Genomic DNA, 71732 nt, shown 5'->3' on the forward strand with positions numbered 1-71732 from the left:
TTCTGTTTGGCTTTGTCCTAAGACTTTCTCCTAGACAAACCTGACTTGTGTGTGTGTATATATGTATATATATATATATTTTTTTTTTTTAAACAGGAATTAAAACAGGTAATTACAGCTTCATTACAATAGAACACATTGCACAAATTCAATAGTAATTTAGAGTCCCCTACCTGACCCCACAGAGAATGTTTGTTTAAGACATTTCTAAAATAACTATTAAATTTTTAATTTCTTATTTATAGTTTCTAGTTTAAAATATTTTTCCTTATTATTTTATATTGGAGTAGATAAATTTCTATAGTATCCTAAATAGAAAACAAACCAAATGGTTCCACCCTTAAGTTACTGGCAATACCCTTTTGCTTTGTTCAAGTAAAAATATTAATCTGATCCCAATGGGAAGTAACAGTGTGAATGTGCTTATTAAGTCTGGCATCAAATTGTTTCCTTGGTAATTAGGACTGCAGGTGAAGGCAAGTTCATATGGTGAAGTTAAATTAAGGCTATTGTTTGGGGGACTCAAACAGTTTGGTAAACAACTTGTAAAATCTGCACATGTCTTGTTCCATTAATTTCATCTTCAAAGGTCTTGTTCTAGGTTACCATATACCTCATTGGAATTTTAGCCATGCTGTAGCCTTGTGTGGCTTAATGGGAATAATAGAAAGATGGGAACTGTGAAGAAATATGAATCAGATCAGATCAGATCAGTCGCTCAGTTGTGTCTGACTCTTTGCGACCCCATGAATCACAGCACGCCAGGCCTCCCTGTCCATCACCAACTCCCGGAGTTCACTGAAACTCACGTCCATCGAGTCACTGATGCCATCCAGCCATCTCATCCTCTGTCGTCCCCTTCTCCTCCTGCCCCCAATCCCTCCCAGCATCAGAGTCTTTTCCAATGAGTCAACTCTTCGCATGAGGTGGCCAAAGTACTGGAGTTTCAGCTTTAGCATCATTCCTTCCAAAGAAATCCCAGGGCTGATCTCCTTCATGAGCAAATGCAAATGTCACATGTAATAATTTTACAAAATTCAGTCTTCAGATATTACATGTAAAAGTAATTTTGATCTGGTCTGGTATGTAAGGAGTTTGGACATGATCACTCCTATCCTTACAATAAGAAGAAAAACTGAGCAAACTTAAAGTCATCAATGCTTTTTAAATCCTTCAGAGATCTGAGGCCACAGGGCAAACCTCTGTTCCCAAATTGGACAGACAGGCAGGCATAGAGCATCACTGATTAGAGGACCAAGGTCTCAGAAGCAGAAACCACGGTAAGAGCAAGTACCTAAGCAGAAAAACTTAAAGCTATTATTGAAGAATTGCTAAAGTCTCACATGGATGAACTCAAAAGTTAAAAACTCTAGAGGGAGCAGAGTCTTGGGGGCACCCCTGAACTTTTGTGAATTTTACTTCCACAAGCCCTACCAGATTCTCACAGTAAAGATTAGAAAAAAACTCCCCTATAATTGCAGCAGGGAGAGGGGGAAAGTAGACATTCAAAAAGACACCAGAACATTCTGCTCTTCTTAAGAAGGCCTGCCCTCAAGGGAAACTCTTTCACCTGAGCCTAACTTGCTGGGAAGTTATCAGAGCCTAAGAAACCTGGGTAAACAGATATACCTAACTTCTGTCCCCTCTAGCCTTATTATTCTCACCAGAGGAGGAGGGAAAATACTTGTAAAGGTCACTGCCCAGAGGCACAGTCTCACAAAAAAGAGTGATCATAGACCTATAGAATGCGTCCCCTCCCCACTACACCTCACCATCACATCAACAGGGCTCATATATAATAACAGTGGGTTACAACAGAAAGAATTGCACAGTCTTAAACTTTATCTAAGAAGAAGTCTGTAAGGAAACCTGGAGACAAAAGCGAACACCAGAGGAAATTTTAGCATATGACACTTACAGCTGCAGCAAACAACAAACATGGCCCAGCTCCTCACCAGATAACAAACGAGCGCAAACTAAAGGCCAGTTTACTGTAGCTCTTTTTCACCTAGTACATCATGTTCAGTGTTCAACAAAAAATTAAAAAGCATACTAAAGACAAAAATCGATGCTTTTGAACTGTGGTATTGGAGAAGACTCTTGAGAGTCCCTTGGACTGCAAGGAGATCCAACCAGTCCATCCTGAAGGAGATCAGTCCTTGGTGTTCATTGGAAGGGCTGATGCTAAAGCTGAAACTCCAATACTTCGGAGTTTAACCTCATGTGAAGAGTTGACTGATTGGAAAAGACTCTGATGCTGGGAGGGATTGGGGGCGGGAGGAGAAGGGGATGACGGAGGATGAGATGGCTGGATGACATCACTGACTCAAAGGACATGGGTTTGGGTGAACTCTGGGAGTGGGTGATGGACAGGGAGGCCTGGTGTGCTGCAGTTCATGGTGTTGCAAAGAGTCGGATATGACTGATCGACTGAACTGAACTGAACTGAAAGACAAAAAAAAAAAAAAACCCACACAGTTTGTAAAGATAGAGAAGGCATCATAACCAAACTCAGACATAATAAGAATGTGAATTTAAAGCAACTGCAATTAATATCCTATAGGCTCTAATGGAAGAAAATGACAATATGCAGGAACAGAGGGGTAATATAAGCAGAGAGATGGAAACTCTTAAGAAAAAGTCAAAAGGAAACACTAGAAATCAAAAATCCTGTAACAGAAATGAAGAATGCCTATGATGGGCTTATCAGAAGACTGACCATGGCTGAGGAAAGACTCGGTAAGCTTGAAGAAATGTCATGAGAAACTTCCAAAACTGAAAAGCAAATGGAACAAGAAATTAAGAAATACAATATCCAAGAAATGTGAGATAGTTATAAAAAGCATAACAAATGTACAGTGAGAATACCAGGTAGGAGAGAAGGGGACAAAGGAATGTCTGAAGTAATAATGGCTGAAGATTTTCAAAAACTAATTACAGGCACAAACCACAGATATAGGAAACTCAGAGAACATGACTTGAGATAAATGCCCCAGAAATCTTCACTTAAGTATATCATGTGCAAAAGGCAGAAATTCAAAACCAAACAAAATTTTTTTGAAAGAAGCCAGAAGGGAAAAAATCTTACCTGTAGAGGAGCAAGGATAAGACATATATGAGACCTCTCTTCAGCAACCATACAATCAAGAAAGCTGAGAGTGAAAAACCACCAACCTGGAATTCTGTGTGTATGAAAATCATCCTTCAAAAGTGAAGGAGAAGTAGGCAGATGGAATCTGTTGCCAGTAGACCAGCTTTGCAAGAAATGTTAAAAGTTCATCAGAGAAAAGGAAAATTATATAGACCAGAAACTCTGATCTGCATAAGAAAAAAAGAGCATTAGACAATGTTGTTTTAGTCGCTAAGTTGCGTCTCTTTGTGACCCTATGGACTGTAGCCCACCAGGCTCTTCTGTCCATGGGATTCCCCAGGCAAGAATACTGGAGTGGATTGCCCTTCCCTTATGCAGGGGATCTTCCCAACCTAGAGATTGAACCCATGTCTCCTGCACTGGCAGGCTGATTCTTTACCACTGACCACCTGGGAAGCCCCAAGAGAAAGAATACATGAAGATAAAGTCATTTATTTTTCTTATTCTTAATTAACAGACAATGGTTTCTTCAGAGTAACAATAGCTACATGTATTTCATGATTATTTAATGGATAAATGAAATAAATGACAATAATATTTTAAGGGAAGGAATGAAGAATTGGGGAATCTCTGTTACAAGGTATTTTCCCTACCCATGACGTGGTATAGTATTCTTTGAAAGTGAACTTGGATTAGTAGTCAATGTATATTGCAAACTTTAGGGCACCCTCCCCCTTGCAAAAAAAAGTTTTAGAAGTATAATTGATGTGCTAAGAGAAGAATGGGCTTCCCTTGTGGCTCAGTTGGTAAAGAATTCGCCTGCAATACAGGACACTTTGGTTCGATCCCTGGGTTGGGAAGATCCCCTGGAGAAGGGAAAGGATACCCACTCCAGTATTTTGGCCTGAAGAATACCATGAACTGTCCATGGGGTTTTTCAGTTCAGTTCAGTTCAGTCGCTCAGTCGTGTCCAACTCTTTGTGACCCCATGAATTGCAGCACTCCAGGCCTCCCTGTCCGTCACCAACTCCCAGAGTTCACTCAAACTCATGTCCATCGAGTCAGTGATGCCATCCAGCCATCTCATCCTCTGTCGTCCCCTTCTCCTCCTGCCCCCAATCATGAAGTCTAAAGAGTGAAGTCAAGTGGGCCTTAGGAAGCATCACTACCAACAAAGCTAGTGGACGTGATGGAATTCCAGTTGAGCTGTTTCAGATCCTAAAAGATGATGCTGTGAAAGTGCTGCACTCAATATGCCAACAAATCTGGAAAACTCAGCAGTGGCCACAGGACTGGAAAAGGTCAGTTTTCATTCCAATCGCAAAGAAAGGCAATGCCAAAGAATATTCAAACTACTACACAATTGCACTCATCTCACATGCTAGCAGCTGCTGCTGCTAAGTCACTTCAGTCATGTCCGACTCTGTGTGACCCCATAGACGGCAGCATACCAGGCTCCCCCCGTCCCTGGGATTCTCCAGGCAAGAATACTGGAGTGGGTTACCATTTCTTTCTCCAATGCATGAAAGTGAAAAGTGAAAGTGAAGTAGCTCAGTTGTATCCGACTCTTAGCGACCCCATGGACTGCAGCCTACCAGGCTCCTCCGTCCATGGGATTTTCCAGGAAAGAGTACTGGAGTGGGGTGCCACATGCTAGCAGAGTAATGCTTAAAATTCTGAAGCCAGGCTTTAACAGTACATGAACCGTGAACTTCCAGATGTTCAAGCTGGATTTAGAAAAGGCAGAGGAACCAGAGACCAAATTGCCAACATCCATTGGATCATCGAAAAAGCAAGAGAGTTCCAGAAAAACATCTACTTCTGCTTTATTGACTACGCCAAAGCCTTTGACTGTGTGGATCACAATAAACTGTGGAAAATTCTGAAAGAGATGGGAATACCAGACCACCTGAACTGCCTCTTGAGAAATCTGTATGCAGGTCAGGAAGGAACAGTTAGAATTGGACATGGAACAACAGACTGTTTCCAAATAGGGAAAGGAGTACATCAAGGCTGTATATTGTCATCTTGCTTATTTAATTTATATGCAGAGTACATCATGTGAAATGCTGGACTGGATGAAGCCCAAGCTGGAATCAAGATTGCCAGGAGAAATATCAATAACCTCAGATATGCAGATGACACCACCCTTATGGCAGAAAGTGAAGAGGAACTAAAAAGCCTCTTGATGAAAGTGAAAGAGGAGAGGAAAAAGTTGGCTTAAAGCTCACATTCAGAAAACTAAGATCATGGCATCTGGTCCCATCACTTCATGGCATATAGATGGGGAAACAGTGGAAACTGTCAGACTTTATTTTGGGGGGCTCCAAAATCACTACAGATGGTGACTGCAACCATGAAATTAAAAGATGCTTACTCCTTGGAAGGAAAGTTATGACCAACCTAGATAGCATATTCAAAAGCAGAGATATTACTTTGCCAACAAAGGTCCGTCTGGTCAAGGCTATGGTTTTTCCAGTGGTCATGTATAGATGTGAGAGTTGGACTGTGAAGAAAGCTAAATGCAGAATTGATGCTTTTGAACTGTGGTGTTGGAGAAGACTTGCGAGTCCCTTGGACTGCAAAGAGATCCAACCAGTCCATTCTAAAGGAGATCAGTCCTGGGTGTTCTTTGGAAGGAATGATGCTAAAGCTGAAACTCCAATACTTTGGCCACCTCATGCAAGGAGTTGACTCATTGGAAAAGACTCCAATGCTGGGAGGGATTGGGGGCAGGAGGAGAAGGGGATGACAGAGGATGAGATGGCTGGATGGCATCACCGACTTGATGCACATGAGTCTCAGTGAACTCCGGGAGTTGGTGATTGACAGGGAGGCCTGGCGTGCTGCAGTTCATGGGGTCCCAAAGAGTCAGACATGACTGAGTGACTGAACTCAACTGAACTGATGCAGATGACACCACCCTTATGGCAGAAAGTGAAGAACTACTAAAGAGCCTCTTGATGAACGTGAAAGAGGAGAGTGAAAAAGTTGCCTCAAAACTCAACATTAAGAAAACTAAGATCATGGCATCTGGTCCCATCACTTCATGGGAAATAGATGGAGAAACAATGGAAATTGAAAGACTTTATTTTGGGGGCTCCAAAAATGACTGCAGATGGTGAGTGACTGCAGCCATGAAATTAAGACGCTTGCTCCTTGGAAGAAAAGTTACGGCCAACCTAGCATATTAAAAAGCAGAGACGTTACTTTGCCAACAAAGGTCCATCTAGTCAAGGCTATGGTTTTTCTAGTAGTCATGTATGGATGTGAGAGTTGGACTATAAAGAAAGCTGAGCACTGAAGAATTGATGCTTTTGAACTGTGATGTTGGAGAAGACTCTTGAGAGTCCCTTGGATAGCAAGGAGATCCAACCAATCCATCCTAAAGGAAATCAGTCCTGAATATTCATTGGAAGTACTGATGCTGAATCTGAAACTCCAGTCCTTTGGCCACCTGATGCGAAGAGCTGACTCATTAGAAAAGACCCTGATGCTGGGAAAACTTGAAGGTGAGAGAAGAAGGGGACAACAGAGGATGAGATGGTTGGATGGCATCACTGACTCTATGGACATGAGTTTGAGTAAGCTCCGGGAGTTGGTGAAAGACAGGGAAGCTTGGTGTGCTGCAGTCCATGGGATTGCAAAGAGTCAGACACGACTGAGCAACTGACCTGAACTGAAGAGAAGAGAGAAAATGGAGTAACTTAAATGCTGCATTAAAACCAGAAAAGTCAGAATAGATTGAAAGATAACAGAAGAAACCAAGAACAAGGGCAATGAATAGGAAACAGTAAAAATGAGATAGATATTAATCCAATTACCAAGAATCAATTTAAACATCGTTGGTCTAAATACACCAGTTAAAAAACAAACTTTGAGAATGAATAAAAAACAAGACTCACCTATATGCTACATACAAGAAACCCACTTTGAATATACAGACACATACACATTAAGTGTAAAAAGATGGACTGAACATATAATCAAAAAAAGATGGCGTAGCTATATTAATTTCAGACAAAGACTCAAAGCAAGGAAAATTATCAGGGATAAAGGGCCATTATGAAATGATGAAGGAATCAATTCTCTAAGAAGACATACAATCTCTATTATATATGTACCTAAAGACAGCATCAAAATACATAAGGCAAAAGCTGATAAAACTGTAAGGGGAAAAACATGAATCCACTAGTGTAGTTGGAGACTTCAAAATCCTTCTATTGGTGATTAACAGACCTAACAGGCCAAAAAAATCATTAACATAGTTGACTTGAACAGCATCAGTCAACTAGATCTAACTTCATATTCTATATATGACAGAATACACATTCTTCTTAGGCTCACATCCAAGCCATAAAACAGCTTTAAAAATTTTAAACAACAGAAATTATACACAGTGTGTTCTCATGCCACAATGGAACTAAACTAGAAATCAGTAACAAAGATACCTAGAAACTCTCAAAACACTTGGAGATTAAATACACTCTGTAAATACATGCCTAATGAAGTCTCAAGAAAAGTTTAAATATAAACTAAATGGAATAAAATATAGCATCAAAATTTGGGGATGAAATGAAAGCACTGGAAATGTGTAGCACTGAATGCATAAGTGGAAAAGATGATCAATCTAACATCAATAACTAAAGCTTTTTTGAAAATAAAACTATAAAAAGAATGGCAAGTTAAACACAAAATAAGCAGAAGAAAATAATGGGAAAAAATGAGACCAAAAATCAGTGAAATTTAAACCAAGAAATCATTAGAGAAAATCGATGAAACCAAAGCTGGTTCTTTGAAACAATCAATAAAACTGATAAACCTCTAGTCATGTTAATTAAGAAGAAACACATATTACCAATATCAATACACTATGAACAAGTGGAACTTGAAATTAAAACACTCTTAACATCTACATTAATATCCCAAAATGAAATGCTTAGTTATAAATCTAGTAAAATATGTATAAGATCTGATGAAAGACAAAGAACTAAATAAATGGAGAGATACTCCATGTTCTTGTACAGGAGACTCAATATTGTGAAGACTGCCCCAACCTGATCTACAGATTCCAAGTAATTCCAATTAAAATCCCAAATTATTTTGTGGCTATTAATAAAGCAAAATATCCAGAATAGCCAACACAGTATTGAGTGAGAACAGTTGGACGATGACAGTAACTTCAAGACTTACTATAAAACTACAGTAAAAAGCAGGGTGGTACTGGTGAAAGAGTAGATAAATACATGAATGGAACAGAGTAGAGAGCCCAGAAATAGACCCAGAGAGTCCACTAGTCTTTGACAAAGAAGCAAAAGCAATTCCATAGAGAAAAGACAGTATTTTCAACAAATGCTGAAATGCTGGCACAATATCCAAATGCGAGAAAAAGATTCTAGACACAGACCTTACACCTTTCACAAAAACTAACTCAAGCCACAGACCAGGAATACATCTTTACAAAACATATATCCGAAAAAGGACTGGTATGAAAATTCTTAAAATGCAACAATAAGGAAACAGCCCAATTTTTTAAAGGGAAGTGAGATAATACATACCTCACCAAAGATGTACAGTTGGCAAATACTGAAAGGATGCTAAACATCTTATGTCGTTGAAAGTGAAAGTGTTAGTAGCTCAGTTGTGTCCGACTCTTTGCAACCCCATAGACTGTAGCCCCCCAGGCGTCTCTGTCCATGGGATTTCCCACGCACGAATACTGGAGTGGGTTGCTGTGCCCTTCCCCAGGGGATCTTCCAGACCCAGGGATTGAACCCGGGTCTCCTGCATTGCAAGCAGATTCTTTACCACTGAGAAGCCCATATGTCATTAGGGGATTGGAAATTCCAGCAAGATACCATCACATACTTATTAGAATGGCTACTAATTCAAAACAATACCACCACCAAATTCACCTGGGGAGTATGTGGAACAACAGGAATTCATTGCTGGTGGAACTGCCGAATGGTACTTTGGAAGACAGTTCAGCAATTTGTTGCAAAACTAAGCACACAATCCTTGCTATTTACCCAGATGAACTGAAAAGTTACATCCACACAAAACTTGCACCTGAATGTTTGTAATAGTTTTACTCATAACTGCCAAAACTTGGAAGAAACCAAGATGTCCTTCAAAAGGTAAATGGGTAGTCAAACTATGGATATCATATCCATATGACAGAATACTATTCAGTGGTATTAATAAAAAGAAATAAGCTAGTATCTAACCACAAAAAGACATGGAGGAACCTTAATTGCATATTGTCAAGTGAAAGAAACTATTCTGAAATGACTACATACTGTATGCTTTGAGCTGTGTAACACTCTGGAAAAAGCAAAACTGTAAGTATAGTAAAAAAAAAAAAAAAAATCAGTGGTTACCAGGGGTTAGATGGAAGGAGGAATGAATAGTAAGAGCACAGATGATGTTTAGGGCAATAAAACTATTCTGGATAATACTGATGGTGGATACCTCTTGTCAAAACCTATCAAATGTATAACATAAAGAGGGAATCTTAATGTAAACTATGTCATCATTGTTCATTTGCTAAGTCATGTCCAGTTCTTTGCCGGACGTAGAATCCCATGGACTGTAGCACACCAGGCTTCTCTGTCCTCCATTATCTCCCAGAATTTGCTCAAGTTCATGTCCATCAAGTTGGTGATGGTATCTAACCATCTTATCCTCTGCTGCCCCCTCCTCCTTCTGCCTTCAATCTTTCCCAGCATCAGGGTCTTTTCCAGTGAGTCAGCTCTTCACATCAAGTGGCCAAAGTATTGGAGCTTCAGCATCAGTCCTTCCAATGAATGTTCAGGGTAACTATAGACTTTAGTTAATAATAATAATGTGCCAATATTGGCTCATTGGTTGTAACAAAAAGTCTGATACTAAAGCAGGATGTTAATAATAAAATTGTGCAAGGGGCTATGTGGGAACTCTATTCTTTCCACTCAATTTTTCTGTAATCCTAAAGTTACTCTAAAAAATAAGTATTTTCTTAAAAAATGAAAAAACCTTTGAACTATATATGATTAATATGAATACACATATATTGTGTACATCATACAATCAAGATTCTGGTAAAAACTGCCTAACAATTTCATCTGACCCATAATGAACAGACTCTGTTGGAATTGGTTTTAATGAGGTATCAGATTCATTATGCTATCATTAGTTCAATGGAAGAAAGCTGACATAACAGCCAGTTGCAGCATTAAGTGTAACAGGAATCAAGTATATGAACCAATATTCAAATGTTTCCATGAAAGAAGGAAAGGTACCAAAACTGCTTTGGTATGAAGGGCAAAAAGTAGAAATAATTTTATATCCTCTTTGGTATCTTTTGACTTCCAGAGTTTGTCATTTTAAAAATTATTGAAGGAACATTATGTTCTCATTGTGAAGATGCTAGTCATCACCGAATACCATAGGTGTTCTTCTTTTCTAGCCAAATAATTACAAAGATATGAAGTATAATACAAAAAAAAATACTGGCTCAGGAACTCTCACTGTTTATGTAGCAATTTTGTCCTTTAAATATATGGATCCATAATCATGGGTAACATTTATTCCACATACATAAAGTATATATTGTAGTTAACTCAGCAAAAACCAAGGAAGCAATGTGTTGAATGTTCTTATGAATTAATTAAAACCAGCAAGGCTAGAGAGTTTATTAGCTTCTCTTGTAAAACATCAGTAGAGATGGAGAACATACCCTATTGCTTAAAGTAACCTCTAGATAGTTTGAAAAGCAACAGACATTTATTTGGGCAACAGAGACAATATTCTATTAGGAAAACTAGAGGTTGGGGTTCCTCTTTCTCAGAGGGGTCATTCATCTCTCAGTAGAGTGTTACATCTGAGGAAGGATAATATTTTTTTCAGTAAAGAGTTTTGTCCAGATAGCTGGACAAATCCAAGTTTGGGATAAGACTCGAGAGTATTCGGTACCATGAAGCATGAGACATGAAGGCATGTGTAAACAGATGCCTACAGGCAGGTGACAGGGGTGCTATGGAAACTGGCCGTTACTCCTAGATCTGATTTTGAATAGCACTGCTTTCTGCTGGGCCTATCATCTGGCATGTTAACCCCCAGAAACATACTCTAAGATACTCTGCTTCTAAAATCTCTAGAGAACTCAATAAACCTACACTTGAAGCCCTGATATGTCCCCTTGGCTTGGGTCACAAACCTAAAGGTAGTGCTGAAACCTCCACACCATCACCTCAGGCTGAACTCACCATGTCTACACTGTGTAAACCAAATTCTGCCTCTATAATTCTGCTGGTCTCCCAGCTATTGCTAATGTGGCGATCATCCTCTCTTCTTCCTGCCAAAGACAACTTTCCTTTGGTTAGTTACCAAAGCAGGTAAATTTCCTTCATAACATATTTCCCATTCTTCTCTTCCCTTCAGCTCTCAAAGTCTGAGACTCTCACGATCTCCTATGGAGCTTCTTTGCCTCCAGTTTCTGGTATATCCAATTCCTGAGCACCTATCTTTGTTAGCTTAATCATCCTAAGCATTGCTTGATAAAGTAGTAAGAATAAAAGTTAATACACATTTAATGCTTACTTACATGTGCTGGGCACACTGCAAATTTTTAAATTTTTGTCATGAATTCCCTGTGAAATAACTATGATTGTTCTTGTTTTGTAGGTGGGTAAGTTGGCGCTCAGAGAGGTTAACTAATTTAGCCAAGGCTGCATAGTTAGTATGTGGCAGTTAAAAATCACACCGTCTTAACTCCAGAGCCTAAGCACTTAGCCACACCTTCCCCTATCTAGCTCTTGGACCTTCCTCCCCCACCTGCTCAAACATGGTCCTTTTAACACTTACAGAATAAAGTTCTTGACTTGGTATTTATCATCTGCCACACACTTTGATTTACCAACTTAAAAAAAAAATGTTTTGACCTCACCTACTCTTTCACCTCTTCAGCAAAATTGGTGCCCCCTAGTCACCTTATGTTCAGAGAAGGCGATGGCACCCCACTCCAGTACTCTCGCCTGGAAAACTCCATGGATGGAAAGCCTGGTGGGCTGCAGTCCATGGGGTTGCTAAGAGTCGAACACGACTGAGCAACTTCACTTTCACTTTCATCCATTGGAGAAGGAAATGGCAACCCACTCCAGTGTTCTTGCCTGGAGAATGCCAGGAACGGGGGAGCCTGGTGGGCTGCCGTCTATGGGGTCGCACAGAGTCGGACACAATTGAAGCGACTTGGCAGCAGCAGTAGCAGCAGTCACCTTATGTAATTTGTCTTTTATGCATAGATCACATCTCCCAAATTAGACGTCTTTGCCCACCCTTGCCCAAAAGAAGCATTAAGTGATTATGACTGATAGATCAGATCAGATCAGTCGCTCAGTCGTGTCTGACTCTTTGCAACCCCATGAATCGCAGCATGCCAGGCCTCCGTATCTATCACCAACTCCCGGAGTTCACTCAGACTCACGTCCATCGAGTCAGTGATGCCATCCAGCCATCTCATCCTCTGTCGTCCCCTTCTCCTCCTACCCCCAATCCCTCCCAGCATCAGTCTTTTCCAATGAGTCAACTCTTCACATGAGGTGGCCAAAGTATTGGAGTTTCAGCTTTAGCATCAGTCCTTCCAAAGAAATCCCAGGGCTGATCTCCTTCAGAATGGACTGGTTGGATCTCCTTGCAGTCCAAGGGACTCTCAAGAGTCTTCTCCAACACCACAATTCAAAAGCATCAATTCTTCGGCGCTCAGCCTTCTTCACAGCCCAACACTCACATCCATACATGACCACAGGAAAAACCATAGCCTTGACTAGATGGACCTTTGTTGGCAAAGTAATGTCTCTGCTATGACTGATAACCAGTGTGTAAAAATGTACTGGAAATTCTCATTTGATCCTTCCTGAAACCGCCTAACCCAGGTATTGCTTTCATCAGCACTCTAGAGACGAAAAAAAATGAGCCCTCCAAAGCTAAGTGATTTGCTAAGGAGGCAATGCTCTCAACATTTTCTCTCTGTAAACATTTCGTGTGTGCCAGGTACAAGCAAGAGGAGAGAGAGGAAGAGATAGGACCATGAAGAAGATACAGTCCCTTGTCTTCAGATGCTGACATTTTGATGGGAAGAAGTAGAAAACATTTACTCCCAACTCTGACGCAATTGCCAAAGTCTAAGGAGCACGCACTCCTCTAGAAACAGTGGTTTCTACTGTGTTAAAGAATGTGACCTAGTCTTTCCTTCTCATTTTACAGACGATGATGATATTACTTCCCCAAGATAAGACAGAGGTAAAAGTGGACCAGACTTTTTAGTCCAATTATATCAACACAAGATTGTAAAATAATCAACTAAAAGAAATAATCAACCACATCTGTATACAGGCAACGCAGCCACCGGCAATCGGTGAGGGCAGGGGGAAAGTTTGCAATGGGTTCCGCGGTCTAAGCCTCAATGTCTAGGCTTGTCGGCATCAAGAGTTACCCTCCACCTCGCAGGAAGAGAAAACGAGGCTCAGAATCGGATGACACAGTCAGTCCCAGAAAGTGTCAGGACACAAAAAGACACATCTACTTCCCGACGCCGGAAGACTTAACCGGAGAAGCCTAGGACTTCACCGACCGGAAGTTCCCCTGCCCCCCACCCCCCCAAAAGGGCGCCGGTCACGTGAGCCAATCTGATTGCTAAACGCAACGGTCACCTCCCCGCCCCCTTGAGGTCGTTTCCGCCCAGAGCTCTGAAGTAGCCAATCGTACAGGCGCGAGGAGGCGTGCGTCTGACGTCAGAAGCAGGGGCGGAGAGGAGTTGGAATTTTGGCGGGTCCGGCTGTGCAGAGTAGAGGGGTGAGTGAGGAGCCGGGTAAGAAGCGGGTCTGCGAGTATTGAGGGGTAGGTTGAGGGGCCGCCGAAGGCGTCTGTGTGAGTTTAACGAGCTCCTAGGGCGAGAGGCGCGGAGCTCGGGGGCGCTTAGGTGGGTGAGACTGGAACTACGCGAACGCGGAGGTGGCTTGGGCCGAGCGCTGGGCTGGCGCTGGGCTGACGCGGGGCCGGGCGGGCGGGAGGGAGGGCCTTGTGTGCGGAGCCGTGGACGGTTCCGGAGCTGGGAAAGGCGGGTAGTTCCGAGAGGTGCCAGGCGTTCGGCCGTCCAAGCTGTGTAAGGGTCCATTTTTTTCTCTTTAAAGGTAACCGTTTAAAACGTTTTCTAAATACATGCCGTTTGGACTCTCTCTTTTATAAATTTATGCTTAAATTTATGATTTGCTAATAGGGCTGCAAGGCTCTCATCACATTTACTTTCGTGTTATCCAGTTTAAAGTGGGTGAAAAAGTGAAAGTGAAGTCGCTCAGTCGTGTCCGATTCTTTGTTACCCCATGGACTGTAGCCTACCAGGCTCCTCCGTGCATCGAATTTTCCAGGCAAGAATACTGGAGTGGGTTGCCATTTCCTTTTTCAAGAGATCATCCCGACCCAGGGATTGAACCCTGGTCTTCCTCATTGTAGGCAGGCGCTTTACCGTCTGAGCCACCAGGGAACAGATAACAAACAAGTACACCATAGTGGAATGTGCGATAAAGTCGTAAAGCAGTGAGGTGAGAGGATTCCAGGGGCCTGGTCAGATAGAGTGGTCTGGAAAGGATTAGAAAAACTGGTAGTTAAGCAGACTGAGAAATGAGAAGGAGATAGGGGAGAGCTTTCCAAAGAGGCCTGAAAGCACTTGCGTGTTCAAGAAGTTCAAAGCAGGCTAGTCTGGATGAAGCATTATTGCGGGGTTGGGGTCGGGTGGAGTGGTTGTAGAAAAAATGAGGAAGTGAAAGTAGATAGGAGAGCGAATAGGCTTTGTAAATTTTGTTCTAAGGGCAATGGAAAACTAATTAGAATTTTATTAAGGGAATACTGCGATCTGACTTATGTTCTTAAAAGATTGCAGATATTGCTGAGGAAAGAAAAGATCATTGTCGTGTTTACACAGAGAATAAATTTCAGAGGGACAGAGAATCTAATACAGTATTCCAGGCAAAAGATTGATGGTGACTTGGACTAGGTTTATGGATGAAATTGGGGAGAAGTAGAAGATTTTCGACTGAAAGAGTTGAAAACCAGAGTGACTGAGCAGGAGGTCTGTACTGGCCATCAGGGAACGGTGTTGTAATTAATCTTTCCCCAGTAGGGGGCTCTGAGCTATACACTGAGTTCTAGATACTAAACAAGGCTCAGCACCCAGATGCTCTCCTTAAGACATCAGTACTCTCATGATTTTCCCACCTGGCTGCTTAGGTCAGAGTCTTCTCAGATGGCTCACTGGTAACAGAATCCTCCTGCCCGTGCTGGAGATGTGGGTTTGATCCCTGGGTGGGAAAGATCCCCTGGAGAAGGTCATGGCAACCCATTCCAGTATTCTTGCCTGGAGAATCCATGGATAGAGGAGCCTGGTGGGCTACAGTCCATGGGATCACAAGAAGTCAGACACGACTGAGCAACTGAGCACAGCATAGAAGATTTTAGCAATATATTGAAGAAAGAACCCTTAGCATTTGTCAGATGGTCCTAGATGATGGGGGTGGGGGGTAGGGTGGGAGGTGGGTTGGTTATAGAAATGACCAAGACAGTTTTCCCCTATCCAACCCTCAGGAACCTTACAGTCTTGCAGATTCCCCAGTTGACAGCACAGTGCCAGACACATGATGGATTGTGGGAATGTCTGGTGAATAAATGAAAAGAAAGCACAGTAATTAATCCTTGACATCGAACTTGTCAAGATCATATATATTATAGAGCACTTATAAGTTAAACAATAGCCTAGAACATTTACACTTTTTTCTTGTAGTTTTAAAAATCATTTTAAATGAAAAGAGGAAAGTGCACAGGATAATATAAAGTTATCCTACTTAGCTATGCCAGCTATTCCTCTGAGCATCATAATACCTGTTCACAGTTTATCTCATCCACGTAATCTAGTATCACACAAACAACTCTGTACCTCAATGAAGTTTGCATAACAGTAGCTTGCAGACAAGACACATCCATACAAGGAGGGAGAGAAAGTTGGTGGTGGGGTGAGAAATGGCCAGAGCCCGGATTAATTCTGAGCTTAAGCTCCTACAATTTGTAGGATGCTGGATTGGTTGGATATGTAATGTGAGAGAGAACAGTTGAGAGTGATTTTTTCCTACGTTGATTCCACACAGCCAAGGTTCTGCACTGCTGCCATCTCCTGGGCACCTGATACTCCTTCAGTTTTCCATCACCACTGTTCACTTGACAGCATGGATGGTGAGTCCTGGCAGTTTTCTCAATTTCCCTTTGTTTCATGAAAATTCAATCTTTTGCCCATGGGCTTGCTGTTACTTATCTCTCTCTCTCTCTGTTAGTCACTAAGTCGTGTTCAGCTCTTTTTGCTGCCCCATGGACTGTAGCCTGCCAAGCTCCTCTTTCCATGGGATTTCTGAGGCAAGAATACTGGAGTGGGTTGCCATTTCCTTCTTTAGTTGTTACTTAAATCACTTATAAAGTAGTGAAAATAGCTACCTTACCCTCAAGCATTGTCTGAGTAGTTCAATAGAAATCTCACTTCAGTCAATGAAAGTTATTTGTTTTAACCAGGTACACCTTCTGTTCCTAACATTGGTTGTCTTTCATAATAATGATGGTTGGCATATACTTACTATGTGCCAGGCACTGCTCTAAGATCTTATGCATACAGTTGGCCTTCCATATCTGACGGTTGCCCATCTGCAGATTCAACCAACTCCTTGCATATAGAGAATATTTTAGGGGGAAAAAAAATTCCAGAAAGTTCCAAAAAGCTAAACTTGAGTCTGCTAAGCTCTGGCAACCATTTACATAGCTTTTACATTGCACTGGGTGTTATAAGTCTTCTAAAGGTTATTTAAAGTGTACAGGAGGATATGCATAGCTTGTATGCAAAAAATACATAAGCCATTTTATTAATATATCAGGGATTTGAGCATGTGTGGGTTTTGGTATCCATGTTACTTTAAAATATTTATATAAATTATTTCACACTGTATGTATTACTCCTCTCCTGCTTTCATTCAACATTGCATGTAAGGTTGATCCAAATCAAAATATAGTTTCATTTTATTTCTTTCAATTGCTGTATTTCCTTCCATTACAATCCATGGTAAGATTGAATCACATTTTAGTAATCCATTTTCCAGTAAAAGGCATATGGGTTAGTTCCAGTCTTTTCCTACTATAAACTGTGCTGCAATTATGTTGTCTTGTTTTGTTTTGTTTGGCACATGTGTGAGCGTTTCTCTACCACCTCACCAGCATCTGAGACATCATCCAAGATTTTTTAACTAATCTTATGGATGATTTTAAAAGGTAGCTCCCTATTTTAATTGCATTTCCAGGATTACTAGTGAGATAGAGAACTGTTGGTTTATTTATTGGACAGTTGGATTTCTTCATTCTTGATTTACCTGTTTCTTTTATTTGCTCATTCCTACCTTCCCACAATTTGGGCATGATTCCTTTATAAAATCAGAGGCATTTAAAGCACAGGCATTAAGGATACATGATACAGTCCCTCACTGAAAAGACAGGGGCTGAAATCTAGAGAAGTTAAGGGCCTGTTCAGGATCACATGATGAAACAGGTCAGCACAGGAGCCTGGGTGAGGAGAGAGACCTCTAGGTCAGCAAACCAATACCCTTTCTACCACTCTACGCTCCTTGACCTTGGGAGGAAATGAGCCAGTGGCCAACTCAGGGTCTAGAATCTGATGAAAGAACCTAAAGCTTAAAGTCAGAGATTGCATAATGATTAATCTGAATTGCTTAGTCAGCAATGACTCTAAGACTGCAGGGTGTAGCAAGAGAGAAGAGGCTACTTGGCTACCCAGGCTCCAAGTGAGATAACCGCATACCCAAAACGGAGCCAAGAAGCCCACCTCTCTCTCCCATTCCAAGCTGTTATAGAGAGCCCATCCTGGAAGAGGCCTGTGCCCACACCACTGGGAACCTTGGGTGAGAAAGGCTGCCTAGTGGTTCCACACTCTTGACCTTGAATCCATCTTTCCATGAGAGAACCAGGGCTGATCCCTCTCTCACTATGTACTAATAAATATTTTGCACATATCCCTGCAAAATGAACAAAATTTACAAGTAGTATAAAAATTTGTCAGAGCTAGACTAAAACTTCAACAGATTTCAGTATCAAAGGTGAACTCTGAAGTGAGGCTACCTGGGTTCAAATTCCTGCTCTTGACAGTTTCACCTGTAACAAGTCACCAAACATCTGTCTTCTTGTCTGTTTTGCTCTGAGGATAAAATCAGTTAATACAGTCATCCCTGGTATCCACAGGGCATGTATTCCAGGACCCTGCATGGATACCAGAATCCAGATGTTCAAGTCCATGATGTGTTAATAAAATGGCATATATTTTTTGCTTACAAGCTACACATATCATCCTGTACACTTTAATCTCTAGATGACTTATAATACCCAGTGCAATGTAAATGCTATGTAAATAGTTGCCAGATATGTTAATGAATATGTATTTATGTTAAAAGTATGGAGAATGGCCTTAAGTGATACATCAAAATTATGACAGTGATTACACTGGCACCTGGTGGCTACAGTAAGGAGTTGGGATAAGATTTGACATAATAAACTTCTAACGTAAAAGCCAAAAGCAAACATGATAAAAGGTTGTGTGTGTGTTAAGTTACTTCAGCCATGTCTGACTCTCTGAGACCCTATGGACTGTAGCCCACCAGGCTTCTCTGTCCGTGGGATTCTCCAGGCAAGAATGCTGGCATGGTTGCCCTTTCCTTCTCTAATAAAAAGTTAATTATGGCAAATTCTGGATGATGGGATATGAGTACATTTAATGTAATGCTTTGTAACTTTCTGTAGTTTTTAAAAATTGCTCAAACAATTAAAAAGTAGGGGAATGTATACATCTAGGAACTAAATGTATACTTAGCATGATTTTCAATTATTCCATTGTGGATTGAATTTCATATGCAGGAAGTCATCTGATTAGCTTAAGTAGTGTAGGTAAAGAGATCTAGCCCAGTGGCTAGCCCAGTGAGATAACTAAGTAGATACTGGCCCCTACTTTCTTAGCCTAGTGCCCTCCAAGAAGCACTTAGGGAGAAGAAAGGTAGAAACCAGAACAATAGTTACATGTACCAGGCAAAATGGTGAATCTGCAGTCGTTTTAACTGCATTATGAATGTGGAGTGTTTTAACTCTGCTTGTCAATGGCTGTTTTTCACAGATAGGCTTCCTTTCTTTCCTTTTTCTTCTTTTTCCCATAGGGGAGGAAGATGATTTGTCTCTGCTGACTGCATTGCTGGAGGAGAATGAGTCGGCCTTGGGTTGTAATTCAGAAGAGAGTCAGCCCTTGACCCAGGAAGATGGTGAACCTGACTCATATGATGAGCTCTTTGATGCTGATGGTGATGGTGAATCTTACACAGAGGAGACTGATGAGGGAGAAGTGGAAAAGGCTGAAAACCAAAAGGAGAATTTGGCCACTCTCTTTGGAGACATGGGAGACTTAACAGATGAGGAAGAAGCTCCTACATCACAATCAACTAAAGAGAGGGTCGTCCCTGCTCCTGGTCCCAGTCAAGGGAAAACTAATCAGGAGTTGCAAGGTGCCCTAACCACTTGCTTTCTCTAATTTCTTTATGATAGACCAGATGAAGACTACCCATCTGACAGCTTTCTTCAAAATATCTGCTGAGTCAGGGGTAGAGATAAATGACTTGGCAAAAAAAATTGTAGAAGTTAGTGGAGCAAGCATTTAAAGCCAGCATTTGAGGGCACAGCGGTCAGTCCCTGATATTAGAGTCAGCCAGCTATAATTGAGCCTTTGCAAAATGGCTCTAACATTTCTCACACTTACTACAGAAAAATAATACTTTGGAATTTAGCAAAGGGAGCCAGGGACAAGACTACAAAGCCACCACATACTCTGTTTGAACAGAAGACCTTTTCTGAACAGATCCATCTAGGAGTGGCTTTTTCTTTCTTTCTTTCTTTCTTTTTTTTTTTTTAGTGTTACAGATTTTTTTTCCTATTTTTATCATCTCACAAAAAGGCAGCATGGCAGGTTTTTTAGTTCATTGTTTCAGGAGCGTTGGAGCATGTAAGTGACTTGTCCCAGGTCACTCATCCTAATCTGTATGATTAGGATTCCAGGTGGATTTTGGCTACAGAATTTGTATTTTAATCCCAACTAGAAAAGGTTTATACATATTAGTTAGTTTTATGAAGTTGTTGTTTAGTCACTATAGTGTCCAACTCTTGTGAGACCCCGTGGACTAACTATAGCCCACCAGGCTCCTATGTCCATGGGATTTCCCAGGCAGGAATACTGGAGTAGGTTGCCATTTCCTTCTCCAGGGAGGAGTGCCATTTTCTTATTCCTGACATCTTCTCTGATACGTATTTTTTTAATTTACATATATATTTTTAATTGAAATATAGTTCATTTACAGTGTTATTAGTTTGAGGTGTATAGCACAATTATTTGACATTTTTATAGATTATACTCCGTTTAAAGTTATTAACTGAATATTGGCTTATTCTCTGTACTGTACATTATATCCTTGTATCTTATTTGTTTTGTGTTTTAAATATGGAAAGATTCACAAATTTGTATGTCATCCTTGCTTAGGGGCCATAATCATTTCTTGACTCTTAAAAACTTGTCAACCATGGACATGTATCTAACTGTCAGTAGTACAAATTCATAATCAGCTTTGGTATTAGAGATTTGTTTACTGGAAATACCATGTTTACTTCTCTAAGGGGAACTATTTAAGGTGCAAAAGTTAATTGTGAGTTCTCAGTATGTGATTCTGTTGTGAGTCTCAAGTTTTAGAGGTGATGGGTAGACATCAAAAATAATTTCAGCACTTTCATTATGTATGATATTTCATCTGGTCTGGTTTTTAAATCAGTATATTTTTTCCCCCTAGATGAATTAAGGAAGTTGCAAGAGCAAATGAAGTCCTTACAAGAACAGCTGAAACTAGCGACAATTAAACAGCCTGCAAGTCCAGCCCTTTCACGTAAAACCCCAGGTAATCAAACTAATTCTAGGGATAGTATGCATTTCTATTACAAAGAAATCATAACATTACTTCTGCATCCAACTCCTGGTAAAACAGTTTTTGAACCCCTTTCTAAATTTTCTTTACTAATTTCTTTTAATCAAGTAGATAAGTCTCCACGTCCCCCTCTTAAGGAGAAGAAAATTCAGGAGTCATTGTGCTTTTCTGCGGAACTTGACGTCCCTACTCTACCAAAACCCAAGCGAGTGGCTCGGACACCAAAGGTCTCACCTGCAGGTGTGGTACTCATGGCCCCTAGTTTCTCACTGCCTGGGCTCTGTTTACAATATATTTTGGTCCTATTATGTATGGGTGTGTGTGTTGGTCTGTCTTACCTGCCCATTGAGAAAAGTAAGTTTCTTGGAAATGGGAACTACGTTCTATATTTCATAATCTTTGTGTACATCTCAAAGTGCTTAGAAAATACTTGGGTAGAGAATAAGTATTTAAATGCTTAGTGGATTCAATTTTTTTTGGTTCTATAGTCCTGTAGTTGAATTATAGTGAAGTATAACCACTGGGTTAAGTTCTTATGCTAGAAAGCTAGAGATTTAATCTTCAGGCTGTGAGACTGAGGCACAGTGAACTCTTTAATAAAATGGTCAAGTTTTATTTGAAGCCAGAGGGTTCATTCTTATGAAAAGTCATCTTTGCCAGGAGGATAGAGTGGTACTCAAATAAAATCCTATTTCAGCACATAACGTATATATGCACAAAATAAAATGTAAAGGATTTGTAAACTCTGTATTGGTTTTGTTGTACTGTCTTTTTGCCCAAAGCAATTACTCTTTGGAAGATCTAAGAGAAAATGACCTGAAGATAACTTGGCTTAGAGTAAGCAGCATTTTATTGATCACACATGTTCAAAAAGGCCCTTTTGACTACCATTGGCTTATGACACAGCAATACAGAATGGCTGTAGTCTCTGTGTTCATATTTATTTGACAACAGATGATATATTCCATGCATCCACTTATTATAGTGTTCATTCCCTTAGGACCTCTGATATTACTAAGGTATTTTATTAGTGTTCAAAGTTGGGTTTTGGGGCATTGAGATAAGGGCATGGTTTCTGGCGATTTAAAAAGTTCCAAGGTTACCCTGGCCTCTGCCTTGGGAGTAGTGATCCAAAGTCACTTTGAAAGTAAATACCAATCTTATTTGAGAGAGAGTTATACTTATTAAGGAGAATACCCAAACTTTCCGACCCTCAGGAACATTATCAAATGCTTGTAAAATATGAAAAGAACCATATCAGAATATCCTGGGTCCCCTAACACTCCTGCTGCGCGCCCCCCCCCATCCCCACTCCTGCTACTGCTGCTAAGTCACTTCAGTCGTGTCTGACTCTGTGCGACCCCATAGACGGCAGCCCACTAGGCTTCTCTGTCCCTTGGATTCTCCAGGCAAGAATACTGGAGTGGGTTGCCATTTCCTTCTCCAGTGGATGAAAGTGAAATGTGAAAGTGAAGTCGCTCAGTCATGCCCGACTCTTAGCGACCCCATGGACTGCAGCCTACCAGACTCTTCCGTCAATGGGATTTTCCAGGCAAGAGTACTGGAGTGGGGTGCCATTGCCTTCTCACACAAGTGAAATGAATTGAAACGAAACAAGAAAACAAAGGGAAGCTAACTTTGAATGTCTTTCAGGTAGAATTTGACCTGTGCACAAATCTCCACTAATTACTGATTTCAGAAGGAGGGCTGTTACTCCCTTATGAAATCTACCACAGTGCTCTGTATATGGTGAATATTCAAGAAATGGCATTGCACAGAGAAACCGTGTTTTAGAGTAGAACTGATGCAGCCACTAGCCACTTGTGACTAATTAGATTACAAATTAAGGCATTAATTTCCTTAGACACACTGGTCAGTTTCATGTGGTCAGTGTCCACCTGTGGCTGGTGGCCACCACATGGACAGCAGTGGTATAAAACATTTCCATACACAGGAAGTTCTGGACTATACTGTAGAGGTTTGGGGGTAGTACAGAAATGATCCTGTGGGTTTCTGTTATTCTCTCAAGATTTGACATGTGTTGATTAAAAAAGAAACAATTCTAATAATGTTTAATTATCAGTGTGGTTTTTATATTTTCTAGAGCCCCAATGCTCACCTTTGAAGATGACAAGTGTACCCTCCCAACCACTCCGAACAACTCCTGGGAACAAGCCTGGTGGGGTGACTAGGGATCAGAGTGCAGGGACACCCAGGAGCTCTGGGGAGATGGCTCAGGAAGTCTCCGTGGAAGCCTTCTCCGGTCTGAGGCTCAGGTCAGTAATTGTGACAGCACTCTCTTTCACTCTGCTTGTAGGCCCCACAAGATGCCTCTTCTTCCTAGGGACTGAGCCTTCCAGAATTAGTGTGTTTGTACCGCTGAGTCACATGAGACGTATAGCTCTTGTACTTGACCATACTAGGCCTTTGGCACTGAGTTTGACTCAGTGTATTTACATATGAATAAGGAAAGTTTTCTCCTGTTTGTGTAGAGGATAAAAAATATATGTTCTTTAAAATGAAATCAATAAATAATAAGTACTGTATTTAACCAGAAACTAGTAGGAACAATGGTAGAGACTATTCTTAAATAGTATTCTTGTAAAGGAATATACAGTTTAACTAGGATAGTAGTATCTTTCTATAATTAATGTTAATAGAAATAACTGTGCTCTTTTGTATTATTATGTGGAGAAATTAAGATATTCAGGCAAAATACAAATGGGAAGTGGGAGAGAGGCTCAAGAGAGGATGTATATACACTTACAGCTGATTCACATTGTACAGCAGAAACTAACACAACATTATAAAACAATTATCCTCCAATTTGAAAAAAATAAAAATAGAAATACATCCCAGGGTCAGTTCAGGGAAAAACCTGGACTTCTAAGTCTTCTGTGTCTACTGCTTTGCACCTTTGTTATTACTGCTCTTGAAGCCCTTGGGCTTCATGTCTCTACAACATCCTTACTCTGAAACCAGATTGCCTTTAGTACTGTCTGAGTAGCCAAGTGCAACCCTTCTAGAACACCTGAACCTTGTCAGCCTAAACTAAAACTGCTAAGCTTTTAAATTATATGTTATTGACTAAGGGGAGAACAAGTGACTGCTGACATGCAGTAGAACTTTATTATAATAACTCCATACTCTTCAAAATTGGGGCGGATCAATATTTTAATTACATTTAAGACAGAATCCGAGGAATGGAATATAGTAAAAACTCACTGACGGAACTTCAGGCTTCTTTTTCAAGGTAAATGTGGCCCTTCTGAGATAATACTGCCTTTCCCAGTGGAAACACCCTAGAGATAATAAAGATGTTGCTGATGCGAGTATTGCTATACATTTGAACTGAATGGAAGTAGACGAAGTTGAAACTAGTCAGCCAAAGCTTCTGTGGGGCCTACAAATTTAGGGGGTTGCAGAGTTGTTTGAGTCTTTCTTATGATTGTTCTACCTGAACCTCAGAATCTGAAGATGCTCTGTAGGATTGTAGCTTTATAGTAACCTGTTAACTCAGAAATCAAACAAGGAAAGGATTTCTCCACTTATGTCAGTGTTTCCCTCCTGAATATTCTTTATTGTTGAGTTAGCCCTTGGAGTTTCTATTCTAGAAAACTTCTGAAAGAGTCAAAAAGCTTGTTTTCTCCTGACTGCTTTCTCTTGTCCTAGAATATGTTATATGATCCAACATGAAACAGATTTTAATATTCAACTAGAGAAAAACAATTTGCAAATTTTATGAGTTTTAACCAGTCATTAGAAACGAGAGTATATTAATTGAAGCTCGAGTCAGTTCTTTTTATTATGTGAAAATGTTGGCTTTTGAAAAATCTAATTAGAAATAGTAGAACTTATGAAATTCTCACAGAATTGATGGAATTGAAATATCTTAATTTACCTAAGCAATTCATGATTTTGTATATTATATTAGAATTCATAAGAACTTAAATTATTTGTGGTCTTTACTTTCTACATAAGTCCCAGTTCTATATCCGTGGAAAAGCAAACCTGATCTTTAAAATTATCTCCTTTTGGGGAGAAGGCCATGCTGTATAGCATGGGGATCTTAGTTCCCCAATAAGGGTGGAACTCGTGCCTCCTGCAGTGAAAGCACAAAGTTTTAACCACGGAACAACCAGGTAAGTTTTACCTACTGAAAAAATATGGGCTTTATACTAAGCCTCCCTGAGAACAGGTGCTTTAGAGATTTCTCTCCATAATATCTCTTCTAACGAATTTGCTATAGTGCCCGGTTATCTGTTAGAGTAATAATCTACAAATCACTGGTGTCTTGACCCAGAAAGCCTCGAGTATCCTCCACAGAAATGAACAAGAAAATGATCGGCCGAAAACTTATCAGACTGTCTCAGCTCAAGGAAAAGATGGCAAGTGAGAAGCTGGAAGAAATAGACTGGGTGACGTTTGGGGTTATATTGAAGAAAATCACTCCACAGAGTTCTAACAGTGTAAGCTATTTTATTAATCAGCTGTTTCATCACAGATTGGCAGTGGAGACTCACGTTCTTGATTTGTTACCTAGAGCCCATCAGTGTTTCATTTTGTAGTCATTGCTAGTAAGTTCTTAAATTGCCACACCATCACCTGGTTTGTACCAGAGGGGGAGATATGTAAGGAAGGCCGTACTTAAAGAAGGTCTGGTTGGATAGGTTTCTTGAGCTTTTTATTGTCCACATCATTCTTACTCATTTTACTTGTTGTTTGGTGATGCCTGTGGATGCCCTACGGCTCTGAGTAATCCCCCTTGTGGAAGGGGAGTACGTCCTCAAAGATCATTTGAAGAGCCTTATTAGATGTAAGATGTCAGTCACTGAAGTCCTGATATTGCTGACCTGTGCCAGTACAGGATGGTACATTTCATTTGACAAATATTACAAGAGGTCTGATAAATTTTAAAATCACAGTTGACTGAGGAATAACAAAAATTATTCTGTGGCTAAGTCAGAAAAGCTGAATTCTAAGCCTCATTCTCCATTTATCAGGAGCCTTCTGGTATTAGGTGGCCCTTACTCTTTCTTTAAGGACATCCATTTTCTTATCTGTAAATTGAAGGAATTGTCTTTTGATTACCTGAAAGGCTGTCTCTAAAATACTGCAGATTATCTTGTTCAAAACTAATTTCATTCTCCAGTTTTGATCTTGTTCAACCTTAAATTTTTTTATGAGCTCTGACACCAGGAGTTGAGTTTCAGATTCTGAGTCCTGCTCTACATCTGGTCTGTTTCAGTAAATGTGAACAAGTCTGGTTTTCATTTGATTAAGTTCATAATTGCATCACCACTGGCTATAATGACATTGAAATAATAGGTGTGAAATTTATCTGAACTTCTCTAAGAATGGCGTTGTATAAATCCTGGGAAGAATAATTATAATACTGGAGTTTAGGCAATAATTCACTACAACCTGTAGCCATACCCACTCTGGGCTGCCTCTGTGAAATAGCTTGATTCAGTATTGTGTGAACTGCTTTTTTTAAAAAATCTATAAACATGGAAGTTGTTCATATTATATATGGCTAGCATTTTGAGTTTCTTGGTATGTGATAGTATTTCCAAAATTTTAGAGTTAAATACAACCAGTTTTCTTTAAATGATGCTGTTTTTCTTCTAAGCTAAAGAAAGATTTAGAAGCATTGAACTGAAACTTCCTTATTAATATTAACATAATGATAAATAATATTTATTAAATATATATCAGTAAATTTTTTCTTGAAGTATAGTTGATTTACAATGTTGTGTTTTAGGTGTACAGCAAAGTGATTGTTATACATATGTAGATATGTTTCATGTTCTTTTCCATTATGGTTTATTACAGGATATTGAATATAGTTCCCTATGCTTTACAGTACTAGTCTTTATTGTCTAAATATTTTATATAGTAGTTAGTGTCTGCTAATAACAGAAAGAAACAAAGTTAACAAGTTAACAAGAAAGCTATTTCTTTCTGAGGCTTGCCTTTCTTCACCTTCATTTCTAAAATGAGAAGAAGCATACCAAAGCCTTGAGAAAGGATTAATTTATAATTAACAGACATTCTGATGCTAATCTATTCAGACTGGGTCATGCTTAGATATTTTCCACAGTAGAACACTTGAACTGTAAATGAAGACTTTGTAACCCATTGTTCAAGATTTATTAAAGATAAGCATAAATGATTTGCTCCAGGGGAAAACATTTAGCATCTGGCGACTGAATGATCTTCGTGACCTGACGCGATGTGTGTCACTGTTCTTGTTTGGAGAGGTTCACAAAGAACTCTGGAAGACAGAGCAGGGTTCTGTCATAGGGCTGCTCAATGCAAACCCCATGAAGCCCAAGGATGGTTCAGAGGAGGTAAGACTCTGTTTCCATGGGTTTGTTTGGGTTTTTTTTTGTGGTCTTTACAACTTGGCTGAGTTCTATCAAAAACCTTTATGCTGGTCTACCTCCAGGTAATAAGTCGAGCTTTTGTATTATTTTGACTCCATTTTACTGGCTTTTTGTTTGTCGTTCATTTCTTACCTGCCAGTATTCTGAATTTCAGACTACGCTAGAATATTTTATGAGAACTTATTTCATTATATTTTTTCAAATTCATTCCAAGCTTCCTGGAATTTATTTTTCAGTTCTTGGGCTCAGGTTCCCTTCCATCTCCTATGAATATCCTTGATAGCATCAGGAAGGAAGGGTTTATAGTTGAGGAGGGTTTGTTCCGTTTGTTAGTACAATCATAGCTGCAACTTAGGAATTTTGGTTTTTAAAGTGACTTTTCACTGTCTTAAGCAGCATTAGAATTTGGGTTACTACCTACTGATTCTCTAGTAAACTGCAAACCTAGGTACATTGTGAACACTAACAGTTTCTCCACAGGAGTCAACAAGAGGCTACTGCTTCTGTTATAGACACATTATATCAGGAGGAGTAAGAGACAAAGTTGTTGCATTCATTGCTTTCACAAGAGAATAGCAACAAATCTTCATTTATTGGTTTGGAAGGTGTTTGGCCACAAGTAACAAAAAAGCTGCGCTATAGTTCTTTGTAATGGTAGACGCTGAAGTTTTTGTTTTTCTTGGATAGTAAAAAATCCAGACATAGGCAGTGTCAGTTCAGTTCAGTGTAGTTGCTCAGTCGTGTCTGACTCTGCAACCCCATGAATTGCAGCACGCCAGGCCTCCCTGTCCATCACCAACTCCTGAAGTTCAACCAAACCCACGTCCATCAAGTCGTAATGCCCTAATGCCAGAGCTGGTGTCCATGAGTCTCTCAGATTTCCCTCTTGGTCACAAGATGGCTTTGAAACCCTAGCCATCACATCTCCACTGAAGCCAGGAAGTCAGCCAGCCTCTTCACTCTGCTTTTATAGAAAAGCAGAAGCTTTCCTGGCTACCTTCCCTGCAGAATCCTACTTCAGTCTCATTGGCCAGAGTGGAGTTACATGACAATCACTAGCTGCAAAGAATGCTGGGAAAACAGGGAACCTGCTCTATCACTCAAGGCTGAGCGTTAGGATTCTGATAGTAAAGATGCAGGAGGGAACAGAGAACTAAATGTCTTCTCTCTCTCCCATTTCTACAACTGTTTTACAGGGCACTGGCTTCAAATCCCAGGGCACTGATGAAAAGGATAAAAAGCCTAACTCGTGCCAACCGTTATTATATCCATTCTTGCTGGTGAGGGGCCATACCTTTGTTTGCTTTTAATTCCCACTACCTCTTTTTCTACAGATGTGCTTATCTATTGATCATCCTCAAAAGATCTTAATTATGGGGGAAGCTCTTGACCTGGGAACCTGTAAAGCAAAGAAAAAGAATGGAGAACCATGTACACAGATTGTGAATTTGGTAGGTTTAAGCTTTGTTGGGGTGGTTTTTGCTAAAGAAAGAAACTAATAGGAATAAATTTTAGGCACTTTACCTGTAATGACCTATTTGGAACTGAGTTTCCTACATAATAGGAAGCTTCAAAGTGAGAAAGTAAAATGTGTGGTTAATAATGGCCAGTTTAAAAAGCTGAGGGCGGGGGAAGGATTTAACCTCTTAGGAAACTGATCTTTTATTACCAGCTGATTGGGAACTTTAAGAAAGACAGAATTTTAATTTGCCCTCAATTCTTTCTAGTGCTGAAGATCAAACACTAATGATGAAATACACTGCAACCTTGTTTTAGCCAGTACATAGCTGTATTCTACCTTTTATTAGGACTCTCTTTTTTGAAAAGTAAATAAACATTGTACTGAGATAGAATGCACATACCAGACCATTCAGTTTTGAAGTGCACAATCTAGTGATTTTTAATGTATTCACAGGGTTGTGAAATCATCTCCACCAGGTAATTTCAGAACATTTTCAGTCCCCTTCTAAAAACCCATACCCACTAACAGTAATTCTCCATTCCCCTTCTCCTCCAGTCCTGGCAACTACTCATCTACTTTCTGTCTATAGATTTGCCTATTCTAGACGTTTCATACAGTGGAATTGTATAATGTACAGCCTTTTGTATCTAGCTTCTTTGGACTTAGAATAATGTTTTTAAGATTCATCTGTGCTATGCTCATGCTACAAAGCCTTTTATCAGCACTTCATTCCTTTTGGTATTTGAATAACACTCCATGGTATGGATAGACTACACTCAGTTTATCCATTGGTTGATAGACACTTAGGTGGTTTCCATATCTGACTGTTACAGATAATGGTGCTGTCAACATGCATATACAGGTTTTTATGTGGAAGTCCATTTCAGTTGCCTCAACTATAAACCTGGAGCGGAATTGCTGGATCTGTATTTAGGTTTTTGAGGAACCACCAAACTGGTTTCCCAGGTGGCTTTTACAATCTCCCTAGCAGTATGTGAGGGTTCTGGTTTCTCTAACACTTTGTTACTGTCTGACTTTGATTACAACCATCCAAGTGCATGTGAAGTAGTACTTCTTAGAGCTCTTTGAAAGGACTGGATAATAGGTTCTGGTTTCATCTCTTTTTATTTCTCTCATTGCTGTCTAACAGATGAACTAGTGAGCAGGAAACAGGGAGGAAGGAGACAGTTGGAAAGAGGTCTCAGAGGAAGTGCACCTGTCAGATCACAAGAGCTGGACCATTAAACCTCCACTGTCAGCATCTGTTAAGTTTCACCCAGTTCGACAATACTTCATAGTTTCTCTTTGCTCCTTTCACTGTAAGGGTAGCATTTGTCTGAGAGTCAACCAGAGAAACAGAAAGGAAATTGATTTTGTTTTATTTTGTAACTTCTGTTGAGGTAAAATTCACATTATGTACAGTTAACCATTTACGTCAGTAATATTTAGTGTATTCACTTTATTGTGTAACCACCAGCTTCAGGTTTCAAAATCTTTTCATCGCGCCATTAAAAAACACCCCCTAGCAAATAAGTAACCATTTCCCTGATGACCTGTAATCTGTTTTCTGTCTCTGTGGATATATGCCATAAAAGGAATCATACAACATGGGACCTTTGTGTCTGACTTCTTTTATTTGGCATAACATTTTCAAGATTCACCCTAGAAACTAACTTTATTTCCACTGTAGAAGGAGGACGAAGGCAGTGAAAAGTACCACTTTTTCTTGTACCTGAATAGTGTGTTCAGAGTTCAGTCCCCTTAACTTTTTTTTTCTTAATTTCTAATGAGTATAGTTGATTTATAATGTTGTGTTCGTTTCAGGTATACAACAAAGTGAATTAGTTATATATATACTTATACCTGCTCTTTCTTAGGTTCCTTTCCCATATAGGCCATTACAGAGTCCTGAATAGAGTTCCCTGTACTATAGAGTAGGTCCTTATTAGTTATGTATTTTATATATAATAGTTTGTGTGTATGAATCCCCATCTTCCAATTTATCACCCCTACTCCACCCCATTACCTAGAGGATGAACTTCTAAGTTGCTTCTTAGCTGTGGATAGAGAATGATCTCAGAAGTTAGCCGAGAGGGTTTTGCCCACAGACTAGCTCTCTGTGAGGCTGGGAGAAAGGAGTTGTGTCCATTAACATTGTCCCCGGCCTGTTGCCCTAATGTTGATACAGCTGCTCTTTCTCTTCACAGAACGACTGTGAATACTGTCAGTATCACATCCAGGCCCAGTACAAGAGGCTTAGCGCCAGGCGAGCTGACTTGCAGTCCACCTTCTCTGGAGGCCGCATTCCAAAGAAGTTTGCTCGCAAAGGCATCAGCCTGAGAGAACGGCTGTGTCAGGATGGTTTTTACTACGGAGGCATTTCTTCAGCCTCATATGCAGCCTCAATGTAAGACATTCTCAGAGCTTCTTTGAGGGCTGGGGTCTTCATTTAAGAGTAAACCCAGGACTTCTCTGGTGGTTCAGTGGTTAGGACTCCATGCTTCCACTGCAGAGGGCGTGAGTTGCATCCCTGATTGGGGAAGTTCTGCATGCTGTGCTGTGTGGCCAAAAAGGAAAAAACAAAAAGTAAACCCAGTGGTTGTACATTTTTGTCCCAGTCCTAGAAGGTTTGTACAGGTTTTATCTTTTATAACAAGCTGCCTAAAACAATGTAGCAGAGGAGAAGAGACCTAAAACAAGGTTACTTCATTCCTGAAAAGAGAGGAAAACACTTAGAAGGAGGAGAAACTGAGTCGGGCTATCCTGGTCTTTAACAGGGAGCCCACACTTCCTCTTTGGCTTCAAATGTGAATAGTCCAACTTTGTCAGGACTGATTGGCCACTGAAAGTGTTCATCATAATGTTGACATCCTTGAAATCATTTCCATCGTGACTGTGAGTGTGAGTTTGTAGATCTCAGGGAACCCACAGAGAATTTAGTGAATGAATATGCAGAGAAACCTCACAGGGGAGGGGGGTACTGCTGAAGCTGGCATTCCTGGGGAATCTCAGCCTCTCCCTAGAGTCCCTGAGTAGGTGATTGATCGCCTGTCACCTGACTCTATAAAATACATTTGAGGCAGGGATTTGGCTCAAGGGAGCTACAGTTGGTCCAAGAATAAAACAGATTTTGTCCTCAATCCAAGAGACATTGGGCTAGAGGACTCTCACCTCCTGTCTATTTTGTAATATCAAGAACATTTTTAAGATTTAAAATAATGTCTGTATTTTAGCAAATTGCAAAATGCAATGCACGTAACATTATTTTTTTTAAAACATATGTACAATTTAGCCAAAAGGAAACAATAAAAACCATCTATAATCCCACCATCTACATAACTGTTAGTTTTGGTAAATATGGTTTGGAGGGGACATTTCCCATAAGTATAAATTTTTAAGAGTATAAAATGAGATCATAGTATGCCTATAATTTGCAATGTTCTTCTTTCCCATAAAAATAATGAATTTTTCTTTGTGGAATATTCACTTAACAGCATTATTTTTGGTGGCTACATAGTATTCTTTTACATGGCTCTGATAATTTAAATAATTCCCTATGGATAAACATTTATAGTATTTCTAACTTTTATCAATACAAACCTTCCATTAATATCCTAAATTTTTGCATAGATCTTAACGTAAATCCTAGACTTCTTGATAAGTCCTAGTCCTGATCAAAGTATTGGCATATTTTTATTTCTTTTGCCAATTTACTTTTCCAGAATGGCCTTCAAGCAAGTTTGTAGGTTGCCTGTCTTAGGTCTGTGACATAATGCACACACCAGTTACGGGTAGGACCATGGTATTAACTACAGTCTACTTAAAAGGAGCTTTGAGAAACATTGACATTTTGTAACTACTACTTTTCTGCCTTCTTTACCTCATAGAGCATTGACTTTAAGTGGCTTTCATTTTCCTTTTCAGTGCAGCTGCTGTTGCTCCTAAAAAGAAGATTCAAACCACTCTGAGTAACCTGGTGGTTAAGGGCACAGACTTGATTCTTCAGGAAACTCAACAAAAACTAGGTAACTTTGTTTCTTTGTTTCTTTCTCCATCTTAAATTTGTAGTCTTCAGGATTGAAAACAGTTAGTTCCTAACTCTAAATTATCCTGAGTGAAGTCACCTGAACTATGAGACCCAAGCTTCGTTGGCAGCATCTTAAGCAACAGCATATTGGTATTAGCTGTGTCTTAGGTTTTTAAAACGTCTTGATTTATCTGGGTCTAACTCTTAGTGTCTGGCACTAGAATCAGTATTGTCAGCTTCCTGTCTTTAACTAAAACAGGTCCGAGAATTCCACCTCCACTCTGTCCTTGGGGCTCTGTTTATAACAGCAGTCAAAGTCTAGCATGGACCCTCTCCCATAGTGCATAATCCAGAAATAGTGTGTGAAATGACCCCTCAGATAATAGTGTTTTAATCATTTTTCAAAGTGAGATATTTGTCTTACCTTTGCAGTCCTACTGGTCTGATATTAGAGGTTAAGGATTCTCTTTTCTCTTGATATTCCATCTACTTCATTTTACAAATGAAAAAATTATGAAAGCAGAGTTTAAAAAGGAATAAGACACATGACAGAAAATAGACTGAATTTTGAATCGTCTAAATCTGATGTATATTTCAGGAATACCCCAGAAGAGCTTGTCTTGTTCTGAGGAATTCAGGGAATTGATGGACTTGCCTACATCTGGAGCCAGAAACCTGAAACATCATTTAGCCAAAGCCAAGTCATCAGGTAGAGTCAGCCTGCACCTGCTCAAGTGTCCACACCTGAGACCCTGCCCCCTCTCAGAACTTCCTCAGCCTGTGGTTTGTGTTTTAGGGATCGTGGGGAGCCTGAAACCTGCTTTCCAGTCTATCTCAGCATCAGCCCTCTTGAAGCAACAGAAGCAGCATATGTTAGAGATGCGGAAAAAGAAGTCAGAAGAAATACAGAAACGGTAGGAGTCACAGGTTTAATATTCCCTGTTTAGATTGCTCATCTCGTGAATTCTGGGGCTGTCCTAGTAGATTTCAGAAATGACTGGATTTGAGGTGGTTGGCCACCTTTTCAACTTTGAAAGTTTTTTAAGAATAATTTTAACATAACTTTTAAAGTTATAAAGCATTTAAAGGTAAGTATTTCTGACTGATGCTAGTGAATCCTGAGACCAGATACTACAGGCTGTAGTAATTAATGTCGCTATAGAAAAGAGAAAGTAATGACATACAAAGACAGTTTTGTGAAAAAGGAAAGTAGACTGTGGCCAGTTTGCCACCTGTTTCTCAGTTTTGCCAGTTAGGTTTTTTAATTATAGTCTTGAGCCAGTGCATGGCTTCTGCATTTGTTCAGGTCAGTGATAAAATTGAGACACCGAAATGGAGAGTCATTTGAGAGGCAAAATCAAGTGAAAATGGGTGTGGAAAATGAATCAAAGACTCTTGAACGGAAGTTATTTGAATGGTAGTAAAAGCTACTGTCTACAGGCACCCAGTGTACACTGACCACCATGCTTTACACTGTACACAACGTCACATTGGTCCTTACCATAATCTGTGAAGTGTTATTATCCTTGTTTTGTGACTAATGTAACTGAAGACCAGAGAGCTAGTAGATGGTGGAGCCAAGTTTAAACTCATACCTACCTGTTCTACTCCAGTGTTGAACCATTGCTGTCCCAGACCTGGGCTCTTAATGTGGTTCCATGGAGGGGAAAAGTCTATTACAAGTCAGGAAGAGATGCTTTGGAAAAATAGGGGAACAGATTTGGCCTCAGGTGGGTTAGTTTGAGGTCCTGGTAGACTATCTATAGCAGTATTCATCAGGGGCCTACAGATGACATGAATGTATATGGACATATGTGGACCTTGTGGGGAGTGGAAAGTACCTGTCAGTTTAAAGGCATTACGGTTTAAAGTTTTTCAAAGTTTTCCTGGCCAAACATAACTTATCTTTGGGCAGCATCTGGTAGGCTGTTTGCAGACTCAGCCTGAAACTTACAGAAGTGGGGATAATATGGTAGTGAAAAGAAGACTGGCTCAGGATTACCTGGTACTAGTCCTCAGCCTGTCACTTAATGGGCAGTGGGGTCTTGGGCCTCAGTTTCTTCATCTCAACAATGAGAGGTTTGGACAAGTGATTTCTGACCTTTGTTGTTTTTACATAGCCCTTGAAGCCACATATGAAGGAATAGGAGATTCAAGAAGGAGGAGGTATATTATACAGCAAAAATTAACACAATATTGTAAAACAACTATAGTAGAAAAATAAAATATCATCTTAAAACTAAAAAAAAGCCCATATATAAAATAATCAGTGTGAATTATATTAACAGCACCCTTCTTCTACGACTTCCAAATGTATCGTGTGTGTTACCTCATCCTAGTAGAATAGACAAAATACACAGATTCAGTGAGTTCCTGAAGCATCTCAGCTAACCAGAGGGCACAGCAAACCTTCAGGGCTGAAGATGCTCCATATACCGACCCCACTAGAAAGCCAATTGATAAAATTAGTAATCAGTTCTAAATTGGTGAAACAATTAGCATTTATTCAGTGAAAAATCAGTTAACTGAAGAATTAGTGAGGTTACTTTTGTTTTTACTGTGCGCTAATCTGAATAACCAAGGATGGAAAATTATTTTATTAACGACTACTTATCAGCTGGTGGCCTGCCTGCAATCTCCCAGTCTGTGTGTTTTGTGCTTGTGTGCGTAGTTTGTGACTGCCTTTTTCTTTATAAAGCTTTCTGCAAAGCTCCAGTGAAATCAAGAGCCCAGCTGTGCCATCCTCTTCTCAGCAGCCCCCTTGTCGATCTCCACCAATGGGGGCTGAATTCCCCAAGATGAAAGGAACCCCAACCACGCAGATGCCCAAGCTTGGAAGAGGCATCTCAGAAGGAGATGATGTCCTCTTTTTTGATGAGTCACCACCACCAAGACCAAAACTGAATGCCTTAGCAGAAGCCAAAAAGGTAACTGGCATCTGTTTTCTTCACCACTTGGATTTGTATTCTGTGAGACATAGCTGGTGCTTCAAACTTAATATACCCGTAACCAGAAAAGACACTTACCTCATACCTATTTATTGATCATGATAATTAGAGTCAAAGGAATTTTAAATGATAATTGGTATCAACAATGCCATTAATTTAATTCAAGAAAATTAGCCACTGTTTCCACATTGTTTCTTGTCAGGCTGCAGGAGATAACATGAAAGAAACAAACTTCTAAAATGTTTATGTGGTTCTTTTGTGGATCTAAAAGCTTACAGACTATTTGAAGTTAAAAAATAAACTGAGATTTGGTTTGCTAACTTAGAGACCTGTTTTCCCTTCTTTGAAGTTTTAATGATTGTGTTAATAACGCTAAGTAAAATGAAGATATATTTTACTAATGTGTGATTGAGAACTGCCAGAATTCACTGGTTAATTCATTGGAAAGGGATACAGAGCTACAGATGCCTATCTTATCGTTTAGATTTTTATCTCCCTCTCTTTTCTGTTTTCCTAGTTAGCTGCTATAACCAAATTAAGGTCAAAAGGCCGGATTCTTACAAAAACAGACCCAAATAGCATTAAGAAGCTAAAGGAACCCCAGGATGTCCTGGAAGTGAAGGAACGTGTAGAAAAGAACAGCACATTTTCTCCTCAAGGTACTCCAAATGGGAAGCTGTCCAGTGGGAAAGAGACACTACTTATAGAGGAAATGTTCCAAAACATAATCAGCCTGAAGGCTGAAAGACTGAAAGTGAAAGTTGCTCAGTCGTGTCCGACTCTGCGCCCCCATGGACTATACAGTCCATGAAATTCTCCAGGCCAGAATACTGGAGTGGGTAGCCTTTCCCTTCTTTAGGAGATCTTCCCAACCCAGGGATCAAACCCACGTCTCCCGCATTGCAGGCAGATTCTTTACCAGCTGAGCCACAAGGGAAGCCCAGTACTGGAGTGGGTAGCCTATTCCTTCAGCGGATCTTTCCAACCCAGGAATCGGATCGGGGTCTCCCGCCTTGCAGGCAGATTCTTTACCAACTGAGCTATCAGGGAAGCCCTCGACATCAAAAGTCATTATTTTGTTTCCACTTTTCCTCTATGGAGAGTACCTAAGTAGAATTTCTGCAGCTGGAACTGATTGTTTTTTATAATCATGTTGAATTAAAATGAAATTATGTACAATTTAAAATCTTGAGATTACTCATTGGATCTTTGCACCTATATGTTAGTATAAAGATTTACTTTGTTTTAAAGGAGCAGACCTTGTTTTAAATTGCCCTATTTTAATTTTTAAAACTGAAGCTGACAATTGTCACTTTAACCTCAATTTGTAGATAGGAGTTTTGTTGTTGTTACCTCTTTTCATAATTGGCCCTTATTTTAAGGTGAAAAAGAGATTCTAATTTAGTGATTAAACCTCCATCCCCTTCCTCCATTCTAGTTTGTACTTCTCAGTTCACTTCTTCTAAGAGCCTCCCTTTGTTGGTACCAGGGGAGGTAAATTCAGTTGAAGGGTCTTATGGCGGGGAACAGAGCTGGGGGAAGCTGAGTTGGTGAGGCACACTGACTCTGCAGTTCCTCTGTGACAGCTCACACTTTTTCATTCTGCTCTAGCTGAGGATGAATTGGAGCCTGCCAAGAAAAAAAGGAGAGAGCAACTTGCCTACCTGGAATCTGAGGAATTTCAGACAATTCTAAAAGCAAAATCGAGGCACACGGGGATCTTAAAAGAGGTAAGAAAGAGCCCAGAATGTCACAGGTAACAGAGCTATCCTCTGACTCGGGTGCTTTGTTATGGGACTCAGAATTTGTTCCTGTAACCTCAGCTGAAACATTAATTGTATGTTGGTTTGTTTGAATTTATTTTGAAGAACAGGAATATTGCTAATAGATTTTAGCTTTGCCTTTGTTGCTTTGAAGAGTATCATTCAACATTATTTAAATTGACTTTGATATTAAAGTGTTTCAGTCCATGTTTTATAATAACTTTATATTGTATAAAAATATCAAGTTACTGTGTTGTACAAGACATCAAGGCACAGCTGTCTCTCCATAACCATAGGACTTGTCCGGTTGCACCTTAGGAACAGTCAGTGTATATTAAAACCATGCACAAATGTCGTAGGGTTGTATATAAATAAAGCTATTAGGTTCAAAAGTTATAATAGGTTTTCCATCAACATGGATGCCCTATAGAACATTCAGAACAATCCTTTGGTGTATGAGGTACTGTTCCGTGCACTGCAAAAGGTGTAGCGCTTGTGGTCCCTGTCAGCAGCAGGGGTAGTGGTCACTGAGATAACAAAAAAAGTATTACAGCAGATTTTTTAAATGTCCCTTATTTAGTGCCAGCATGCCAAATGATCTACCTTTCTTTTGGTTAATAAAGGCCTAAGGAGACAATTAAATACTTTTCTACTGGACTCGAGACAAGAGAGGAGGTCAAGCAAACCCTGAGAGACCATAGAGCCAAGTTCCCTGGCACTTTATGCCTTGTTCAGCTGTGCTGACTTGAACCGTGACCACATTCTGTCATGAATAGCTCTCTGCCCTCATATCTTCTACACATTGTTCCAGACAAGCAGGGGTTGCTCCTTCCAAGTGCTTGGTCTGGAGAATAGAATCAAACAGATGGGATGCCATCACTGAGGAGTCATCCAGCACCTCCCATAAACTAGTCTGTGTTGAAACAATGGAAACATTTCCCTTCTGGGGCACACTTGAGCTCATGACACTGCTAATCACGTCAATAGTTTAAATTTGTATTTAGTGTCTTACACATCACCAAATGCTTTCATGCCTTCTATTTGTCCATTAAGGGCGTATTTCTACTTAGCATCTTTTGGATTGCAGTTCACTGAGCCATACATTCATATAGTTAGCTTGTTTCTTCAGGTCTGATTTGATTATTATTAAACAACTGCCTGAGTCTGTATCAGATTTGGTTTAAGGACTCCTGGGTGTCATGTCACTCCAGGCCGAGGCTGAGCTGCAGGAACGCTATTTTGAGCCTCTGGTGAAAAAAGAACAAATGGAAGAAAAGATGAGAAACACCCGGGAAGTAAAATGTCGAGTCGTGACATGCAAGACGGTGAGTGCAGGAGATGGCTCTTCCTATGGCCTATCTGTGGGCTCTGTGACCTTGCAGGGTGTGGAGACTCAGTGGGGTGTGGGGCCATGTTTTGTGACCGGAGTCCTGCCTGGGTTTAGGGTCATTTAATTAGGCAGGACCCCAGTGTTATCTCTCCTCTTCAAGTTTTTTTGGTTTGTTTTTGGCTGTGCTGGGTCTTCGTTGCTGTGTGGGCTTTTCTGTAGTTGCAGCCATTGGGAGCACTGCTCTCTAGTTACAGTTTTGGCTTCACATTACAATGGCTTCTCTTGTTGCAGAACACAGGCCCTAGGGAGCACGGGATTCAGTCATTGCAGCTTGTGGGCTCTAGAGCACAGCCTCAATAGTTGTGGCGCATGGACTTAGTGGCTCTGTGGCATGTGGGATCTTTCTGGCCCAGGGATTGTACACGTCTCTTGCAGGTAGATTCTTTACCACTGAGCTACCAGGGAAGCCACCCTTCTCAAGTTTTAACATGTCCTCAACCCTTAGTTTCCAGTCCCTTGGGCCCTTAATTGAAAAACTTGCCTTGGCATCAGATGTGATCAACCACTTTTGTTCCCTTCTCCTCAGGGCCTAATGTAAATGTCCCCTGGAAAAGTTCTTTCTGTACATGTTTCCTGGTATTACCATTCCTTTTGAGTATACCTACATGACTAATCAGCATTGTGAGCATGTGTAAGAGGAAGAAGAGGCTTAGCTTACAACTTACTCTGACTTTATTTTTAAAACCTTAGATTCTCCTTTATATTTGGTGGGGGCAGCACTGAACCAACTACTCCTTTGAGGAAGAACAGACCCTAGGGAGTCGGTAAAGCCTTTACCTTAGAGGACAGCTTTTCCTCTGACAAGATGGCCATATTAGGACAGAGATGGTGTATTCCTTTCCTGTCGCTGCTTAACAAATGACCACCAACTAGGGGCACAGAACAGCACAGATATATTATCTCACAGTTCTATAGGTCAGAATTTTATGTGGGTTTTGCTGGGGTGAAATCCATGTGTCAGTAGGGTGCATTCCTTTCTAGAGCTCTAGGGGAGAATCCGTGTCCTTGCCTTTTCCACCTTCTAGAGCTTGCCTGCATACCTTGACTCGTAGCCCCTTCCTCCGTCATCAGAACCAGCAGTGGGAGGTGGGGTCCTCTCAGCGCATGGCTCCAACCTCCTTTCCTCTCTCCCACTCTTGAGGACTCTTGTGAATCCTTTGGGCCCACCTGGACAATCCAGAATAATTTCCCAATCTTAAAATCAACAGATTAGCAACCTTCATTCCATCTGCAACCTGAATTCCCCTTTGCCCGTAACATAACATACTTGTGAGTTCCAGGGAATAGGGTGTGCATATCATGAGAGGATTATTTTGCCTAACACAATTGGCATACCACCATATTCTGCCCTGTTTGAGGCTGCCAAGACCAAAAGTTGTTCATCTAGACTCAGTGTGATTACCAGAAATTACATAGCACTGTCCTGACTGTGTTTCAACCCTCACCTACCATTTCTTGTTCTGTTCAGTCCTTTTAAGGATCAAAATTAAATTACTTAAGATCTTTCTTGGTTTTACTGCTTATGAAATAGGAGTAGTAATAAGCTTATAATCCTTTTCAGAGGCCTTATAAGAGAAAGTGAAAAAGCAGCTCATCATCCTTCCTAAATAGGCCCCATGCCTATAACCTGTAGTCTTATAATCAGGGCCTAGAGTGAATACAGGGTAGACCAACTAAAGCTACTAGAAATTTCTAGTCCTTTTTTTCTCCCTAGCTATTGTCTTGATGTCACAAAAGATTACTGTGAATTTTACACCTGAAGTTGGGGGCAAACATGAGAAAAAAATGGTAATAATAGGGGGAAAGTCAAGAAATCACAGGGATCACTGCACCTGAAAGATGGTAACTCCACTAATCACTGCCTGCTAATGATAAGAGAACAGAAGTTCTGAGGAACAGGCCACCTTCATGGCAGCCAGCTCCTCTCTCCTTCAGAGCTCTTGACCAGATCTTTGCGCTGGTTCTGTGCAGTGTGCCTACACCCACTTCAAGCCTCTGGAGACCTGCGTCAGTGAGCAGCATGACTACCACTGGCATGACGGTGTGAAGAGGTTTTTCAAGTGTGCCTGTGGAAACAGAACTATCTCCCTTGACAGACTCCCCCAGAAGCACTGCAGGTATGAGAATTCCTGGGGTTCTTGGTCCCACAGGCTTCCTGAACGTTCCTTTTTGCAATTCCCGGGTGATGCTGTTCCCTAGAAACTTCGGACGGTCCTTGACCCCGAGAGGGTCAGCCTTGTTCTGTGCCTCCTTACAGCTCCTGGGTATCCCCAACTGCTCCTGGAGGGAGGGGATCCTCCCCCTTCCACGACAGTACCCCAGTACTAAATATATTGCCTGACACTAGGTTATCAGAAACGTTTGTTGACTAAATGGAGCCTGGGTGGTGTGGGTTGTATGATGTTGATTCTTCGGAATTTGAGGCAATTTTGCTGTCACTTTTAGTCTTCCCAAGAATGTTTCACCAGCATATCCTCACTACTTTTTGTTGTTGTTCACTTATTTCGTTTGGGTTGTTGTTTATTTCCTGGAGCCCAAACTTCACTCTCATGTCAAGTTTCTCCATGGCTGATTTGGAATGAGGGTGGGGGTGGAGGAACCCAAACCCCATGCTGGTTCATCCCCTTGTCAGAGCTGGTTTGTGCTTTTTTTTTAAACAATTGAGATTAGAATTGTTTAAAGTACCTATTCATATATTGATACTTGACTTCTCTCCAGAATATTGTAACAGCAAGAGCTTGTGTAAAACAGAGTATCAGAGAAGTGTGATCATTAAGGCTAAGCAGTAAGTGCAACTCAAATGAAGGAATATGATGCTTTTCAGCCCCCAGGTGGCACTGTTACTTTGTTAAGAACTTGTGCTTTCTCTGGTCCCTCTCTTGTCAATTCTTGATCTAGAGCAGAAATGGGCAAACTTTTTCTGTAAAAGGCCAAATGGTAAATATATTGGGCTTTGCCAGCCCTGTGGTCTGTTTCACCACTACTCAAACATGTTGTTGTGCTAGTCATAGGTAATACTCAAACAGACATGGCTGTGTTAAAAAAGAATTCATGAAAACTGTGGCAGGCTGGAGTTGGCCCATGTGTTACAATTGTCTGACAGTGAGTTGTGTGTAATATCATCATTGATCTGGTAATAGGCTGTGAAAGTTCTCTCAGTAGATGTTAAACAGGACTGTAGCTGGGAAAGGTGATGGAAAGGCTCCCGGCTAAGTCCTTTGCAGCTGATGCTCAGAGTGGGGTCTAAGGAAGATGGGGAGAAAGGATGAGCCTGATGGGGTGGCCCTATGCCCAGGACCCTCTCAGATCCAAGGCTCCTGGGAGCCACAGTCCCATTACTTCACTGTATTTCATTTGTTTCTCTCTCCCCAGTGTAAAATTGCTAGAAAATAAGCTTTCCTTGTAGTATCTCCCTGCTTTCTCAGGGTTGGACTCAACTACCATGTTAAACAATGAGAATGAGTCTCTAGGCCCTTTGACGAAAAGAGAGTGAAAAATCTCTGGACCAGGAAAAGATTTTCTTCCTGTTGTGTTGCTTTGGCCCCAAATTTAACAGTGACCTTTCAGTGGAAAAGTCAAGATATCACTGTCTTCCCTGTTCTCAATACTGAAAATGGGAAAGCATTGTTCAAACCCAAAGGAAGAGTAATCCTCTCTTACTACAACCGTGGAGTTCCAGAAAAGGAGAAAGGAACAAGCCATGGGCTTCTTGTCGCTATAGGCTGGCTTTCTCAATCTGAGGGTCATCCCAGTGATCTTCACTGGAAACCAAGCTCACTCTCCTCGCCTGTAGAGTGCATAGCCCTATGCAGCACTACCATTTGAAATTCCTTTTCTGAAGTATCTATCTGGCTTTTGACAGACTTCAAAACCCATTGCTCAGATCACTGATGTGTGTATTTTCAGTAGCAGTAGAATGTAAACTGGAATATGAATCTCACCTTAGTGAGCTTCTGCTTAAATGAGGCGGATCTCCCCACAAGTGCAAGGAGCACTATTACCTTCATGTATGTGGACCTGTAACTTCATCACTGAGTCAATCTGATCTTTTCTGTTTCAGTAATTGTGGCCTCTTCAAATGGGAACGGGACGGAATGTTAAAGGTATGTCATCTGTAAGGTGATAGATTTTAGTGACCTATGCAAATACTGTTGACCCATTTCTTATTAAACTGTTTCTGTTTTTCTAGGAAAAGACAGGTCCAAAGATAGGAGGAGAAACCTTGTTACCAAGAGGAGAAGAACATGCCAAATTTCTGAATAGCCTTAAATAGCCCTGACTTCAAACAGGTACCCGTAGCTTACATTGCCCCTTGTGGTTCTGGAAAAACAGTTTTGGCTCTGAATTGCCCATGTTCCTGATTGACACAGTCGAATACTGTTAAGCCTACAACTTTGCGTTGGTTTAACATCAAATTTAACATGACCTTTAAGTGGAAAATCGAGATACTAAAAGGTAGATGAAGAGTTGTGTTTCTCTGTCTGTTGGGTTATAGAATATACGACGTCACTTCTTAATCACAGTAAGGTTCTGGTATTTATGTGGACAACCAGAGGCAAAAGAATGAATTTAGCTTAGGTGACTTGCCTAACTTCTGTGCTTCAGTTTCCTCATCAGTAAAATGAGGAAGGTTGGACTAAATGATCTTGAAATGTGCATTCACAACTCTAAAGTTAATACAACATTTTGCCATTTAGAAAATTATGACCATCACCCTTGATATAGTTTCACTATATTAATATTAAATAAAACCCAGGTTCCTTCTGTTGATTCTGCTGTTACCTCCATTTTGTTCTTGGAAGTCAAGTCACTGACCCACGTGGCATTTCAGTTCATATCTATATGGTTCTTTGTGCCCTTACATTATTGCAGAGCTCTGTAATGGAAATACCTAAAATTTCATCATCTTAAAATATGGTTTTGTTTAAATATGGCTTAAAGAAACTGAAACCTCTAACCAAAACAACTGTAAAACTAGAGAAACCATGAAACCCAATTGGAAAACAGAAACATCTCACAAGGAGAATCCTGTGGAGTTTCCGATTTGCAGATATTGTTTATTAGACACACTAAGAATTTTAGATCGGGGATCACTGGGACCTGTGGTTACGCTCAAGTTGGGCCCTTCTGCTCACTGGTTCTGGGACTGTGGCTGAGGTGCCCGTCCTCAGTTTCCCCATCAGCAAAATGAAGGTGATATCTTGGTGGCATGGACTCTTGTGAGATGGTGCATGTGTGCAGGAGCGCAGTAGGTGTGACTTTCGTCATCAGTGAGAGAAATGGAGCTTCCCATGTAAGAGCACAGAGACCTGAGATGTTACGGGCGCCTGGACAGAAGGGTGATGATGGAGGTGGACAGTGGTGGATGGCCTCAAAGGAACAGACAGATTGTGCTGGAGAGGGAGTCCAGGGTCACGCTCTGGGTTAGGTAATTAACTGCATGGATATTGAGAGGAAACTCTGAAGGAATGGGAGGTAGATAGCCCAGACATTCAGATGCACCAGGCTCCCCACCAATGGTAGATCAAGGTGGTGACAGGACCCAACTCTGGGGCAGTGTCAGTAATGCCTAACTCGGGAGCCGCGTTAGGCATTACTGACAGGGCAGCTTAGCCGCCAGGGCAAGACCCATACAGTCTGAGGTTGGAGTGGACTCATGGGAATGTGGACTGTGAAGTGAGATGAAAGTTGCTCAGTCATATCTGACTCTTTGTGACCCCATGGACTACAGTTTTCCAGGCCAGAATACTGGAGTGGGTAGCCTTTCCCTTCTCCAGAGGATCTTCCCAACCTAGGGATCAAACCCAGGTCTCCCACATTGTGGGCAGATTCTTTACCAGCTGAGCCACAAGGGAAGCCCAAGAATACTGGAGTGGGTAGCCTGTCCCTTCTCCAGCAGATCTTCCCGACCCAGGAATCAAACTGGATTCTTTACCAACTGAGCTATGAGGGAAGTCCGGTGTGGACTGTAACCACGTTGTATACAAACATCCTCAGGCTTCTAAAGAAAGAGCAGTTGTAAGAGCACTAAGGGCTAGAAGAATGCGGTCAGCATTCCGGATAAGGCAGTATGGGGTCTCATTGGATCAGCTCCATCTTGTCCTGCACCCAACTCAGAGGTGCCCATAACGTCTTAGGTCTTTGTGCTGAACCAGCTCGGGTTTTGGTGTCACCAGCAAGAATTAGGGTATATGACTCTGACAGGGTCGCAAGCAGGAAAATAGATGGGGAGGTGAGTTACTCATCGAAGATCCTTTCCAGGTCAGTCTTCAAACACAGATAAAAATGTTGAGGATTGGCTTTCAGAGCAAAACAAAGGGTTGGGTGGCAGCACGTGGGGGTTTCAGTGAACCAAAAGGGGCCGAGTTCCTAATTATTTAAGCCGGGTCATGGGTACATGGAGACTGGTGCTTGTGTCTGTATTGTCATATATGTTGTAAGATATCATGATGAAAGGTAAAAACAAGCAACTCCAGTTTTTCTTCTCTGTGATACCCACCCATTATCCGTGGGGCCAGTTATTGCTCCTTCCTCCTGTCTATTGCTGTATTTTGAGCGTTGCTATGGCAGAAAACTTATTGTAGTGGGTTTGTTTATCCACAATATATTATATGATATGATATAAATATCATATATTTATCCACAAATATACAAACTGCTAGCATGTATATTTTAATGTGGTTCAATTTCAAGGTGTCAAGCCCAGTGCTACCCTACTGGTGTTCAGTAAATGTTGGGTGGATGGAGAGAGTTTAAAAAATGTGAATACAAGGAACTTAATAAATGTTTTCTGAATTGTTCAATGCTGTAAAAGTGCTGCACTCAATATGCCAACAAATCTGGAAAACTCAGCAGTGACCACAGGACTGGAATCCCAAAGAAAGGCAATTCCAAAGAATGCTCAAACTACCACACAATTGCACTCATCTCACATGCTAGCAAAGTAATGATCACAATTCTGAAGCCAGGCTTCAACAGTACATGAACCATGAACTTCCAGATGTTCAAGCTGGATTTAGAAAAGGCAGAGGAACCAGAAATCAAATTGCCAACATCTGCTGGATCATTGAAAAATAAAGAGAGTTCCAGAAAAACATCTACTTTTGCTTTATTGACTATGCCAAACCCTTTGACTGTATGGATCACAGAAAACTGTGGGAAATTAAAGAGATGGGAATACCAGACCACCTGACCTGCCTCCTGAGAAATCTGTATGCAGGTCAAGAAGCAACATTGAGAACTGGATGTGGAACAACAGACTGGTTCCAAATAGGGAAAGGAGTACATCAAGGCTGTATATTGTCACCCTGCTTATTTAACTTATATGCAGAGTACATCATGTAAAATGCCGGGCTGGATGAAGCACAAGCTGAAATCAAGATTGCCAAGAGAAATATCAATAGCCTCAGATACACTGATGATACCGCCCTTATGGCAGAAAGTGAAGAAGAACTAAAGAGCCTCTTGATGAAAGTGAAAGTGGAGAGTGAAAAAGTTGGCTTAAAGCTCAACATTCAGAAAACTAAAATCATGGCATCCAGTCCCATCACTTCATGGCAAATAGATGAGGAAACAATGGAAATAGTGACAGACTTTATTTTTGGTGGCTCCAAAATCACTGCAGATGGTGACTGCAGCCATAAAATTAAAAAGACACTTGCTTCTTGGAAGAAAAGCTATGACCAACCTAGACAGTGTATTAAAAAGTAGAGATGTTACAAAGGTCCATCTAGTCAAAGCTGTGTTTTTTCCAGTAGTCATGTACAGATGTGAGAGTTGGACTATAAAGAAAGCTGAGTGCCGAAGAATTGATGTTTTTGAACTATGGTGTTGGAGAAGACTCTTGAGAGTCCCATGGACAGCAAGGAGATCCAACCAGTCAATCCTAAAGGAAATCAGTCCTGAATATTCATTGGAAGGACTGATGCTGAAGCTGAAACTGTAATACTTTGGCCACCTGATGCAAAGAACCAACTTATTGGAAAAGACCCTGATGCTGGAAAAGATTGAAGGCGGGAAGAGAAGGGGATGACAGAGGATGAGATGGTTGGGTGGCTTCACCGACGCAATGGACATGAGTTTGAGTAGGCTCTGGAAGTTGGTGATGGACAGGGAATCCTGGTGTGCTGCAGTCCATGAGATCACAAAGAGTCAGACTCTACTGAGCCACTGAACTGAACTGATAGGTCAAACATGCAGGCTACTCCATTTAGGAGAGTCCTCTGCTTGGGCAGCCTGAGTTTGCAAACACCATTTGACCCAAGTGAATGCCACCTAACGATTGAATCAGTTGATAGGATTATTATTTTGAAATTTAAACTCTAGCTAGAAACAATACATCTTTCTCCCAGGATAGTATTATAGTAGGAACATAACTCTTAAAAGGACGTGGTTGTGGGAGATAGTTGATTCAGGTTTTCAAGAGCCTGGAATAAATTTCACATGCCTTAGATTCCATCAAAGTCTGCTCTGTGTGTAGAAGTTTCTGTGTCTGAGGCTTGTGTTCCCCTTAAGGTCACACACTTTTAGGAGTATTTCATTTTCCAGGAGGAATGTATTGTTTTGTTTTCTAAACAGAGAAAATGTTTAAATCTCAAAAACAATCAAAAGCACTTGAAATTCTTATATTTTTGATGGCTCATTTCAAGTAGATGTGCTTGTCCCATAAACTTAAAACAGCTGTGGGTCTGAAGTAGGTCACACCTGAGCAGCCACCTGGACACTGAGCTGCAGGTTGCTCTTTGAAGACCCCTCCCTGTATAAGAAACATGTTCTTGTTTGAACCAAGGGTGTTGTGAGAGTTCAGATTCACTTCTGTATATGTTGTGCAGTAACATTCTTATAAAGGTGGATGGGTGAGCTGAATGTAGATGCCCCTGTTTTTAAATTTGACTTTTAAATTTTGAATAATTAAAAATATAATTGAGTTACTTCTCATTTACTCTAGGTTTTGGGGGGCTTCCACTGGGGGATGCTGTTTGTGTGTGTTTTGTTAGAATATTTAGGGATGAGAGGGGTAGGTAGGCCGGAGGGGGCACATACTCATTTACATTAAAAGTATGGTTCATCACAAGGCCAATCTTTAAATCCTCCTACCCTCTTTACCAATGTGTATTAATAGCAGTGTAGGGCTTATTGTATAATCAGAACAGGGTAAGCACATGGTGGTCTAAGTACACAAAAATGGTCATGTCCTCCATGGTTGATCACAGTATTCTGATCTTCACAATAGACTTTTTTTGGGGGGAGGGGGGTTTATTTTGTTTGTTTGTTTTGAGCATGCTGCACAGTTTGTAATATCTTAGTGCTTTGACCAGGGATTAAATCCAAGCCACAACAATGAAAGCCCAGAATCCTAACAGTAGGCCACAGAGAACTCCCTGTGCCTTTTTTTGTTTAGAGGAAATAAGTGGCTTTTTAAAGAAAATTATCTTTCTCTTGAGTTTTCTTAAACTACTTTCCCTTTCCGAACAACAGAAGGAAAACTGAACTAATTTATGTTGCAATGATCCAGAATAGCAAACAAGAAGCTTCTGAATGAGGAGTGTGGAATTGTCTCCAAAGAGAACTGAAAACATTGAATTTCAGCTTTTAAAATTTGCCAGTTTTCAACTTTTAAAAACATTACAAATTGATGTATAGGAAAGTTGACAGAGAGCGATTGCATGAGTTGAGTTTTTGTGTAAAAGTTGATGATAGAAGTAAAGCTAGATGTTTATAAGAGACTAAATGTGTCTGACGACATTACTTTTTTAAATTCAGGAGTGTAAATCTGTTTGCCCGAGTTGTCACTGATAGCAGCCCATCTCGGCCTCTGCTCTTACAGGTAAAGCAGACACTTTGGATGCCGTGGGGAGAGATTTGGAAACAGCGCCGCTCACAAGAAGGATGATGGGCTCCAAAAATGAAATTCTGTATTTGTCAGTATTGAGGAAAGAAAGAACCATTTTCTAAAGAAAATAACAGGTACAAAAGGTGGAAGAAATCAGTGGGCACAGCTTGACAGTAGTTTGTGAAAAAGCTGTGGAAGTTTTGAAGATTAAAGAGAGCCAAGAATATCGCCACACAGCTGAACTCTCCAGATCAAATGGAGAAGAGACCTGCCATGTCCTACAGTCAGACCACATAGCCAATGAAATTGACTTGTGTTTTGGAGAAAAGCCAGACAGCGGTAATTGAGGCGGTGAAAACTCAAAGCATTTTCACTGAGAAAGAAAGACTAGAAATATATATACAGTGGGTTTTTGTTATTCATAGTAATTGTTTCATGAAGTTACCAACAGAGCTAGTAGATACACAGTCACTGCTCCTAGAGGAAATACAGGTTAGGTTTCTGTGAGCCTCTAGTCATGTTTTCTTCACTGGCTCAGTAAATAACTTTATATTATACATGTTTGTTTAAAGACACCTTATTTAATATATATTGTCGATTCATTAACATGGAACTCACAGTCGACAGCCCTGTGACCTCCTCACCAAATGAAGCTGATCTCAGCACATGCATTTTCTCTGGATGATCCGTGCATCCCATCCTTCTTACCCTCAGGGACAGTAGATCGCACTTCAGCGCTCCGCCTGGGAGCCATTTTCAACATCAAAAGCACCTCAAAAAAGCACAACACTGTGACAAACGTGGCACGAAAAGGACATCTTTTTACACATCAGAGCTGAAAGTAGCAATAATGTTGCTTTGACCTTAGCTAGGAGCAACTCAAGTTTCTTGTTAGTCTGCACATGTGGGTGTCTGTAGTGACCACAAAAAAACACCACAGGTACTGTTTTTGGAATTAGAAGTAAAATTTAGTTATTAGGTGATTTTGGAAAAACACGGAATCCACAAATAATGAGGAACACAACTGTGTAATATTTCCCCAAACAGAGCCAGACCAGAATTGTTCTCATTTTGCAGATTAGAAAATTAAGTGATTTGAAACATAGATTGCAACTAAGTCTGTGATAATGTTGCTTGAACAGAGACTTCACTATTGGTATTTTTTTAAGTCAACTTTATTAAGGGCTAAATTTCACACAGCAAAGAGCACACATATTAAATATATCGTTTGGTAAATGTTGGCGAATTTATATACCCACATAACCACCACCAAAGGCAAGATAGAGGGCATTGCCATTACCCCAAAATGTTGCCTTTGCCACTTCCCAGTCAGGCCACATGCCCTGGTCACATCCATCACTGAGCTGTTTAGATCTGTGTTTCCTAGAGTTTCATATAAATGGAGTCAAAACAGAACATACTCTTATACTTCACATATTTTGAAATAAAGCCATGTTGTTGCCTGTGTCCATAGTTCATTTTTTATTGCTTAATATTTCATAATATGGATGTCACTTATGTCATTTATTATGTTACTATGTCATTATTCACCTATTGATAGATAATTTGGGTTGAATTGTTTCTAATTTGGGGCTGTTATGAATAAATAACAATATTCAGATACAAGTCTTTCTGTGGATATATTTTTGTTTCTCTTAGGTGTCAGTAAATAGGAATGGGATTTCTGGAAAGTGTAAGTTTACTCTGTAAGAAACCACTAAACTATTTTCCAAGTGGTACGATTTTACATGCCTGTTAATGATGCATGAGAGTTCCATTTGCTCCACATCCTCACCAGTACTTGGTATTGTCAGCCTTTTCAATTTTAGCCATTCTGATGGGTGTATCTTATTGTGGTTTTAATTTGCATTTCCTTCATGACATTTTTTCCTGTGCAGTTGGCCATTTGTATGTATCTTTTTGGTGATGTATCTATTTACTTTCTTACTAGGTCAAGTTGAAAAAATTCTGTGTTCTAGATGCAAGTGCTTTTTGCAGATATATGTGTTACCTAGTTTTAGCTTTACTATAAGGTCTTCCCTCATAGCTCAGTTGGTAAAGAATCCGCCTGCAATGCAGGAGACCCCGGTTCAATTCCTGGGTTGGGAAGATCTGCTGGAGAAGGGATAGGCTACCCACTCCAGTATTCTTGGGCTTCCCTTGTGGCTCAGCTGGTAAAGAATCTGCCCGCAATGCGGGATACCTGAGTTCGATCCCTGGGTTGGGATGATCCCCTGGAGAAGCAAAAGGCTACCCATTCCAGTATTCTGGCCTGGAAAATTCCATAGACTATATAGTCCATAGGGTCGCAGAGTCGGACACAACTGAGAGACTTTCACTTTTCATTAGGTCTATGATCCATTTCAAATTAATTTCTGTTTAAGCTGTGAGTTAAAGATTATGGGTCATTGTTTTCCAAATGAACATTCAATTGTTACAGTACCATTCAGTTAAGATGCTATAATTTTCTCATATTATATTCACTTCTTTGTCAGAAAATCAGTTGACCATTAGGGTCTACTTCTGGACTTAGTTCTGTTAAGTTAATCTGCATGTTATTCCTTACGCTAGTACTATTGTCTTAGTTAGTGTAGCTATATAAGTGTAGGAATCAGGTAGTACCAGCTTGTTCTTTTTAAAATTTGTTTTGGCAATTCTAGGTCCTTTGCATTTTGATGTGAATTTGAATAAGCTTATCAATTTCTACCCCAAAAACCCTGCTGAAAATTTAAGATTAAAATATAATTTTAAGATTTTTCATCTGTGAATATAATATGTCTCTTCATTTATCTGAATCTCCTTTAATTTTCTCAGCAGTGTTTACTGGTTTCAGTATACGTATCTATTTTTAAATAGTTTTATGGTGTCATATGGCGTTTTTTTCCATTTTAAATTCCAGTTATTTTGCATACATGCTAGTATACAGAAATAAAATGTATATTTGTCTATTGGCTTTGTATCCTGGGACCATGCAAAACTTGCATACTAATATACCAACTTTGTAAATAGACTCCTATTTGAAAAATCAAAATAATACGGAAAGTGGACAGAACTTTTTTTAAAGTGCCATACATTGTAAGATCATAGAGTATACCAAAGTTCCAGTTCAGTTTAGTTCAGTCGCTCAGTCGTGTCCGACTGTTTGCGACCCCATGAATCGCAGCACGCCAGGCCTCCCTGTCCATCACCAACTCCTTGAGTTCACTCAGACTCACGTCCATCGAGTCAGTGATGCCATCCAGCCATCTCATCCTGTGTCATCCCCTTCTCCTCCTGCCCCCAATCCCTCCCAGCATCCGAGTCTTTTCCAATGAGTCAACTCTTAGCATGAGGTGGCCAAAGTACTGGAGCTTCAGCTTCAGCATCATTCCTTCCAAAGAAATCCCAGGGCTGATCTCCTTCAGAATGGACTGGTTGCATCTCCTTGCAGTCCAAGGGACTCTCAAGAGTCTTCTCCAACACCACAGTTCAAAAGCATCAATTCTTTGGCGCTCAGCTTTATTCACAGTCCAACTCTCGCATCCGTACGTGACCACTGGAAAAACCATAGCCTTGACTAGACGGACTCTTGTTGGCAAAGTAATGTCTCTGCTTTTGAATATGCTGTCTAGGTTGGTCATAACTTTCCTTCCAAGGAGTAAGCGTCTTTTAATTTCATGGCTGCAATCACCATCTGCAGTGATTTTGGAGCCCAAAAAAATAAAGTCTGACACTGTTTCCACTGTTTCCCCATCTATTTCCCATGAAGTGATGGGACCAGATTATTAGTACGTAACCAGTTTGCTTTTGGACAGATCCCTTAACTCTTAAATTATGAAAATCTTGCCAAAGGATTAGAACATAATTGGTTGAAAAGAAATTAGAAATGAACTTTCCCAATGAAATCAAACTGATAAAAAGCACATGTCAAGTTTTTTGTTTTGTAAATTTTTAAAATCATTCTGGGTCTCAAGAAAATTACCACCTCCTTCCAAAAATCTAAATAAACAAAGGCACAAGATAATAAGTTGCAAAATCTCCTTGGAGCACATGCACTCTAAAAAGAAGATAATGAAGAAAATCACAACATACAAAATTGTGTGAAAAGACAATGGGTTTTTACCAGTTCATCTTTTGACAAGGTTTTTCAGTCTCTTTCCTGGAAACCCTGAAGGACTAGGAAATAGTAAGGAAAGGACAGAGAAGAGTTAGTTAAGAGAGTGTCCCAAGGGCCACCCTTTTGATAAGGCCAGTTGCTGAAAATATGGATTCTCCATTAGTGTATTTCCTATGAAATTCTGCTGCCCAGATTCCAGTCCTGTTTCCTTTGGCATCTTTCTCCTTGCCCGAGAAATGGCTGCAATTGGATTTGAATGAAGAAATTCTAAAACTCTGAGATACAGTGGAGCCCTTGTTAAGGATGGGGGTAGAACTCAGAATTTTTTCTGCCAGAGATCTTTATCTCGAGTTAACGTGCCAAACGTAGTCACTGAAGAGGCCAGGACGGGCCATTTTGTTATTTTGATCTGGCCACTCACCTAGACTGTTGTTGGTGTTTGACATCTATGACTCCAGCATTCCCTCCTCTGCATGCAGCAGGGTTTTTGACCCAGGTGGCTGCAGGGTATGGCCTTGAGTCAGACCTCATCATCGGCTGCCATGCATCTAATTGCTGGCTCTCCTGCCAGAAGGCAACGGCTGAGTGATTGTCACCATATGAGCCAATCTGTGGCTCCTCTTGTTCCCTGGCTGAGCTGAGAGAGCAGTGCTTTGCCTTTTCTCTGTAGTAACATCTGGGCATGTGAAAACACACACCCTCGTAACTTGGGGTTACCAACTTAAAGGTCAGGGACTGAATTTACTGGTATGATGTCTGAGTTTTGGCCAACCAAGAGGGCATTTTGTGTGGATAGAGGATAGACCCACCCAGCAGCCAGCAACCCTGGCTCAGGACCTGAGCTGGCTGTCAGCAGAGCTTGCACCTGCCCCATAACAACCTCGTCTCTCAGGTAACCCACCTTTCCTGGGTAACCAAGCTGAGGAGAGGCATTGTGGCTCCTGCATGCCTGTTAGTAAAAATTTCTGATCTGTGTGTGGGGCTGGGTACATGAGGGAGCCTCGCTATGGAGAGCACAGGGGGTCTACCTGGCCCATTTGCCAAGCCTCCCTGTCGTGCTACTTTGCAGAGTGGAATAGGAAGTGGGTGGGATGCACATCTGAGTCTCCCCTGTAGCTCAGAGAGGACGATCTCTGACCTTTTCCCCCCCTCAAGCTGACTGATTTCTCCAGTGTAAACCAGAGCCTGCAGAGGTGGAGGACAAACAGCAGAATTCCATTTTGGTCTGTTTAGCTTTTTCCAAAACTTAGAAATACTCATTCTTTCCAAATAATTTCAGTCTCATCAGATAATAAAAAACTAATGAAGTACTGAAGCATCTGCAGTTTTTGTTTCTTGCCATTTTTTTCTTCTGCTTTCACCTAATTTGAAGTGCCTGGTACTTGCAGTGAGCACTGTGGGGAGCAGGGGGTTTCCTACAAAGCCTGTGTGTTGAAAACACGCCCAGAGGCAGGTGGGTGGCTGTTGGGAATATGTGGATTGAGTAGGTTGGGTTTCACTGATTTCCTTTTGGTTTGGTTTAGGTTGAGTTTACATACACAGAGACATCTAAGACTTGCATAACATTAGAGCAGACATCTCAGTGATCCCCAAAAGAGCATAATCAAAATACTGTAAGCCTCAGCTGCCGATAGGCAAACACAATTGTGTCATGTCTAAAACAATTTGGCACAGCTTTGACTTTTGTTGTGTTGGGTCTTCACTTGTGCCCCAAGCCTCTCTCTCCAAATGATGAATCGCAGGACTCCTAAGAAGAGAGTGGCTCCCCTCTTCCCCCTGCCCAGGTAATACCATTTAGTGGTAGTTTGCCCAGTCCCCTTCCTACCTTCTCAAGGCTAGTTCAGCTCCTGCTTGGAGTTTGTGTGAGGAAATACAGTGATGACTATACATGAGGCAATTTGGAATGTGCATAATTGCTTGATCACTAGAGTATTTTCAAGACTTTTATCCTAGTCTTTAAAAAAGTTACTTTGTATTCATTGCCAAGTGTCCAGATCTAACTAATTGCTCCACCTCAGCTGGCTTTTTCTCAAAAAAAAAAAAATGTTGCCCTATACTGGCCTGGAAACCGGCTTCCAAAGTAGGCTGGACTAACCAGCTAGGGACCCAAGGCAAGGGGGAAGCAGAAGACCCAGGGGAGGGGACTGGGAGATGGCCAGGAGTGGGTGCTTTTTCTTCATCTTTGAGAAGAAAGATGATCCTCTGATCCCACAGAGGTGCCCACTTAACGTTGTTCTTGAGTTTTCTGCATTCTTAGTGTGGAATCCCTGAAGACAGTTGGGAGCAAGGCTGGAAATAACCTAGTGCTTAGTCTGTGGCAGGAAGGCAGAGCCACTGGAACAAGAGAGGGCACTGTTACGGGCTGAGTTGTTTTCCAGGAAAAGATACACAGAAACCAAACCCCTGAGACCTGTGAATATTGACCTTATTTAGAAATAGGGTCTTTACAGATGTAATTCTGTTATTGAGGTAGCAGAAAGTGAAAGTGAAGTCGCTCAGTCGTGTCCAACTCTGCGACCCCATGGACTGTAGCCTACCAGGCTGCTCAGTCCATGGAATTTTCCAGGCAGAAGTACTGGAATGGGTTGGCCCTTAACGACGGGTGTCCTTAGAACAAGAGAAGAGACACAGACAGAGGGAGGAGTGTGTGGAGACATGGGGAGTAAAGGCCATGTGATGGTGCAAGGAGTGACTGGAGCAATGCTGCCACAAGCCAGGGGACAGCTGAGCCCCCAGAAGTTAGAAGAGGCGAGAGAGGACCTCCCCTGGAGCCTTGGGAGGGAGTGTGGCCCTGCCAACACCTTGATTTCAGACTCCAGCCTCCACAACTGTGAGAGGATAAGTGTTCATTTTAAGTCTCCCAGTTTCTGGCACATTGTTACGGAAGCTCTAGCAAACTAACACTATGAAGAAAAAGGAGATGGTACTAAAACTGAACCTTATCTGCTGGCTACTTTTGGTTACAGCTGGCCTCACTGTAACCCTGGCTTTTGATTGATGCCATTAAGAAACCACCATTGAACCTTAAGACTTTTTAGAGACGTGAGAAGCACCTGGGCTCAGAGAATGGTTTTTACCCAAACAGTTGCATTTACAGGTCCCTTTCAGTCACATAACTACTGAGACAGGCTGATGAAATAGTGAGACATGCTCCCAAGTCCAAGCTTCCTGATACCCAAGTCTGTGTGAGCCCCACTGTCATTTGGGAGGGACAAGTTGGCGCCACTCAGCATGAGATTCAAGAAGACGATACAGTGTTGACTCAGCGTTTTTATTCATAAGCTGTAAGCAGATACACGATCTTTTCTCTCTACTGTGATTTCTCATCTTTGTGTGGACCAGGAGTCTCAGTGTGGGAGCGATGGTGAAGCAACAGGGAACCTCTAGGAGGGATACCAAGAGGCCCCACAGGCCTTTGCTCACCTCAGAAAATCATCTGCCAAGAAGCGCAAGCCTGGGCGTTTCCATCCATGAGAACAGAAGGCCCTAGGTGACTGAGGCCCTGTGAAGGGGCCTGTTTGTGTGCGGGAGAGGTGCCCGAATACCAGGGGTAAGCGGGTGTCTCAGGCTCAATCTTCTGTGTCCCTCAAACTGAGCTCAGATGTGGTGGCGGTTGTAGAGGTAGGATGGGTACAGGCCGTCGTAATGCCACTGGCGCCACTGCTCGACAGCCTCCCGGCTTCTCTCTCCCTGTTCTGGGGACAAGAGATGAAGTCCTCATGTGAGGATGGAGGGCTCGGATCTGGGCACAGCCATCAAGTCCCCCAAAGTATCCACTCTGCCCCCATGACATGAACCATTGTGCCTGTGTACATGGGTGACAGAATGTCCCAGCTGGAAGGGCCTAAAAGGATGCCAAATCTAAAGCCTCCCTTTTACAGATCTGGCCTAGAGCGAGTTGCCAGGAGAGCAAAACCAGGATCCTACATTCCATTCAGTGCATGTTCCTGCTCAGCCAGCAAAGACGGGATAGCCACGTGCAAAAACTGGCCCGGAGACTCACCAACTAAGACAGAATACAAAATCACAGCAGCAGAAAAATAGATTGCAAAAGCATACTGTTGAAAAACTCACGGAAGGAAATCACTGTCAATTTCAAGTGATGGGATTGTGAGTGAGGTTTTCCCTCTGTTTCTTAGCTTTAAAAATAAAGTTACGTTGTTAGAACTAATTGGGAAAAGGGCTGGACCAAGCAAGTGCAGGAAAATCTTGATAATTGCTGATTCTGGGTGATGGTTATATGAGGGTTTGTTATAATACATATTTTTCCATATTTTTGAAATGTTTCATAGTAAAAAGCTAGAAAGAACAGAAGGGAATTTTTAATGAGTAAGAAGTCTCAATTTTTCTGTCTTTGATGAGATGTGTTTCTGAATAGGGCTTCCGTTGTGGCTCAACTGATAAAGAATCCAAATAATGCATTTTTGAAGCTATAGAATTAGGCTCCTGGTGCCAGTTCAGGACTGCCTGTTAGCCACTGTTGTTGTTCAATTGGTGAGTTTTGTCTGACTCTTTGCGACTGCATGAACTTCCCTGTCTTTGTTAGCCACTGTTAGGTACCACTGAACCACGAGCAGACATCCCAAGGCCATCAGTGTTTAAAAAGCATCCTCAAAAAGTTAAACAGAATTACCATGTGGGAAGAGATGAAAAGATGAAATGTGAGAAGATAGACTATAATGTCTAGATATGTCTGTGTGTATTCAGCCATGAAAAGGAATGAGGTTTTAATATCTGCTATAACATGAATGAACCTTGAAACATGCTAGGTGAAACACACCAGACACAAAAAGACAGATATTGTGTGATTTGTCTTCTGTGAAGTATGTGGTATAGACAAATGTGTATGGACAGAGAATATATTAGAGGTTTCCAGAGACTGTGGGGATAGGGGAATTAATGCATAATGGGTGCAAAGTTTGAGGTGATAAAAGTGTTTTGGAAATAAATAATGATGGTTGTTGTGAATGTACTAAACGCCACTGAATTGTACACTTAAAATAAGTGAAGGTGGCAAATTTTAATGTTCTGTATATTTTACCACACTTTTTTTTGAGTATCTGGGGAAAATGTTGGGAAGAGAGAAAGTTAATAGAAGATAATTGCAAGCTCTATGATGCATTTGGTCATCCTTCGTTTACAAAAACATGGGCTTTGCTGGCAAACACCTGCGTTTAAATTCCTTACTACCTGTCTCACCTTGGACATTCACATATTCTTTCAAAGACTGGGTTTTTGAAACTGTAAACTGGAAATTGTAAGACCTGAGAACTGGCCATAAGGATTATGTGGTTCAGCACAGAGTCTGGCAGGACAGGTGCTCAACCGATGACAACAGCTGCTGTCACAGCGTTCCCCGAAGGCCTGTGTCCTGCAGCCTCTCCGTCTGTGGGCAGCACCTGAGGCCTAAGCCTCAGTCTCCTCTGGCTTTGCTGGAGGACCTGGCATCCCTCAGGTGCCTCACCCCTCATCCTGATTCATTGTGGAAGGAAAACAGTGAACATTTTCCATCCAGGTGCTAGGGATTTCGACCTGAAACATTTAAAAATGCACAAAATAAAATGCTGTTATTAATACTATGAGTTAAAAAAAAAAAAACACTGAAAGAATTTTAGAGGCCACATCCTCATTTTTTAAATGCCTTGCCCCAAGCTGTCCACCAAGTTAAACAAATCTGTAACAGAAATATTTGCTTCCGAGTTACAACAGTCTTAGCTTTTTCTGGGACAGTTGATTTGCCAGGATCCTGCAGCCCTCTGGGCCCTGGTGATTGTGTCCTTTCCACTAAGAGATGCCCTAAGGGCACCTCACCTCTCAACTGCACCAGAGCGAGCAAGTAAGGAGGTTGGTGACTTCAGAAATGAAATCACACTTTCTCTAACAAAGGTCACCGTAACTGGGGTCTTAATGCCTACTCTCACCTGCATCCAGAAACTTACTCAGAAGCATTTCAATCTTGAAGTTTCAAGAAAGACCAAAAAAGTAATAAACACACATGTTGGCCTGCCCGGTCTGAACCCTGTACATGTTCTGTGGATTTTTGGCCATGAGTGACACGTGATAATAGTCAATAAATACAAAGTCGAATCCCCTCAGTGTGGGAGGCTGTGGTTCGAAGGTAGAGTGTCTGTCCACCCATGCCCACACCCAGAGGCCCTGTTGAAACCAGCATTCCCAAGGGGAGGCTGGAGCCATCTCCCAGGAACAGAGGGTGGGGATAAGGTGTGCAGACTGCCTGGTGCGAGACACACAGGCAAAGGCCAAGGCTTTCCAAACAAACACTTGCAGCAACTGGATGGGTTTGCAAACCACACAGGAACTTGCAGGGGCCCAATGCTATGAGTGAGGGGAGCTGTCCTGAGGGCTGTGGATGTTCAGGTTGGAGCAGGGAGGGTACAGAACTGAGTTCATTTGTCGGGTTTGCTTCCACCAGTCACCAAACGCTGATAATAGTGACTAGGGATATGGAAGTCCTAGGTTTTCCAGGATGGGCAGTTCTAGAGCCATGACGTTGATGTAAATCCAAACCACTTGAAAGTGAGTTTGAAATCCTCCCAACCCAACTCTGGGAATGAAGGCACAAGTGTAGGTACTGAGACAGAACACACCCAAGTAGGAGGAGAAAATACTATCAACCAAAAACTCCCCAGCCCCACAGTCCCCAGCCAGTGGTACCCTACGTGTTCTGACCTTTTCCATGCCTTCTCAGGTTCTGTAGCTACTTTTGTGACTTTTTCCCTTTTTTTTTTTTTTTGAGACTCCCATAGATACGAATTGAAAGTAGAGCTGCTCTTATCTCCCTCCTCTAATTAAAACTTGGGACATAAATAAATAAAACTTAAAGGAAAAGTAGGGAGAAGGCAATGGCACCCCACTCCAGTACTCTTGCCTGGAAAATCCCATGGATGGAGGAGCCTGGTAGGCTGCAGTCCATGGGGTCGCTAAGAGTCAGGCACGACTGAGCTACTTCACTTTCCCTTTCCACTTTCATGCATTGGAGAAGGAAATGGCAACCTACTCCAGTGTTCTTGCCTGGAGAATCCCAGGGATGGAGAAGCCTGGTAGGCTGCCGTTTATGGGGTCGCACAGAGTCGGACATGACTGAAGCGACGCAGCAGCAAAAGGAAAAGTATAGACAGATCACATGGTTTTCCCACAAACTTCCAGTTCCCAAAAGTCACCGGCTGATGAGCTCTTACCGTCGTTTTGCTCCTCCACGAAGTTCTCAAACTCGTTCCTTTGTTCTTCATGATACTCTCTCCGCAGCTCGTCTGCCCACAGCTTCTGCCTGTTCTCCACTGAGGGAAAGGTGAGAGTTGCCCCCAAGAATAGGGGCAGCCACATGCATTGAGGGGGACACCAGTCATTCTGCATAAGAAACTCAGGTGCAGATGAGGCTGTTTGTGAGGGGCTAAATGCGGGGCCTTACTGCAGTGGTTCACCCCTGACATAGACTTTAAAACCTGAGGGACCTGGGAGAGCATCCCAGCCAACCACCTCATTTTGTGTATTAAGAGGACTGAGACCCCAAAAGGTGAAGCCGTTTGTGTGCTTAGTCGCTCAGTAGTTTGCGACCTCATAGACTAGCCTGCCAGGCTCCTTTGTCCATGGGATTCTCCAGGCAAGAATACTGGAGTGGGTTGCCATTTCCTTCTCCAGAAGCCATTTAGCTCCAGTCATAAAATGAGCAGTGTAGCCAAGCTTGCTGGTTCTCTTAGAAGCTAGGAATTCTTTCTCAGATGATAGAAATGAATTCCCTGAGGGAATAATCCAACTTGACACTAACACTTGCATATCCATTCTGCAACTTTGAGCACCTGTCATGGCCAGAATATATGCTAAGCACTGGGATTAAAAAAGCAAGTAAGAAAGATCCTATCTATCCCTCTGCCTAAGAAGTCTGTAGTCTGCTTAAGGAAAAAGATAGGAAAATAAATTGCATTCAACATTGTGGCTGCTGTGATAGAAATCACCACAGGGCCTGAAGATGGTGTAATCATCTTTACATTGACCTCTTCAGTGTGAGAACTGTGATTGTCTGGAGGAAATTCTTTCAAGAGCACCTCAGTCTCCCCACTGTGACGTGAGGGAATCACACCATATTTGTGTGAGGCATTCTGAGGGCCAGCTCTCCCTCCCCACACATGGCCTTCCTGCCTATGGATCTTTCCAATGAAAGCCTCATCAAAATCAGTATCTTGAAACTAAGAGAGCCACAAATTGGACCTCTGACTCGGCAATGAATAAGACAAGATGCTAGATGCTGTTTTTATACCATGCACCGCGTACCTAGAATACATCCCTCCTCAGGAATGTGCCTTTCCTCCGATTAGTTCCTTTCACTATAAAGTAACCTGCGTCTTTACCCAGAAGCTTAGAGATAGGAGATGCCTGTTTTCTGCTTCCAAGTTCATTTATCAAAGTGTCGCCTTCCTTTACTGAACCTGAGACATAAGTGGGCATTGTTTTGCTGCCCAGCGCCAGAGCTGACTGGGCGACAGCAGGTGAACTCAGGTGTGTCCTCGGTGTTCACCAGGTTGTCCTGGGCAATGCCTGAAACCCTGAGCTTCCAACCCAGGTGACAGACCTCTGGCTTAATCATGTGCCTCGTTCTGAATCCCCTTAAAGGATGGAAACTATTCACCTCCTAAATTCACGCCCATTCCCCACTGGGAGTCTGCCAGACTGTTGCTTCTCTCATTTCCATCAAGAACAGTCCAAGCTCCATCACAGTCTTTTCAGTGTTTCTTGAGATTTGCTAACCTCTAAATCTCAAATTGTGTGAGGCCTGGAGATATTTCCAGTGTGGATTGTACTTCTCCAATTAAAAAATAAATAGATACTAATTTTATCTCAAAGCATTTTCATCTCACTTCTTGCCCATCATTTGAAAACAGTCCTGTTATTTTCACTGAGCGAGTTACCTTGCTGAGTGTGCTGAGAGGCACAAAGAGTTTATTCAGACACACACAGAAGTGACGAATCAAGCCTTGGACTCAGTGACTGTCAGAGCTGAGTCCTTGGAAGAATCTAGTTCAAGGACAGAAAACTCAAATGCCTTCAAGGGTTGACAGGTCATGGAAATGAGGGCCATTGCCAGGTTGTTACAGGCAGGCAAGTAGACACCAAAGCCTACTTTAGGCTGAGCAGACATTCTTCCAAGCTCAAAAGTCTCCCAACTGCATTGGAAGTGAAAACTTAAAAACACTGCTGACTGAACACCATTCTTTAAATAAGGGGCTTATAAAGAAGGAAACTTGGGCACAGTGAGAGGAAGTGGTCAAGGCCACTTAGCAGCAAAGCTGTCACCAAGCCCACATTTCCAGTTCCCTGTCCCACGTGCCTCTTCCTGCCTGCAGTGCTGCTCTCTTGGCTATAAAGGTACACCACAAATTATCCAGAAAGCACACACTGAGCTGCGGTGTCTGCACTCCACCAGAACATAGATTTCCCCCATAACTTTTTCTTTTTTTTGGCTGCTCCACATGCATGTGGAATCTTAGTTCCCCAACTGCGGATTGACCTGTGCCCTCTGCAGTGAAAGTGCAAAGTCCTAACCACTGAACCACCAGGGAAGTTCTCCCTCTTAACATTTTAACTTTCAGAAATTGAGGGCCAGTTCATCGACTTCAGTGCAGTCATGTGGCCCTTCCCTCTTTGTTCCTTACCCTGACGGCATAGGCAGTCAAGACTGACCTACAGTCAAAGAAACGTGGTGTAACTTCTGACTCAGAGCCACAGTTACTTTGACACTCGAGGACCTGGGTTGAGCCCTCCGACCCTGGCCATCCCCACAGCCCAGTTGACTGTGGGAGAGAGAAGGAACAGGAAGGAGCAAGAGCAGAAGGCAGGCCACAGTGTCTTACCATTGACCTCGTCCTGGAATCTGGGGGACCGCTTGCTGTGCTTCTTGAGGAAATTCAAGGCATCTGATTCCTGCATGAAAATCTCTTCCACGTCTGAGACCCGAGGAGAGAGGCCGGTCACACCCGGCACAGGCTCACCGAGGCTATGTCAGGAGCCAACCCATCCACCCTGCAGCCTTGGGTGGCCCCGGTACTCACCTTCCTGTGCCTCTTGTCCTGCTACCTGCCTCGGGCCCACTGACACAGCAGCCCCCTCCCACAGCACTGTGGGACGAGAGCACAGCATGAGGGCTGCAGCACCCCAAGGGAAGTCCTCACCCCGAGACAGGCCAGGACGGTCCTTCCCAGGCCCTATGACTTGCCCTGGAGCCCTAGACACAAGTACCAGTCACAGTTAGTCTCCCCAGGAAACTGTCAGACAAGCTGTTTTCTCTGTGCTGCATTGTGTTACACATGCACACACAAGTACAGCCTTCTTAACAACAGGCACCCTCTTTACCTGGGCCACCTAAGCCGCCTCACCTAACACCAGGTCCATCCTGGAACCTCCCCATACTCACTGGACAGGAGTGCAACGGCGGAGAGACAGATCAGAAACAGCTGTCTCCAGGCCATCTTTGGAAAGGCTGAGGCTCTGTCTGGGGACCAAAGAGAGGATTCTACAGACCCTGAGGCTGCTGGGTCCTCACTTGTGTGTCAGGCAGGCCAGGAGGGAGGGAGAGAGAGAGGCAGGAGGCAGGGATGCCACTGAGGGGGTGTGGGAGGGGTCCCGGCCGTGGCTTCCATTGGCTGCTCCTGCCAGAGCACTGGAGATGTTTTTGGCACCTTGCAAACCTCACAGAAGCAGAGCTTGTCATTGAGGCCCCAGCTGGGACAGTTCTGAAGTGGCCTTTCCAAGATCTGCACCCTAGGGGTTGCTGCTGGAACACCCAGCCTCCGAGTCAGGATTCCAAAGACCAAGGGCAAGTTTCAAAGGCCCCTGGCATCTGCTTCAGAGGAGGTGGGGACTCTAGCCCTGGAGGCTGAAGTATGCAGGAGGGAGGGAGGGAAGCTCAGTGGGGGGGTTTGATTCAGCTCTCAGGCTAGGAGGGACCGTAAAGGCTGGAAGACCCCCCTCATGGTGACGCTCACATGGACATGTGTGCTGTCCTGATGGCCCCCAGCTTAACATGTCCCCAGCTGATGCCGACTTTTAAGAGAAGCACAGACCCCTCTCAAGACTTAAAAGAAGAGAGGCAGTCAGCCTTCCGCGGAGGAGTCGGGGAGCGCAATGTGGGTGGACTTCCCAAAGGCACACCCTGTGTAGGGGAGGAAGTACATTCCCAGAACTGGGAATGCTGATGGCATCCAAGCCCTCTGAGGCCATCAGCCTCCAGTCCCTTGGGAGCGTTGTTCTTAACACTGTCATTTATTCTGAACTATCCAAAGAGTCACCTTTGGATACTGGTTAGGATTGTCCTAACGGTGACTATCACTAGACCCCCCCACACAAGGCTCCCATTTCATTAGACATGTGTAGTAACGTCCCACTTGGACCGTTGGCAGGAAAATAACGTTAATAGCAGAAAAACAGCCAAGGCAGAGCAAACAAAATAAATGAATTGTTTTCTTCGTGGCTGGGAGCACACAGAGGACTCCCCTTCAACACTGGCTGGCCTACTTAACCAGGCACAGGTGGGCTCTGCATGATCACTCCAAGAGGGGCAATGCCCATGAAAACGTATCAGCAAATATTTATCTGTCAGGTAAAATGGTTGTCAACTTCAAGGAGGGAAGGGCCACAAGACAGCGATGTTGATGGGACTCGTAGGTGAGAAAATGGGTGTGTGAAATACGTTTGACATCCTTGATACCCTAGTTCTTCTTGCTGCTTTTTTAGTTCCATTCATGTCAACCATGAACATTTACCAAACACCTGCTCTAAGCCAGGCACCTGTGCTTGTCACACACTCGCCAGCTTTTAGTAAATCTGCCCTACGTGTCCTAAGTACTTTCCACCCAAGATCAGATGCTGTGCATTCATTGGCCACGCAGAAGGGCTTAGGGAGAAATCTCAAGCCCTAGGAAGTCCTCTCAGACCAGCCTGGGAGAAAAGGGCAGGAGGTCTAGAATTCACAGAATGGAGAATGGAGGCTTGGAGTGAGATGTAAGCTCAGTTCTGGAAGAGCAAGATTACATTTCCTACATACCTAGGCTGGTGGCCTGAGATTTCTGTCAGCTACAGTACTGTGCTCTACCAAATGGTCTAGTCACAGCTGGCCTCCAAGTGTTATCTCTCAGTTCCTCCAGACCTTTCCCTCTAGAGCCATTGGCATCTATGCTTGCCATCTCTTTCATTTTCTACCTTCAGCTCCCCTGCCTCTGGGGCTGCTCACTGCGCCTGGCTGTGCTGCTGAGGTGACCTCCTCGTGACATCATACCCCAGGAGTATAACAGGCCACCCACCTCAAGGCAAAAGCATGGTTCTTAGGGCAATTATAATTTTATGAATATGCTAAAACCCATTGAGTTGTACACTTTACATGGATGAATTGCATGGTATGTGGTTAATATCTCAAAAAAACTGTTAGAAAAAAATTATGTATAAGAACTTCCCTGGTGGTCCAGTGGTTGAGAATCTGCCTTTCAGTGCAGGGGACGCCAATTCAATACCTGATGGGGGAACCAAGATCTCACGTGCCGTGGGGCAACCAAGCCTGCACGCTGCAACTACTGAACCCGTACACTGCAACTGAAGAAGCCCCCGCACGCCTCCGGGAAGACCTGGCCCAGACAGAAAAAGACATGTATATGTGTTACCCAATATGAAAGCAGCTTCAGGACTTCATATTTAGGGATCATGGGGTGGGGATGGGTGGAGAGCGTCAGGAAGACTAGAAAAGCAGTGATGACTAAGATGAGGCTTGAAAGACTTCCAGAGCCCACTTAGATGGGAAGGTACTGACAAAGGGCCCAGAGAAGTAAAGCCCTTTTGAGAAACTTCAGTCAGCGAGTAATAGGAGAGCAGGAGAGCACATGGAACAGCTAGGGGCAGCCAAGGCCTAGGTCAAGGTGGAAGAGGTCTGGCCTCCATCCTTGAGAGACTAGCTTGACACCTATAAGCACATGTCTCAGGGCCAGTCCCCTAGTTCATTCCCAGCATGGCCTTGGGCAAGTCATTTTACCTCTCTGTGCCTGATTCCCTCCTCTGGCACATAGATTGATGTGAGAGTTGGCAATAACGCATCCACAGTTCTTAGGACAGTGCCTGGCACACACAGATTATATATGTGTTTGTTCTCATGACTCAGTAATGGACCATTGAATGATTTTGAACAGGGAAGGGACACGAGGATTTTGTTTCAGGAAAATCACACCCATGATATGGAGGGTGAGAGGGATTAAAGTGGAGAGACTTAGAGAAGGCTGTTGCAGTAGTCCAGGTGAGAGATGATGTCAGCAAGTGGCAGAAGGTTCAGGATTAAAGAGGACAGATATTTTAAGAGATCAAAGGAATAGAATCTAATAAGACTGGATGACTGATTAGCTCAGGAAATGACAGATTGGGAGGTGTGCTTTTCAGGTGGCTTGTGAGTTTTTAGTTTGACTAACTGGGTAGAAGAATGGTAAGATCATTCAGAAAGATGGAGAAAACAGAAAAGGAAAGTTTGAACAATGTGTCATTGGACAAATCAAGTCCAGTGATTTGTGGATCCAAACCAGGTCTTCTGATGCTGAATCCAGTGTTCTTCCCATTTCCCCCAAAATCATAATTTTATAAATAAAGGTTTAGTATATTCTAAGTCAATTTTAGAACACTTTCATCACCCTCTAAAAGAAATTCCATACCCATTAGCAGTCAGTCCCCATTTATTTTCTCCATCCCCTCTAGGTCAACCACTAATCTGCTTTCTGACTCTATGGATTTGCCTATTCTGGATATTTCCTCTAAAAGGAATCATACCCTACATGGCCTTTTCTGACTGACTTCTTTCACTTCAAATACTGTGTTCAAGGCTCATTGAGGTTGTAACATGCATTAGTACTTCATTCCTTCTTACTGCTGAATCCTTAATCCTGTTGTACAGATATACCACATTTATTTATCCACTTATCAGTTGAGGGACATTTGAGTTATTTCTCCCTTTTGGCTGTTATAAGTAATGCTGCTGTGAACATTCTTGTGCACTTTTTTGTGTGGGGATGTTTTCATTTCTGTTGGGTGGATACCTCGATGTAGAATTCATAAAGTAGCTCCATGTTTAACTTCTGAGAAACTCACTTTTAGCTAAAATGTTCATTTACTTGTCTATCTCCTTCAGTGCTGTGAGGTCTTCTGGAGAAGTTTCTACCTTGTTCATACCTGAGATAGTCTCTGGCTCCAAATTGATGCTTCATAAATGTCTCAATAAACATTAATCAGTGAAATACTCTGGGGTGGAGGCCTTAAAAGGAAATATTTCTGAGCTCATTTCAGTGGGCTATTCATAAGAAGGTACCAGTTTTAACTTTGACAAGGGCACTGACTCCACATGTCACTGATCCACCAGGGAATGAGGGCATCATTCATATAAGTGGAAATGATCCTCAGGGAGTGGGTCCATGAGGATAAGGTCACTAGATGCCATGGTCCAACTGTAAGTGTTACCCTGAACTGAATAGATAAAAGTCTATAGCGAATGCTAAGAATATATTATGTTCTTTCATTGCACATCATTTTCAGTGGACGATTATGCCCCTGAGCAACCCCCTCCATGTGGCAAAAGTGGGTTAGGGATTGTGCCATAAAGGGGACTCATGACCCTTGGGACCAAGAGATCTCAGAGCTCAGCCCCTTTAGGAGCCCCACAGAGGATTTAAATGGACCCCTTTCCTGCTACCCCCTCAGTGAGAAGGAAACACCATAGATGTGAAAGTGAAGGCTTTTTGTTGGGTATGAGAGTGACCATTTGGGGAAAAAAAAGATGTTTCAGCTCATTTCAAGTCCCTCTGGATCTGACTATGTTGACACATGTGGGTTTGGAAAATGAGGACTTTGTGAGTCAGGACATTTCTATAACATTTCAGGCTTCTTATTTTCCTGTGAAAGACATTCAGTTCTCTAAGCCCCTAGCCAGAGTGTCATAGACTTTCCTTATAGTGCTTTCCCTCATGTGCCATAGAAATATTATCAGTCACTCTGAAAACAGTGTCTAGACTTAATTTCTTTTGGTGAAATTAAGTCTTCAGAATGTGTCTCTATTCGGAGCAGTCAGCGTCACTAGGCTCATGGTATATTCCCAGTGTGAGGAACAACTTCCCTGAGGCTATAGAGGAAGTTATAAATCCATCTCTGTGTCTTACTTTCCCCACACACCATACAAGGAAGCTGGGAATCATTTATCTTCCGCCGTCACCACCGGCATACATGAGCTGAAAAAAGCTTTGAAAGGGCATGAGGTATTCTACAGCTCCATGGAGTACTGCCATGAATATCTGAATTGATATTCAGTGGCAAACACAGTTATGGCTAAACCAAGTTACTAAAATATCCAAATACGTCCTTATCAACTCTTCAGTAGCCACTTTCCTCAGCCATCTACCACTCTCTGTTGCCTCAGGTACCCCAGGCTTTCTCCCCAGACCCCTGGTTTCTATAATCCATTATCCAAAAGGCTGATGCTTGGCCCCAGAGGGAACCCTGCTCTGGGTTCCCACTGAGGGCCTTGATTCTGATTGGTCAGTGTCTCTCCTGTGCCAGCTAAACATATTTAGTATCCCTCCAAATTCAGAAATTTCTCGTTACTCAGGAATCCTCCGAAATTACCTTATACTTTTTTCCACCTCTCCTCCTGCCACCTCTCTTGTGTTTTGCATAAGAGAGTACTATCTATCCTTGTTGTTCAGTTGCTAAGTCATGTCCAACTCTTTGTGACCCCGTGGACTGTAGCACACCAGGCTTCCCTGTCCTTTACTATCTCCTGGAGTTTGCTCAGACACATGTCCATTGAATCGGTGATGCTTTCTAACCATCTCATCCTCTGCTGCCCTCTTCTCCTTTTGTCTTCAGTCTTTCCCAGCATCAGGGTCTTTTCCAGTGAGTCAACTCTTCACATCAGGTGGCCAAAGTATGGGAGCTTCAACTTAAGCATCAGTCCTTCCAATGAATTTTCAGGACTGATTTTCTTTAGGATTGACTGGTTTGATCTCCTTGCAGTCCAAGGGACTCTCAAGAGTCTTCTCCAGAACCACAATTCAAAGATATCATTTCTTCGGCGCTCAGCCTTCTTTATGATCCAACTCTTATATCCATACATGACTCCTGGAAAAACCATAGCTTTGACAATATGGACCTTAGTCAATAAAGTGATGTCTTTGTTTTTCAATATGCTGTCTAGGTTTGTCATAGCTTTCTTTCCAAAGAGCAAGCATCTTTAGTTTCATGGCTGTAGTCACCATCTGCAGTGATTTTGGAGCCCAAGAAAATCTGTCACTGCTTCCCACCAAAAATCTCATACTCAATACAAAGACTCATGTGCATGGAGATTTGAAATATCTCTGTTTACAGAGGTGCAAATCTGGAAGCAGTCTAAATAAAACAACAGGGTATACATCGTGGTGTACATATGAGAAAAGAGTATATACTTATTGAAAATGTTATGAAATGGGAGAACATAGTGATAGCATAGTTGTTGACAAGAAGCCACACATTGTAGGAAGCCAGATGTGCTGCCAGTAATTTGTTTCACCACAACAGATTCTCCTAGTTTGCTGCTCTCCATCACTAACTTAAAATAAGTTAGTAATATAAGGGAAGGGTGAGTCGGCCCCATTTTTCTAGAAGAAGATCAATCACCTTGAATGGGTAGATCTTCACCGTTATGAAAATGAGTCACTTTGGCAGGTCTTGTGGGAGGGGCGGGGGAGAGGAGGTGGTGGAGGGGTATTTCAGGTCAGTGAGGAAGGGTCTTGGGCAGATCCCGACCCAGCATCCCTTAGGCTTCTTCTCCATGGAACCAGAAAGATCTGATCGCTAAGATTGCTGAGACTTGTCATAGCTTAGACAGACCCCAGACAGAGTCACCCAGGTCTCATCTCTCCCCGGAGAAACAGAGTGAAGGAAGGACCTTTGCTCTACCACCCATGGCAGCAACTAGAGCGGAGCATGGAGCTTCACCTCCAGAGGGCGCTGTGTCACTGATCATCTCGGCTACTACTACTACTGTCACTTCAGCCTTGTCCGACTCTTTGCGACCCCATAGACCACAGCCCACCAGGCTCCCCCGTCCCTGGGATTCTCCAGGCAAGAACACTGGAGTGGGTTGCCATTTCCTTCTCCAGTGCATGAAAGTGAAAAGTCAAAGTGAAGTCGTGTCTGCCCTAATATAAACCTGAACCTTCGGACCCAGACTCACTGGCTCCCACCTTCCTCTGCAGCCGCTTGCCTTTTGACCCATGAGACTGAACTACTGCCCACGTTCAGGCTTTGGGAGTGGCCTCTTCCTGCCTGGGTTAGTGGCGCACCACACCCCTAACCTTCACTGCTCAGAAGTTGACCCGTCAGGGATTTTAAAATCTTCCCAGTCAGGGTGACTTGAAGCCCCTGTCCTGAAGATGACCCCTGAAGGTGAGAAGCTCACCTCCAAGGGTTTTTGGCTGTACATGATGACAACAGCTTAGTGATTACTACCACTTTAGGGACTGAAGACTTACCTCCACCTCCTGACTTGCAGCCAACTCCCCAAGGCCAGGTTCCAGCACAGACCCTGATCTCACCAGGTCACAGTCCCAAGACTAACCTCCAACATGGAACCAGGGCAGGTTGTACTACTGACCACATGACCTGTGATGTACAGAGGGAGAGAGACTGAACTTCTGGACACCCCTCTGAACCTCTGGACTCCTTCGCAGGCAAAAAAATAAAAAACTGTAGCAGTGCTTCTACATCCAGCTCCGCTCTGTCTATGAGCTGCTCTTCAGCCACCCCAAACCCTGGCTGGCTGTCGTCCGAAATCTTCCCAGCCTGTGATTATTCCAGTGTGTCAAGCACTGAAGAATTGATGCTTTTGAACTGTAGTGTTGGAGAAGACTCTTGAGAGTCCCTTGGACTGCAAGGAGATCCAGCCAGTCTATCCTAAAGGAAATCAGTCCTGAATATTCATTGGAAGGACTGATGCTGAAGCCGAAGCTCCAATACTTTGGCCACCTGAAGAAATGACTCACTGGAAAAGACCCTGATGCTGGGAAAGATTGAAGGCAGGAGAAGAAGGGGACAACAGAGGAATGAGATGGTTGGAAGGCATCACCAACTCGATAAACATGAGTTTGAGCAAGCTCCAGGAGATGGTGATGGACAGGGAAGCCTGGCATGCTGCAGTCCATGGGGTCACAAAGAGTCAGACACGACTGAGCAACTGAACTGACTGAGCACTTTGTGGAGATTAGCAGATTCTTGCTGTTTGTGCCATGCTGTATCAAGCCTCTTTGGTAGCCAAGGAGTGTCTGGAAGGCGGGGTCTAGCACACCTTTGCCGGGACAGAAGTATGATTGATAACCTGGGCCTGTGCTGGTGCCTGAAAACTTGTCCAATTCTCTGAACAAAGGTGCTCTCTCTGGAGATGAAATACAGAGCTGCTTTCTGGTTTCAGGATTGGCTCTCTGGGGTAACAGAAAGGAAAGGATGCATTGGCAAGGCCCACGGAAGAGTATATAAATGAGGTCTGTGGGATAAGAAGTGTGGGCCAAGCTGGCTGGGGTCCCTGGCCATCCAGGAATCCTGTGAATATATGACACATATTCTGAGTTCTCCACAGTATGGACAGCACAGCAA

The 71732-nt window shown here is 42.1% G+C and overlaps 2 protein-coding genes across 7 annotated transcripts; one reads left to right on the forward strand and one right to left on the reverse strand.

The window, feature by feature from the left end:
- Nucleotides 1-13841: 13841 nt before the first annotated feature.
- MCM10 (minichromosome maintenance 10 replication initiation factor) lies at nucleotides 13842-51742 on the forward strand. 6 transcript variants are annotated; one of them, XM_019973055.2, is made up of 21 exons: nucleotides 13842-13921; nucleotides 16264-16348; nucleotides 19369-19710; nucleotides 21040-21144; nucleotides 21280-21411; nucleotides 23276-23447; nucleotides 25475-25640; nucleotides 27357-27524; nucleotides 28895-29011; nucleotides 31230-31429; nucleotides 32947-33047; nucleotides 33648-33758; nucleotides 33846-33963; nucleotides 35748-35976; nucleotides 36515-36656; nucleotides 37609-37727; nucleotides 38972-39085; nucleotides 41122-41267; nucleotides 43211-43253; nucleotides 43340-43439; nucleotides 48977-51742. In XM_019973055.2, exons 2-20 carry the CDS (start codon nucleotides 16342-16344, stop codon nucleotides 43421-43423), a joined length of 2616 nt encoding a protein of 871 aa, XP_019828614.2. In that variant the 5' UTR covers nucleotides 13842-13921; nucleotides 16264-16341; the 3' UTR covers nucleotides 43424-43439; nucleotides 48977-51742. The 6 variants fall into 6 exon arrangements, with proteins under 6 accessions (XP_019828614.2, XP_070656941.1, XP_019828615.2 ...); XM_070800840.1 differs by having other exon boundaries at nucleotides 13878-13966; XM_019973056.2 differs by having other exon boundaries at nucleotides 13888-14048.
- Nucleotides 51743-56330: 4588 nt separating this feature from the next.
- Nucleotides 56331-63640, reverse strand: UCMA (upper zone of growth plate and cartilage matrix associated). Its single transcript, XM_019972764.2, has 5 exons — nucleotides 63505-63640; nucleotides 63143-63208; nucleotides 62945-63037; nucleotides 60278-60376; nucleotides 56331-56773 (listed from the first exon to the last, which is right to left on the reverse strand). Exons 1-5 carry the CDS (start codon nucleotides 63557-63559, stop codon nucleotides 56676-56678), a joined length of 411 nt encoding a protein of 136 aa, XP_019828323.1. The 5' UTR covers nucleotides 63560-63640; the 3' UTR covers nucleotides 56331-56675.
- Nucleotides 63641-71732: the final 8092 nt, after the last annotated feature.

This window comes from Bos indicus, chromosome 13 (genome assembly GCF_029378745.1).
Source record: "Bos indicus isolate NIAB-ARS_2022 breed Sahiwal x Tharparkar chromosome 13, NIAB-ARS_B.indTharparkar_mat_pri_1.0, whole genome shotgun sequence".
Taxonomy (NCBI): Eukaryota; Metazoa; Chordata; class Mammalia; order Artiodactyla; family Bovidae; genus Bos; species Bos indicus.

What these genes read in the sequence shown, in the direction of transcription:
- MCM10 (XM_019973055.2), top strand. An exon ending in CCAAGGATGGTTCAGAGGAG is followed by an intron (nt 27,525 to 28,894) that starts GTAAGACTCTGT and finishes CTTTTTCTACAG; the next exon opens with ATGTGCTTATCTATTGATCA. An exon ending in GTACACAGATTGTGAATTTG is followed by an intron (nt 29,012 to 31,229) that starts GTAGGTTTAAGC and finishes TTCTCTTCACAG; the next exon opens with AACGACTGTGAATACTGTCA.
- UCMA (XM_019972764.2), bottom strand. Translation starts at nt 63,559, where the DNA reads ATGGCCTGGAGACAGCTGTTTCTGATCTGTCTCTCCGCCGTTGCACTC. An exon ending in CGCCGTTGCACTCCTGTCCA is followed by an intron (nt 63,209 to 63,504) that starts GTGAGTATGGGG and finishes CTCGTCCCACAG; the next exon opens with TGCTGTGGGAGGGGGCTGCT. An exon ending in CGTGGAGGAGCAAAACGACG is followed by an intron (nt 56,774 to 60,277) that starts GTAAGAGCTCAT and finishes TCTTGTCCCCAG; the next exon opens with AACAGGGAGAGAGAAGCCGG.